We start from the raw sequence: 72089 nt of genomic DNA, 5'->3' as shown, positions 1-72089 counted from the left end.
GGTTGTATGCTTACTCCCAAATCCATCAAATTATAAACATTAAATATATATAGCTTTTTATATGTCAATCAAACCTCAATAAAATGGTTCAAAAAAAAATTTCCACGAAAGTTCTACTGAATAAACTTGCTAAATTTCACAGTAATATATATTCCCTCTGTGAAACATATTGACTGATGCTAGCAGCCAGTTGAACACTCAGCTCTTTCTCCAATTAGCAAGTCTTCATTTCCCCTCAACAAGTGCCCTGTGGGCTACTTGTTTTTCCTTCACCATCATAGTTATTATAATGGAAATTTTATACAGTATATTAAAGATACTGTTTACAAAGATAATATATAATTGCAATTTGCAGAACTACATTGAAAGGTCCTAACTCCACATAAAACAATGATGAATAAATTATACATACAAGTGTCAGGTTAAAATAAAATGTTCGATGTAGGTTAAAATTACTTTTATGACTCCTATATTTAACCAACTTTATTAGCTAATTAGCCTAATCATCAACTAAACTAGAGTTTAATAAAATGGCTTCTATTTTGCTTATTTATGATTCCTTTTTCTAGACTGTGAAATAGATCTGAAAGAGTGAGGGATAAATTAATTTGACAAACACTATTGACCACTGATTTTGTGTCAAGTACTTTGTTTATCAGTATGTGTCAGGTAAATTGAAAATATTTGTTTTAGCCTGAACAACTAAGACCAAATAAGATAGTGTACCTGAAATTACTTGGAAAACAGACATTAATTAACATAATCCCTGAAGAAGAGCCAATCTCCTTCTTTTCCTCAAATGGAGTTGCTTCCATTTGATGGGCTATGCTGACAAATAAATCTTCCTTCTACTAAAAGGGTAATCTTCATGGAACCCCTTGGCTTTGTCATTTTATTTTACTGTTTGCTTCTGAATTGTAGGAATCAGTTTAACAAATATTTGCTCGTTTTAACAAATATTTCATTCATATGTTCTGAATACTTGGCACTATGTTCCTACCTGAGATACTTTCAAAGTATTTGTTATTTCATTTAGTTGTGCACAAAAATCTGTATAATAGATTATTTACAAGAAACACATAGAATAAAAATCAAGATTATTGGATCCTCATCTTAAATGTTGTATCCATGTTCAAAGTAATGATTCAATTTTATTTTTAATTAAAACACATAAACACAGAGTTACCATGTCAACATTTTCTTTTTTTTTAATTCTCCACCTTGACATTTCCTGGCACCAGAGAGGTGAAGCATAATAGAATGGCACTGAAATCCCCCAAGGGTGTATTTATCCCAAATGGGTAAATGACTATACCATCACAGTTCTTTATAAAAATTTTCCATAAATAGAGGTAAGTAGGTGACCTTCATATACTCCACTCTAAATAAGGGTAAGAGAAGTTCTCCTCCCTGTCTATAAAGGCCAATCAAGCAGCTGCTCAGATCTGAACCAATTCTGTCTATAATAAAATGCATCTGATGATAAAATTCTAATCCATCGTAAGTAATTTAGCTTAGATAAACACAAGGAAGAATTTCTTGGAAGTGAAGTTAAAGACAATAATTCACTTAGTCTCTGGCATTACTCCTTCAATATCTTATTTGTATCCTCTCTATTCTCCACATCTTGAAAGGTAAGACTCTCCCTACCTACTCTCCCCATCTTCAGTCTCTGATCTCCAAACCCTCAGAGCCACTGATTATACTTACTCTCCACTGTATGGTTCATTTCCAAGAACCTGATCCATAATCAGAAATTCCAAATTCCATAAAGACATTGTGTTCTCATTTGTTTAGCTAATGATAGAAAAATTGTGCTTCTTCTATGTCTACATTTCCTGACACATATAATGACCAAAACCCAAAATCACTGGTACATCCTCTCTATTGTTTTACTTATATTTCCAATTGGGTTTACCCTTACTGCAACACTCTTATTCCATTCAGTTTCTTAAGACTGCAGCAATCTGACTTGTTTCTTTTTAATTTTTTCTGAACACCAGGAGGAATGTGGTACAGTGAAATGAGCATACCCAGAGAGTCAGACAGACCTGGCTTCACACACTGGTCCTATTATGTCTAAGGGAACCTTCACTCTGTACCAAAGTTTTCTCACCAAAAAGGGAGAATGTTAGTCACAGCCTATTAATGGTGCTATTCAATTAAAGCAATAACAGGTAGAGATATGTGGCAAAGACCCTGGCTCAATATTAATTCTTCTTCTCACCAAGAATACTAGGGCTATCCTCTCAGTGGTCTTCTGATCTTTCACCTAGTGCATATTTCAGCCCAGGCCCCAGACATGGAAATGGAAGTGCCTCCCAGGTCAGCATGTTCAGAGGGTGCAGCAACTGTTTCCCCTCCATGTAGGTGGTTAACTTTGTAACATGCCACAGATGTTCCTAAGTTCAGAAAGATATAATAAAGGACTCCCTCAAATTGTTCTCTGTGAATGGATAAGTAAATTAATTAATTGAACCCATGACATTTTCAATCATGGGAATAGCATTTTGCCTTTCTAGAAAGATTGTGTTGTTATTCATCATTTTGACAGACCATCATGTGATGGTAACTGATTTTCCTCAGCAGCAGGATATAATTCCAGACCTTTCTTTATATGAAATGACTAGTAATCTAGAAAATAAGACTTTCAATTTTCCTTCCTGAAAGAATAGGGGTGCTTTACCTTCTTGATTGCTCAAGTGCTATCATATATTTTGACTCAATTGACCTCCATGTTCCTTAGTTAGGAGTTAATCACCCTCCAGATATCTTTGATGTAGGCTATCAGTTTTAGCATTAGTGCTTCTTTGGTCTGTTCCTTCTATCCTTTAGCTTTTTGGAAAATGTAATAGAAAGTTAGGAGAAACTGTCTCGGGTAATACTAGCTAGAGTTACTTTTAAAATGGAAGCCTATTTAAATCTTAGAAAATTCCGAGAGAAATATGCTGTATAAATTATGAACAGTTGTAGTACAAACAGAAATTAATGATCAACAAATGGGATGTGGAAGTACATTCAGATTTCTGGATCAGGCAACCTGATACATCAAGTCACCACAGATCTTCAGATCTACAAAGTTACTATCAAAATGAGGAAAACAGAACATATAAGTTGTGGGGGCTCTGAGGACTAATTCAGAAACAATCATGTTGTGCTCGAGTTGACGCTGAGATATTTAAGCAGAAAAATCAGAATTAGATACATGGATCTAATATATAGGAGATTTAGCCTAGGATAAAGGAAAGTATGCTAAATTAAGAAAATAAATGAATAGAAACATTGTTTATAGAATGCCTATGGAATTAAAAGAATGCAGAAATAGACATTTCATTCATTGAAATAATCAAACTAGTTTTTATCTATATCCATAAGATATGAAATCAATTAGATCATAAAATTGTATTTAAATAGGCATAATAGAATTTATAGAATTTAATAGAAGTTATCAGGGATGGCTTCTAAAGGAACAACGGATATCCTAGTTCTTTTTTTTTTTAGATTTATTTATTTATTTTAGAGAGAAAGAGAGAGCATGAATGTGGGGGGGTAGAGGGAGAGAGAAACTCCATGCTGAGCCGAGAGCTGGATGCAGGGCTTGATTGCACGACCCTGAGATCATGACCTGAGCTGAAATCAAGAGTTGGACATTTAACCAACTGAGCCACCCAGGCACTCCACCATGGGCTAATTTAAATTATAACATCCAATGGATTAACTTAAATTATAGCCTTGATAATATGCTTAAGAACTTACAATTTGCTAAAATTAAGTCTCATTAGTTTATTTACATATTATACAATACATATGTAGTCTGACATGAAATTGTTTTGACTCTGAACCATAGAAACATTAAAAATTGGGAGATTTGCAAACATAGATATCTCTAACACATTTGCCTTATTTATTGATAGGGTATTATATTATTATTAAACTAGAATTATATCATTATTATTATCACTGAAAAGTGCAGTGTAGTTGTTAATAACACAGGTTCTAAAGTCTTATTTTCTCTGATTGCCAACATCAATTCTTTCATATTTTATGACCTTCAGCTATTAATCCAAACTTCTGAACTTCACCTTCTGCATCTGTAACAAATAAAAATACTCCTCCCTTAGGTTTGTCCAAGGCTCAAATGAAGTAAGCTATGTAAAACACTTAGATAATTGTATGGAACATCTTCTTATTATTCACATAATATATATCCAAATAACTCTATAAGAAATCAAAAGTCAGATTAAAGACCAGGGCATACATGCTATAAAAGAAGATTATCATTTTTCTCATTGACATGGGCAGGTTCCATAATGGTAAACAAGGCAGTATTTTAGTTTACAAATTAAGAAGAGTATCAAGCTTCAGATCCCTGGAACTGAAGCATCTTCCCTCAGTTCCCTCTAGTAAACATATGTCATGAGGCAGGATGAACTGGCATTATCTATGGTGGATTCTTAGGATACCCTGAAAAAAGATACTTCTCTGCTAAGTTAAAGTAAATTTTCACTTAGAATATGAGTTTAATAATTCTAAAATTGCAAGGCAAAATTATTTCCTGGGGTTTATTCCTACTCATCATTAGAGTATTTCAGGGAGGGCAAATAAAATAGAAATTGGCAAAAACATATTGAATATCTTCTTTGAGGAAAGAATTATACTAAGCAATGTTAGGCTGAAAATAAACTCTTATTCTCATGAGACCATATTAATAAGTATAAACTTATAGTCTAGGTGAAAGATAAAGAAAGTAACAAAAATATTAATGAGTCCAAATTAGTAAATGATAAACAAGAAAATTTACCTGAGTATGAAATTAAATTGAACTTAATTAAATATCTTATTTCAGTGATGAATCCCACAGACATAATATTGAGTGAAAGGAGCCAGATGCAAGGAGAACATACATGATTCTATTTATATCAAGATCAAGAACAGAAAAAGTCATTATGGTAACAGAAGTAAGAATAATGGTCACAATAGCAGAGGATATTGCTGAGGATGAGGCGTTGGGAAGCCTTCTGAGTTGCTGGTAATGTTCTATCAGTTATCCTGAAAGTAGTTATATGAGTGCATACAGATGCATTAAGCTGTACTCATTAAGCTGTATTCTAAAGTTTTGAGCAATTTACTAAATGTGTATTAAACTTTAAACGTAATTTTAAAATTCTAAATTTAGAAAATCAAGATTTGACAAGAGAATTCAGCTCCTGCAGATCATAATGCAAATTTTCCATAATTCTACTTTCCCTACTTTCCTCTTGACTGGGGTCCCTGGACCTCAATCCCCTTCTGTTGCCTCTATTTAACTGCTCTTTCTAGGAATACCCTGATCCTGTTCGTGGTCTTCACTGAGCCAAGCCTCCATGAGCCCATGTACTATTTCCTTTCCATGCTGTCCACCACTGACATTGGCTTATGCATCTCTACCCTGGTGACAGTACTAGGAATATTCTGGCTCAATGCCCGGGAGATCAGCTTTAATGCCTGCTTATCACAAATGTTCTTCATTCACCTCTTCACTTTCATGGAATCTTCAGTGCTCTTGGCTATGGCTTTTGATCGTTTTGTGGCCATTTCCAACCCATTGAGATATGCCACCATTCTAACTCACGCAAGGATTGCACAGATTGGTTTGGCAGTCATTACCAGGGGGACTGTCATTCTGACACCACTGGTCTTGCTTCTCAAGCGTCTATCATTCTGCCGAAGCCATGTGCTCCGTCATTCCTACTGCTTCCACCCTGATGTAATGAAGCTCTCGTGTTCAGACACAAAGATCAACAGTGCATTCGGACTAACTGCAATCATCTCTACTGCTGGAGTGGACTCTATTTTTATCCTGCTTTCCTATGTCCTGATCATTCGCTCAGCTCTCAACATTGCATCCCCAGAGGAGAGAAAAAGGGCTTTCAGCACCTGCATTTCTCATATCACGGCTGTGGCCATATTCTACATCCCTTTAATCAGCCTGTCTTTTGTTCACAGATTTGGAAAACATTCTCCACCATATGTGCCCACACTGATTGCTAATATTTACTTGCTCATTCCCCCTGTGATGAATCCCATCATCTATAGTGTGAAAACAAAGCAGATTCAAAGAGCTGTGCTCAAACTTGTGTGTTCTAAGGGAACTCATATTTAAAAATTACTGATCCATGAAGACCTATTTCAAAGTCAGTAAAATTTGATCATAAATTGGAGTTATAATCCATGCAATTTTAAAGTTGGGTGGAACTATGTGTCATATGATTCAAATGTCTCCACAATGCTGTTAGTCTTACCCAGGGCAATCTTACCTTTTCTACCACCAAAATAGTAAGTCATATTCTCAGTATCTCTCAGTTACCCTATTCCTATAGATGGCGAACTCACTTCCTATCTCTCTACTCTTTCTATCAGAACTACACATCATTCACTTTGAATTAATTTTCCAAATATCCAGCACAAATAAAATTTAATAAGAAACCAATAAGCATCTTTTCCATGTTCATTTCTCATACACCATTCCTATCTCTAACAAAGTCCCTTCCACCCTCCTCCCCTCCAGGAACCCTCAGTTTGTATCTCAAGAAACATCTGAACAATTTAAGTGCCATTTAATTCATTTTGTATGTGTAAGACATTTTCTTACAAATGACCCCCCCCCTTTTTTTTACTTATATTATCCAGCAGTTGATCAGCATTCTGACTTTCCAAACTACATAGGCAAGGGACTATTTTAGAACTTGAGATCACAGTCTCTGGAATTTATCCCAGTTTGTATATGGCCCAATTTGACTAAGAGTAATTAAAGCCATTTTTTTCATGAATGGTTTCACAAAACCAACTACTATACATAATTTAAAATTAAAATTTCCCAGGTGCCAAAGATAAGTTCACTGATTGTGACAAATGTACCCCTTTGATCAGAGATGTTGATGATAGAGAAGGCTGTGCATAAGTTGGGGTGGGGGTATACAGGAACTGTGTAATTTCCACTGAATTTTGTTGCTATGAACCTAAAACTGCTCTTGAAAACACTAAATCTATGAAAGTGCCGATTCCTGAGCCCCATTCCCAAATATTTTATTTTACTAGTTCTAGAATGAGGCCTATGAATCTGAACTTATAACAAGATCCCAGGGTATGTCTAATATCCAGCCAGTTTGGGAAGCCACTGAACTAAACACAGTATAGCTTGTATCTCTCTGTTGTTTGTTTATTATCATCAACATAACATGTATTTGTTTTGATCTCTGTCGGAGAATGGTGGGGGTAGAGAAGAATCTTTAAATCTTTCTCTCTGTGGAAAAACTGGATCTAAAATACCAGAGTATATCAAGTGATTTCGGTGGTCTCCTTCCCAAAGCAGGTGTGAAAACTATATTCATACACTTTCCATGTTTTTTCAATATTTATATTTTCCTGGCATATATTTCAATATTATTCAAGTTAAAAACAAAACCGCTTTAGCAATTGCAGTGCATTAAACCACATGGGACAGGAAGCAGATTTAGGCATGCAGAGTGTTTTTGAAGCACAAAGGCAAAACAAGAAAATACAGTTGACCAGAAAGATCACTTAGGAATAGATTTTTCTAAGGGGCAAATGATTCTCCTGAGAATGGGTTTCTCATAGATACCCTCCACTCAGAGGAGAATGATACAGCAGATCCTTGTCTCTTCCTCATCATCTTCACTTGATGTAAGTACAGGGGCATCAGAAAGACAGTGGATATGCACTAATGTTCGATTTATGTGGGCTCATCTTGCAAGAAGAAATTTGGCTTTATTAGAGAAAGTATTTCTAAGATGCAACCATGCAAACATAAGATGCTGTGGAACTGCCTTTGATTTAAGAACTTACTACTGTAAGTATCCTAGTATTGTAGAGTTGTCAACAAAGCTTAGAAATAAAAAATAGAGATTCTTTCCAATGTACTGAATCTCAATTCTGAAAAAGCTCATAAACAGTAAAGTTCTGAAAATAAAAACATCCCAGTGCATGTATTCAATTTGAAATCCAGCTAGGATTCCCTAGATAAGATAAAATACTTAAAGTGCATTATCTATGGTACTAGAAATGGGGAGTCTGAATAGCCCCAACACTGAATCTGAGTCATCAATGTAGAATTCTGCCATAAAAAGAACAATATAGGGGCGCCTGGGTGGCTCAGTGGGTTAAAGCCTCTGCCTTCGGCTCAGGTCATGATCTCAGGATTCTGGGATCGAACCCCACATCAGGCTCTCTGCTTAGTGGGGAGCCTACTTCCTCCTCTCTCTCTGCCTGCCTCTCTGCCTACTTGTGATCTCTGCCTGTCAAATAAATAAATAAAATCTCTTAAAAATTTATAAAAAAATAATATAATTTCTTTAAGCAAAAACATGAAATATGAGATATCTAGGGTCAAATGCCCAAATCCCAATGCTGAATTTCAAAGAGATAAATAATTCATCCAAAAATAGAGAATTGTTATTGGTAAGGCATGAGATTTTAGTTCTTTTTGTTGTAGTGGGGATTATGCTGGCCCATTCAGAATAAGATACTATAATATTCTCTTTTTATTATTATGTTCAGTTAGCCAGCATATAGCATGTCATAAGTTTTTGATGTAGTGTTACTATAATATTCTTAGAAATCAAGACACTCAAGCCAAACTGATAATGAAGAGATTCATTTGAAGTCAATTAACTTAGGTTAAATATGTCAGCAGTGGCTATGAAAATGTGCAGCCCTAATAGAAGTACCAATAGCTCAAATCCCTGACTCAAGGAGACATTATTTAACATACACAATTAGTTTTACCAGTGGTCTTAATAATTTAGCATGTAAGGAAATAATACCTTTCCATCTCTTCTCAACTGGCAAGGAAATAAGTTTTAAATAAACCAACAAAAATCAGGAAGTGAAAAATAAATCTATCAAATATCAAGTGTTTGAAACCCTAATACATATGCATTTATATGAGTATTTGTAGCCAAAGAACAATGATAATGCATGACTATTGTAGAAAAAAAAATCACATGAACACTTGACATTTTAGTAATTCACATACAAATGCAGCATAAAAGTTTATTTTTTTAAAGATTTTATTTATTTATTTATTTATTTGAGAGAGAGAGAGCATGAACAGAGGGGAAGGGCAGAAGGAGAGAAAGCAGACTCTCCACTGATCAGGGAGGCTGATGAAGGACTGGATCCCAGGATCCTGGGATCATGACCTGAGCCAAAGGCAGATGCTTAACTGAATGACTGAGCCACCCAGATGCCCAAAAGTTTATTTTTTTAAAGTTACTCTACAAATTTCACCACATCAAGAGGTATTGATATGCAGCACAGCAGAATTTTAACCAATTTTAAATTTACATAAATGGAATTCAAATCCTAGTTTTCCCATTGCATGAAAATATTGCAGTTTGTTTATCTCTCTAATTTTTACCTTTCTGGGATAAAAAATTAGAATCTTATACACAACATGATTTTCAAAATAATTAAGATATTCCACCTAAAACGCAAAATTCATGTAAAGCTTGACACATTGTGGGATTTCATAAATGATCGCTACTTTTCCAAGAAGCTATATTATTATCTCCAATTTACCAATGAGGAAGATAGATAGATAGATAGATAGATGATAGATAGATAGATAGATAAGGATTTATTTTGAGGAATTGGTTCACACAATTATGAAGGATGAGAAGTTCCACAGGCTGCCATCTCTAAGCTGGAAAGCCACTGGTGTAGTACCAGTCCAAGTATGAAGGCCTGATAACTAGGAGCACTGATGGTGTAAGTCCAAGCCCTAGGGCAGAAAACTCACGTCCCAGCTCAGCAGTGAGGCAGAGTGAGAAAGAACTCTTCATTCCTCTGCTTGGTTCTATTCAGGCCCTCAACTAACTGAATGGGGCCCACCCACAGTGGGGAGGGTAATCTGCTTTATTCAGATTACTACTGACTCAAATGCTAATCCCTTCACAAACATATCCAGAAATAACATTTGATGTGGCTCAGTCAAGTTGACACATAAAACTGTCACACATACACACACCTAAATCCATTTCATGCCAACTCTACTTAGAATTCAGGTCTCAATCTAGACATCATTATTTACTGGAAACCATTCCTTGTCCCTCACAATGAGCTTGCTGTTTTCTTTATGTGCTCTCATAGCATTCTAGATTTATTCTTTACATTATGTAATTCCACGTTACTTGTCTGTGTCTCTTGTTAACTAAAAATTTTCAGGGTCATAGACATCATTGTGCTTAACATTTAATTTCCTGTTTCTGATCCACAGTAGATGTGCAGTACATATTTTCCTAATGACTGAGTGTATTTTCAGTATTTATGCTTAAAGTGACGGTTTTGACATGTAGTACTGGAAGCTCACCTCCTCCTCTGTTTCTGGATCATTCCATGCGTTAAAGCACTTCTTAGTGCTTTATAAGTTCCCTCCTTCTGGCTCTAGGTTTGCCTTCTCTTTGGCACATAGATCAAATGTAGTTCTTCTCAAATGTAGTTAACATTTCAACCATTTGACACAACCATGTGTTTGTTCTTAGTTTTCTCTTCTCCTTGTTGATTCTAAACTTTATCATTTCCAACTCCTCTTTTTTTCTTTATAAATCCATCACTTCAATTCAGCTTGATAAGAATAAGACTAATAAAATTAAGCAGTTGCTTTTATCACAAGAAGACCATGTAATAAAATTAATGTCATTCTATGAAAGAAATTAAAATATCTCTCAGCTACATTCCAATTTAAAAATTCTAGGATTCTACATTACTCTAAAATGTTGTAAATTAAAGCCAATGTCTTATGCTGTTTTAGAAGAGAATTTGAAAACCAAAACAGTATGTTTTCTTAAACTCTACTGCTGCTACTGTCCTGTCAATGGACACTGGTTTTAAATACTTTCTTGAGTATTTATTTTATTTAAATTAAATCTACTTAAATTTGTATTGATGATTCTAGACATAAGAGCATTTTTTTCTAATAATTCCACTATCCTTCTATATATTAAAAAAACCTTAAAATTCATCTTTGAGAATTACCTGATACACAGGGATTTTTATTTTTATTTTTGCATATTTACTTTTGAATGATACCAGAAAACTGAGAAATTTATTTCATTCCACCTAATACACTTTTCAGTCAAATAATAATGGAATTAATCATCTTATAATCAGCATAGTAACTATTCCATAATGACCACAGTACACAATTAAAATTCCTCCATAATCTCTCAAATACTTAAAGATATTAAGTAGTGCCCAAAAGCTTGTTTCTATAATTTTTTTAAACTGCAACTACACAGAATAAGAAAAAAATAATAGAGATTATCTAATTTAGTCATCCTTAATATCAACTTTAATTGACAAGACCAAGGACATGTGCCTTTTGTGAATGAACCCAAACTGAGCAGCCTCAGATATAAGGTATGTTGGCATCTCAGTAGCCTGCGAGAGCAGGAATAAAGCTGAGACTAGACAGAAATAGTAGCTAGAGATTTAAAAATAAGTAGTCAACAAAACAACAGGTAGTCACGAGATATCACAAATTAATATTTGGAGCTGGAGTGTTTCAATAACTAAGAAGGTAAAATTGTGTATGTAAAACACAACTGCAGGAGTACATTCTCCAAATCAAGTGGTTGGAGACATAGTGGCTCCAAATTCTATGAAAGACCAATGGGATTCCAGCCAATGACTAGAACTATGAGGAAAGTAACCAGTCTTTGAGAAGCCAAAGAGAAGGCAGTTTAGGGCATTCAGAGCACTATCATATTGGCTTAGTGAACATCCCAGCAAGACTTTCCAGTATATTATGGGGACTAGATCATAAAAGAGTTAAGACAACATAGGGAAAGAAGAAAGGAAGAAGAAAAGTTACCCATGACCTCATCTACCTAATAATAAGTCTCATTTCAGATAATACCTAATGGTGGAGCTGAAAGCTCAAATGTGTATTTACTTTGATGACAATGATTGCAGCAACACTAGCCTGCAGATGGAAGTATCTAATGTCTGGCCTCTGTACACACAGTTCACTCTTAGCCTAGAAGTTTAATACAGTTGTCTCTGAAAGGGACTAACTGCTGAAAACAATGCTAAGGAAAACCTTCTGTAACAATTATGTGTCAACACTACAATGATAACAGATAAGAAAATAAAAAATCAATACTGGAAATGTAACCCCAAACTAGAAACAACCTTAGCAAAAAAGATAAGATCCACTGACCAAGAAATAATGAATAGGCTATTTTGACCTGATGTCTCAAATTATTTCCTGAAAAGATTACATGTCTTTAAAGTGTATGATAAAGTTCCATGATAATGCACTAGTATCAACACAAATACTAAAAAATATGTATAGTCTTTATTAAATAATAAATCTTACTTTTAAAAATTACTATTACTTTGAGATATCCATTAAATTCTTGACATTTTCAGATTATCTTGTTACAATTCTCTATGTAGGAAGTACAAGGAGGAGGGGAAAGAAAATGCATTGGATTAAAGTGGAAGATGACAAAAAATACTGCTGAGATTTAAAAAAAAAAAGAAAACCCTATTCTCTTTTGTGAATTAGGAAATATGAATCATGGAGGGGAGTTCAATACAGGGAAGAAAGAAAGAAGAAGAAAGAAAGAAAGAAAGAAAGAAAGAAAGAAAGAAAGAAAGAAAGAAAGAAATTAATTTTAACTGAGAAGCAAAAAGAAAGGATAAAGTTCAAGAATAATCTCTAATTTTCATTTCTCCCTCTAGGATATTTTATTTTAAAAGAATTATTCCTCCAAAGTAATCATGTCGTCTTTTCCTAACATCACTTCCACTTCTCTGACCTTTTTTCTGATGGGAGTTCCAGGACTTGAAGCTGACCACACCTGGATCTCCATCCCCTTCTGCTGTCTTTACATGACTGCCCTCTCTGGGAACGGTATAATCCTGTTTGTCATCATCACTGAGTCAAGTCTCCATGAACCTATGTACTATTTCCTCTCTATGCTCTCAACCACTGACTTGGGCTTGTGTATTTCAACACTGGTCACTACACTGGGCATATTCTGGTTCAGAGCAAGACAGATTAGTTTCCATGCCTGTGTTGCCCAGACATTCTTTATTCAACTCTTTACTGTTGTGGAGTCTTCAGTGCTCTTGGCAATGGTCTTTGACCGCTTCATTGCCATTTGCAACCCACTGAGATATGCCGCCATCCTGACTGATTCCAGAATTGTCAAAGTGTGGTTTGCCATCCTTATGAGGGGGATAGTGATCCTAATGCCTCTGGTCCTGCTTCTTAAATGTTTATCCTTCTGCCAAAACTATGTGCTTCATCATTCTTATTGTTTCCATCCTGATATAATCCAGCTGTCATGTTCTGACAATAAGATCAACAGTGTTTTAGGACTTACTGCCCTTATAGTTACTGCAGGAGTGGACTCTATCTTTATTCTTCTCTCCTACACTCTGATTATTAAGACCATCCTAAGCATTGCTTCCCCAGAGGAGTGGCATAAAGCCTTCAGCACTTGTATCTCCCACATAGGTGCTGTTGCCATCTTCTACATTCCTCTCATTAGCTTGTGCTTTGTCTATAGGTTTGGGAAAAAGGCACCTCCTTATGTACACACTATTATGGCCAATGTGTATTTGCTTATTCCACCAGTGATGAATCCCATTATTTATAGTGTGAAGACCAAGCAGATCTGTAGGGCCATTTAAAAAGTCCTTTTTGCCAAAGAATCTGAGCTCTGACTCTAATATCTTTCTAGTAAAATCTACTCCTTAGTAATCACTTCCAAGACCTAACATTCAATCAACATACTTTCATATATCAGTGGCCTGAAACCAAAAAAAAAAAACTAGGTAGCTGGGTAGGAGATGCAGTTTGACAGAAATTTATTTTTTATTTTCAATAGAACTATTACTAATCTACTCTTTAGAAGTAAGCAATAAAATATACTAATATAATGGGTACTATATATCATGATATAAAATTTGGAAAGCATGAATGACAATGGCTAAAATGAACACTTTGCCCATTAGACCAAGCCTCCAAAATCATGCTTAAAACAGTAACTCATATCTTTCTGTCTCATTTTGTTTTCTTAAAGTATACATAATAACTTAAGTTTTGTTTAATCATCAATTAAACCCTGCTCCCTATTATTCTTACATACATTTTGATCACCATTGGTTCATTCTTTCATTTTTATCTACTATTGTTAGACACTGCACAATATGATAGGATGGCAGAGACAAACAAGAAGATATTGTCATAATAGTGAACTATGTAGATAAGAAAGCAACCAATCAAAATCTGATATACTATGTGATATGTTACAACATATAGATATAAGCAAAAGGATTAATAAAATTTATAAGAACAACATTTAGTCTAACCTGGGATGATCAGAAAACCATCACAACGTGTTGTTTAAACTATAAAGTTAAGAACTGGAGAGGTCAACTTTCAGAATGATAGCATGAGAGATTTGTGGACACTCTCCCTTAGGGAAACAAGCATAAACAGTAAAAATTTATATAGACATGGGCATAAACATTTAAGTTCTCTGAAAATTGCCCTAAGTTCATACAGCAAAAGAAAAATCACTATTTAAGAAAATCTATTAAATTACTGTAAGAATAGTAGGAGTCTGGGGCACCTGGCTGGTTTAATTTAGTGTGCAACTCTTGACCTCAGCTCAGGTCTGAACTTGTGCTGGGTGTGGAGCCTACTTTTTTAAAAAAATTAATTAATTAAAAAAAAAGAATAATGGGAGTCTGTGGCACTTGAATCAGAGCAAACATTCACCCTTCCCTTCCTCCACAGTGCAGTTTATTGACAGCTCCACTCCAGATATGTGTAGCCAGGAACACATGGCTTTGCTCCCTAGCCCCCTCCCCCACCCTTATCCCCCACCAGCTCTTAGCATAAGGCTATGATATTTTCCAGAAAGGGTAAATGACCATATTCTTCATTCTTCCCACTTCAGCTCATGTTGTGGAAGCTAAATTCCAGGTGAGTACAATCAAGAGGTCAGTGGCTGTTTCATGCACCCAGTGTTACTCATATGGCAGAAGATCTATTCCAGGCATGGCAGTCAGAGAATACTGGGGCTTCAATCAGCCTTTCCTTACCTCTATCATAAGGAACCAGACTCAAGATAATAGAAGCAAGCTGAAAAGTCATATGCTATCCCACCATTCTATGCAGGTAAATCAGGGGATTAACTCCCAAGAGAAGTAGGTTCTAAGGGAATTATATTATAAATCAATAATAAAAATTTGGAAGTTCACAAATATTAGCAAATTAAACAATATACTCCTAATCAATGGGTCAAAAAAGAAATCACAGAAGTGGGGTGCATGGGTGCCTCAGTCATTAAGTGACTGCCTTAGGCTCATGTCATGACCCCAGAGTCCTGGGATTAAGCCTCACATCGGGCTCCCTGCTTGGCAGGAAGCCTGCTTCTTCCACCCCCATCCCCCCAGCTTGTGTTCCCTCTCTCACTGTGTCTCTCTTTGTCAAATAAATAAAATCTTTAAAAAAAAAAAGATATCACAGAAGGAATTAGTAAATACATCAAGATGAATGAAAATAAAGGCACAATATACCAAAATTATGAGGTGAAGCTAAAGAATGCTTAGAGGAAAATTTATAGCCATAATGCTTATATTGAAAAAGAAAATATCTCAAATAAATTACCTAAGCATCCAATTTAAATACTGGGGGAAAAAAGCAAACTGGTCTTAAATCAAGCAAAAGAAAAAAAATAATAATGATTAGACTACTGGAAATTAATTAGATTATTAAAAAACATATACATTTTTTAAAAGTCTAGGAGGCACAAAGAACCCACTTCAAAATCAACAAAAATAGGTCAACACTTCAATATATTGTAGTGAAGACTGCAAATTACAAAGAATAGAAGAAGAAATGAAGAGTTTCCAGAACAAACAAAACTAAAGAAATTCATGAACACTAAACCAGCCCTGCAAGAAAGGAATCCTTTGAATGGAGAGAGAGCCCAAAAGTAACAAAGATCAGAGAGGAACAGTGACTTTATGGGTAATACAATGGCACAAAATTCACATCTTTCAATAATTACTCTGAATGTAAGTAGACTCAATGTTCTAATCAAAAGACAGAGGGTATCAGAATGGATTTTTTAAAAAGACCCATAGATATGATGTCTACAAGAGGCTTATTTTAGACCCAAAGACAAATCAGATTGAAAGTAGGGGTGGACAACCACTTATCATGCTTGTGGACCTTAAAAAAAAAAAAAAAAAGCTGGAGTAGCTATCCTTATCAGACAACTAGATTTTAAACCAAAGACTGTAATAAGAGCTGAGGAAGGACACTATATCATAAAAAGGGGGTTATCCAAAAGATCTAGCAATTGTAAATATTTATAGCCTTAATTTGGGAACAGCCAAATATATAAACCACTTAATAAAAAAATTAAGGAGACTCATTGATAATAATAAAATAATAGTAGAGGAATTTAACATCCCACTTACAGCAACAGACAGATCATCCAAGCAGAACATCAACAAGGTAACAAGTGCTTTGAATGACGCACTGGAGCACACGGACTGTACAGATATTTTCAAAGCATCTCATCTTAAAGCAGTAGAATACACATTCTTCACAAGTGCATAAGGAACATTCTGCAGAATAGATCACATGCTGGGTCACAAATCAGGTCTCAATCAGAATAAAAAGACTGAGATCATGCCATGCATATTTTCAGACCACAATGCTATGAAACTTGAAGTCAACCTCAAGAAAAAATTTGGAGAGACCATGAATACATGTAGGCTAAAGAATATCCTATGAAACAATGAATGGATCAATCAGGAAATTAAAGAGTTAAAAAATATGTGGAAGCAAATGAATATGAAAACACAACAGTTCAGAACCTTTGAGATGTGCCAAAGACAGTCCTAAGAGGTAAGTATAAAGCAATAAAGGCCTTTCTGTAGAAAGAAGGAAAGCCTCAAACACATAACCTAAACTTACACCTAAAGGAACTGGGGAAAGAATAGCAAATAAAGCTAAACCCAGCTGGAGAAGAGAAATAATAAAGATTAGAGCTTAAAGCAATGATATAGGAATCAAAAAAAACATAAGAACAGATCAATGAACTTTCGAGCTGGTTCTTTGAAAGAATTAATATGATTGATAAACTCTAAGCCAAACTTACCAAAAAGAAAAGAGAAAGGACCCAAATAAAATTATGAATGAAACAGGAGCCAACACTGCAGAAATATAATTGTAAGAGAATAACATGAGCAAATTATGTCAACAAATTAGACAATCTCAAAGAAATGGATGCATTCCTAGAAACATGAAAACTACCAAAACTGAAAAAGGAAGAAATAGAAAACCTGAACAGATTCATAACCAGCAAGCAAATTGAAGCAGTCATCAAAAATCTCCCAAAAAACAAGAGTCCAGGGCCAGACAGCTTCCCAGGAGTAATCTGCCAAATATTTAAAAAGAGTTAATACCTATTCTTCTGAAAATGTTCCAAAAAATAGAAATGGAAGGAAAACTTCCAAACTCCTTTTATAAGGCCAGCATTACCTTGATCCCAAAACCATTCAAAGACCCTCCCCAAGAAGGAGAATTACAGACCAAAATGCCTAATGAATATGGATGCAAAACGTCTCACCAAAATACTAGCTAAGAGGATCCAACAATACATTAAAAGGAGATGAATGGATAAAGAAGATGTGGTATATACACACAATGGCATACTATGCAGCCATCAAAAGAAATGAAATCTTGCCATTTGCGACAACGTGGATGGAACTAGAGGGTATCATACTTAACAAAATAAGTCAATCGGAGAAAGACAACTATCATATGATCTCCCTGATATGAGGAAGTGGAGATGCAACATGGGGGGTTAAGGGGGTAGGAGAAGAATAAATGAAACAAGATGGGATTGGGAGGGAGACAAACCATAAGTGACTCTTAACCTCACAAAACAAACTGAGGGTTGCTGGGGGGAGGGAGGTTGGGAGAAGGGAGGTGGGGTTATGGACATTGGGGAGGGTATGCGCTGTGGTGAGTGCTGTGAAGTGTGTAAACCTGGCAACTCACAGACCTGTACCCCTGGGGATAAAAATATATTATATGTTTATAAAAAATAAAAATTTTTTAAAAAAAGGATTATTTACCTTGACCAAGTGGGATTTATTCCTGGGATGTAGGCATCATTCAAAATACATAAAATCAGGGGCACCTGGCTGGCTCAGGTGGTTAAGCATCTGCCTTCGGCTCAGGTCCTGATCTCAGGGTCCTGGGACCGATCCCCACATTGGGCTCCCTGCTCAGCAGGAAGTCTGGTTCTCCCTCCCACTCCAAACCTCCTCCTGTTCCTGCTCACTCGCTCGCTCTCTTTCTCTCTCTCTGTCAAATAAATAAATAAAATCTAAAAAAAAATACATAAAATCAAACAATGTGTTACACCACATCAATAAAACACAGCACAATAACCATATAATCCTCTCAATATATGTAGAAAAAGCATTTTACAAAATACAGCTTCCTTTCTTGATTAAAAGCCTTCCACCATTGAGGAATATAAGGAGAATACCCCAACATCATAAAAACCATACACAGGAGATCCACAGAAAATATCATCTTCAATGGGGAAAAATTGAGTTTTTCCCCTAAGGTCAGAAACACAGTAGGCATGTCCACTCTCACCACTTCTGTTCAACATAGTACCAGAAATCCCTAGCCTCAGCAATCAGACAATAAAAATAAATAAAAGGTATCCAAATCAGCAAAGAAGTCAAACTCTCACTCTTCACTGATGACATGATACTCCATGTAGAAAACCTATAGAAACATTCCACCAAAAAATTGCTAGAACTGATTCAGGATTCAGCAAAGTCACAGAATATAAAATCAGTGCACAGGAGTCAGCTCTGGAAGACAGTAGGTAGGGTCCTCAAAAATTTAAAAATAGAGCCACCCAACAATTACACTATCATATATTTATCCAAAGGTTACAAAAATAGTAATTCAAAGGGGCACATGCATCCCAATGTTTATAGCAGCAATGTCCACAACAGCCAAAATATGGAAGAAGTCCAAATATATACACAATGGAATATTACTCAGCCATCAGAAAGAATGAAATCTGGCCATTTACAACTATGTGGATGGAACTAGAGGGTATAACACTAAGCAAAATAAGTCAGTCAGAGAAAAACAAATGCCATAAGATTTCATTCATATGTGCAATTTAAGAAACAAAACAGATGAACATAAGGGAAGGCAAAATAAAAGATAAAAACAGAGAGGGAGGGAAACCAAAAGAGACTCTCAACTATAGGGAGCAAACTGGAGGTTGCTGGAGGGGAGGTGGGTGGGGAGGTGTGGTAATTGGATGGTAGGCATTAAGGAGAGCTCTTGATGTAATGAGCACTGGGTGTTATCTACAACCAATGAATCACTTAATTCCACCCCTGAAACTAATAATACACTACATGTTAACTAAATTGAATTTTAAATTTTTAAAAAAAGACAAAATGGATGAATCTTAAAAACATTATGCTAATTGTAAACAGCCAATAACAAAAGACTAAATAATATATGATTCAATTTCTATAAAAGATCTCAAATCTACAGAGACAGAAGTGGATGAGTGGCTGCATTGGGCTGAGTGGGATGGAAAGTATGAAGAGAAGACTGCAAGTAGGATGTTCCATTTGTAGACTATAAAAATGATCTAAAATTTACTGTAATGATAATTGCAAAACTCCGTGAATATACTAAAAATCATTAAATGTTTGCATATTAAATGAGAAAATTGTACTATATATGAATTGTATCACAATAAACTCATTATATTTAAAAGAAGGAAAAAGACTGGAGATTACATAAGGAAGGTGGAGAGAGCACACATGTCCAAACTATTCTCATTCTAGGAAAAGGAGAAAAAACATTTGGAATAAAGATTAAATTAATAGTAATACTTGTATGTAAGTATATTCAGTGATCTATAAATTTCAGGAATCTATGAAAGAACATTAAAATAGCACTGAGTGATGAAACTGCAGTTCTAAATACATTCAGAAGAATACATGAAGGAGGCTAAGTTAAGCGATGTTCCCAAGTTCTATTGAAATGCTCATTTTACTTCTGTCCTACTGGCCATAACTGGGCCTTCTTTGTGGCATATTTTGGGCCACAGTGTAATTTGCTTAAGGGTAGAAATAATAAATATGAATAGTTCTGCTACCAAGGCAGGTCTATACTTTAACGCTCTGGCAACATCCAGGAGAAATAGAGAATCCATGTGCCCAGCTGAGGAGGTAGTCATGTATTGTCCCTCCCTTTCCATGATAGGATATGTCCTCCCTTCCTTTTGATACTGGATAGGGTAAGTCTATAGTATGTAAACAATAGCCATGAAAATATGAACAGAATATATTCAATATATGGAAGACTACACAGTGAAATATCTCTAAAGACAACATTTCAGGTGGCTATGAATTGACAGAAAATAGTCCTATGTATGTGAACCCACACCTGCACACACTCACACCTGTGCTAACACACAACACACAGTAGATTAAGTAATAGAGTATTAAATCCAGAATATTTTTGAAAATGTCCCCATATCAGGCTATACATGAGCATATCTTACAGTACCTTCCCTTATGCCCCAGAAACATGAATGTGGTGGGAGGGGAGGGGAGAGCAAAGTTGCTGACAACTGTCTGCACATGTTAGGGGAAGGTCAGACCACAGCCTCATTTCTTCACCAGCCATAGTCCTTAGGCCCATGAATACTTAGAGATATCATCTTCATTCAGAAGGAATATACACAAATAAGCTAACCTTTTAACAGAAGATACATAGAAATGTCTGAGAATTCTCTTGGTGGTCAAGAAAAGCTCAGTGTCAGCTAGACCACACCTAATTATGTACAGAAAGAGATGGGGAGAGAAACACAGTCAGTGTGCATGCCTCAGAACGCAGTGGCCTGGTAAGCATTATGCGTCCTTCTCATGCTTGGAAGCAAGACACAGTAACTTCCCATTTGTGGTGACAGAGATGTCCTCGCATGTTCCAGAACCCTGGTCCACTAATAGCTGTAACCAATGTGGCAGGATTCTGCTTTTTTGTAGGTTTGCCAGCCACCCTCTGGAGTGTACGTCATGTCCATCCCACTTGATTAGTTCGGTTTCATCACTGCATCAATATAATGCACATTGTGATGCTCTGTGGTCTGCCCTATTGGTCTCTTCAGACTATTATGAAAGAGGTCTGGAAAGATAATATAGCTCTGGGCCAAGACTATAAATGTCGATAGTGGATAGTAGAGATAGTGGATCTATCCAAGATAGTGGATCCTACCACTTTCCCTCCAAAGAACACTGATTTTGATAGTCACCCACAGACAAGAGTAACTTTGTGAGAGTCTAGGAGTCCAATGGAGAAGTTCCACCACACCACTGGCACAAAAAATCTGGAAATAGATGCACCGGAAAGGATAAGAACAGTTTCACCTTACCTGCATCACACTACTCCATGATGGCACAACTCAGTGCCAAGAGAGATCACCTCTTCCCCAGAGGAAAGTAAGAGGATAGTGAGGGAGCACCTAGCTTTCCCATCTCTGTAGGATGTTCCCAAAGAGGCCTATGTCTTTCTCAACCCACCCAGAATAGTGAGGTGGTCTGCATGACTTAGGGACAGGGAGAGGCTGGGAGCATTGCAGCTGGGGTTTGGAACTCACAGAAGGGATGCAAATACAGATACTATTAACCATTTTGTGGATTCCATTGGTAAAACTTCCCGCAAGTTGGTGGGGATGCCTCACCTCAGACCCCTTATCTGACCCATGGGCACTCTCAGTACTGCATACCCCTCACTATACATCCTCTGTGACTAGCTCCCTATATGCACCCCCATGGATAGGCTGTGCAAGCTTTTTGCAGATAGCCAGTGAGCACATGAAGAATGCTGGATGGACTTTGCAGGAATGGGAGAAAGCACATGAGTTGAACTAGAAGCACCATTCTAGAGAAAGTGATGAGAGACTGGCAGCACCCAGCCTGTCTCTGCAGGATCAAGAGAAGGGAAACAATCTTGGGCCCCTTGGCTAGCTCAGTTGGTATAGAATACCACTCTTGGTCTCAGGGTTGTAAATTCTAGCCCCACGTTGGATTTGGAGGCTAATTAAAAATTTTTAAAAAGGCAAAAACACAAACATTGAAAAATAAAAGCGAGAAGGAGAGAGAAAAGTCATAATTACTCTTTTTTATGCATTATTTTATTTAGTTAGTTAGTTAGTTAGTTTCTTTTTAGCGTAACAGTATTCATTGTTTATGCACCACACCCAGTGCTCCATGCAACTCGTGCCCTCTCTAATACCCACCACCTGGTTCCCCCAACCCCCTGCCCCTTCAAAACCCTCAGATTGTTTTTCAGAGTCCACAGTCTCTCATGGTTCACCTCCCCTTCCAATTTCCCTCAACTCCCTTCTCCTCTCCCTTTGTCCTCCATGCTATTTGTTATGCTCCACAAATAAGTGAAACCATATGATAATTGACTCTTTCTGCTTGACTTATTTCACTCGGCATAATCTCTTCCAGTCCCGTCCATGTTGCTACAAAAGTTGGGTATTCATCCTTTCTGATGGAGGCATAATACTCCATAGTGTATATGGACCACATCTTCCTTATCCATTCATCCATTGAAGGGCATCTTGGTTCTTTCCACAGTTTGGCAACTGTGGCCATTGCTGCTATAAACATTGGGGTACAGATGGCCCTTCTTTTCACTACATCTGTATCTTTGGTGTAAATACCCAGGAGTGCAATGGCAGGGTCACAAGGAAGCTCTATTTTTAATTTCTTGAAGAGTCTCCACACTGTTTTCCAAAGTGGCTGCACCAACTTGCATTCCCACTAACAGTGTAAGAGGGTTCCCCTTTCTCCACATCCTCTCCAACACATGTTGTTTCCTGTCTTGCTAATTTTGGCCATTCTAACTGGTGTAAGGTGGTATCTCAATGTGGTTTTAATTTGGATCTCCCAGATGGCTAGGGATGATGAATATTTTTTCATGTGTCTGATAGCCATTTGTAGGTCTTCATTGGAGAAGTGTCTGTTCATATCTTCTGCCCATTTTTTGATATGATTGTCTGTTTTGTGTGTGTTGAGTTTCAGGAGTTCTTTATAGATCCTGGATATCAACCTTTTGTCTGTACTATCATTTGCAAATATCTTCTCCCATTCCGTGGGTTGCCTCTTTGTTTTGTTCACTGTTTCCTTTGCTGTGCAAAAGCTTTTGATCTTGATGAAGTCCCAAAAGTTCATCTTCGCTTTTGTTTCCTTTGCCTTTGGAGACATATCTTGAAAGAAGTTGCTGTGGCTGATATCGAAGAGGTTACGGCCAATGTTCTCCTCTAGGATTCTGATGGATTCCTGTCTCACGTTGAGGTCTTTTATCCATTTTGAGTTTATCTTTGTGTACGGTGTAAGAGAGTGGTCGAGTAATTCCCCTCCCCAAAAGGAAACAAAATATGTCAGCAGTAGCATCTGGGCAAAAGATCTGAGTTGCCTCAGAATCACTAACAAAGCTGACAGGTAATTTTCTTAAGACTCATTTTGTGACCTAACATGATTGAGCCCAGAAAATGTTCCCTATGTGTTAAGAAGATATATTGTGACTCTATTGGAAAAAAATGTTTCACATTTGTCAGGTAGGAACCTTTGGTGTAACAAATAGTTCAAGTCCAATGTTTCCTGGAAATTGTCAACTAGGTGCATTCCAGAAGATTATATGCAGAAATATGTGGCAAACTACGGAAGCACTTGCCTATAATTACTAGATACTTTTATTATGATCAGCAGTCCAGATTAGAGCAACTAAGACAGCCCCTGTCATGACTCTCTCAAACTTAACTCTGTTACACATATCTTACATATACATGTTACATGTATATTACACCACGCTGCCTGTGAAAACACTGTATCTCAGCTCTAAAATAACTATTCTCTACTCTGCTTTGATAAGAAAACTGGGAATCAGGAAGTATGACTATCATTTGCCAGGTGGTTCCCTACTACTTTCTGTTCATTAGAATATGGCTAAAAGGAAACTGGAAGCTACTGGAAGGATGAGTATCCCAGCATGTTTGCTTGCTATTCCTGTCAATGCCACGCAACAATGCCAAAATCACTGGATCCATTTTCTAGTTTTATATTTTCCCTCATCTCATCATGCTCCCTTAGAAGAAACAGAACCAGACACCAATTGGATGCTTTACAAGAATCTGACTCTCAGGTCCATGAGAGATCCTCCTGTGCTCCTAAGGTATGAGCTCCAGCTAGACAGAGCCCCTTCATAGCATTTTGGGTCTTGGATCCTATGTGATCCATCCTCTCAGCTCCTGATATCCTACAACCAGCAGGATAGCACCTTCTCATTATGGGTCTGAGTGTCAGCTCTAGGAAGACCTTTCACCAAGCTTCTATGTTTTCATAACTTCAAACTCCCCTTTGTGTTCCCACAGACATACAGGGGGAAGTGACATCCTGCAGTTATTACCTCTGTGATTTCTGTAGTCTCTTTTTGCCCTCAGTCCACCTAAACTTGTTTATCAAGTTCCTTGGATTAAACACTACCAGTGTTAACCACTGGTATGATTTCTGTCTTCCTATCTAGAGCATATTAACACACCCACTTCAACATTCCTTGAAGAGAAAGTCCAATAAAGCATCACAAATAAAACCAGATTAAAATCTCTCTGCCTTTTGTTCCTGATACTCCTGAGATTATATTTGTCAAAACCAAAAACACTTATTAATCATGAAACATGACATTAGTACTTCTGAAAAAAATCATACAGATTGTGCTGAATTAATAAGGGTTATTTTTCTTTGGAGACATGTCTAGAAAGAAGTTGCTGCAGCTGAGGTCGAAGAGGTTGATGGCTTTGTTCTTCTCTAAGATTTTGATGGAGTCCTATCTCACATTTAGGTCTTTCATCTATTCTTGAGTTTATCTTCATGTGTGGTATAAGAAAATGATCTAGTTTCATTCATCTACATGCGGCTATCCAATTTTCCCAACACCATTTGTTGAAGAGAATGTCCTTTATTCCATTGGATATTCTTTCCTTCTTTGTTAAGATTAGTTGACTATAGGGGCACCTGGGTGTCTCAGGGGGTTAAAGCCTCTGCCTTTGGCTCAGGTCATGATCTCAGGGTCCTGGAATCGAGCCCCGCATTGGACTCCCTGCTCAATGGGGAGCCTGCTTCCCTTCCTCTCTTTCTGCCTGCCTTTCTGCCTACTTATGAACTCTGTCTGTCAAATAAATGAAATCTTAAAAAAAAAAAAAAAAGATTAGTTGACTATAGAGTTGAAGGTCCATTTCTGGGTTCTCTATTCTGTTCCATTTATCTATATGTCTGTTTTTGTGACAGTACCATACTGTCTTGATGATTACAGCTGTGTAATAGAGGTCGAAGTCTGGCACTGTGACGCCCCAGTTTTGGTTTTCTTTTTCAATATTCCTTTGGCTATTCGGGCTCTTTCCTGGTGCTATATAAATTTCAGGATTCCTTGTTCCAGCTCATGAAAAATGCTGGTAGTATTTTGATAGGGATTGAAATGATTGTGTAGATTGCTTTGGGTAGTGTAACCATTTTAACAATATTCATTCTTCCAATCCATGAGCATGGAATGTTTTTCCATCTCTATGTGTCCCCCTCAATTTCTTTCATAAGTGTTCTATGATTTTTAAAGTATAGATCCTTTACCTCATTGGATTGGTTTATTCCTAGGTATTTTATGTTTTTTTGGTACAACTGTAAATGAGATTGATCCCTTAATTTCTTTCTTCTGTCTCATTGTTAATGTATAGAATGCAACTAATTTCTGCGCATTGATTTTATATCCTGTTGCATTGCTGAATGGCTGTATGAGTTCTAGTAATTTTGGGGTGGAGTCTTTTAGATTTTTCACATAAAGGATCATGTCATCTCGAAGAATAAGAGTTTGACTTCTTTGCAAATTTTAATGTCTTTTATTTCTTTTTGTTGTCTAATTACTGAGCCTAGGACTTCTACTACTATGTTGAACAACAGTGGTGAGAGTGGGCATCCCTGTTGTGTTCCTGACCTTAGGGGGAAAACTCTCAGTTTTTTGCCACTGAGAATGATATTCTCTGTGGGCTTTTCATAGATGGCTTTTTGGTTACTGAAGTATGTTCCCTCTATCCCCATACTGTGGACAATTTTAATCAAGAAAAAGGCAAGGAAAACAATGATAAAAATGAACTATTGGGACTTCATCAAGTTAAAAAGCTTTAACAGCAAGGGAAATAGTCAATAAAACTAAAAGGCAACCTATGGAATGGGAGAAGATATTTGCAAATGACATATCAAATAAAGGGCTATCATCCAAGATCTATAAGGAATTTCTCAAACTCAACACCCAAGACACAAACAATCCTGTCAAGAAATGGACAGAAGACATGAACAGACATTTCTCCAAAGAAGACATACAAATGGCCAATGAAACATGAAAAAAATGCTCAGTATTTCTTGGCATCGGGGAAATACAAATCAAAACCACAATGAGATAGCACTTCACACCAGTCAGAATGTCTAAAATTAACAAGTGAAATGAGGATGCAGAGAAAGGGGAACCCTCTTACACTGTTTTGGGAACAGAAGCTGGTACAGCCACTCTGGAAAACAGTATGGAGGATCCTCAGGAGTTAAAAATAGAACTACCCTATGGCCCATCAACTGCACTACTAGGTATTTACCCCAAAGATACAAATGTAGTGATCTGAAGGAGCACCTGCACCCCAATGTTTATAGCAGCAATGTCCACAATAGCCAAACTATGGAATGAGCCAAGATGCCCACTGACAGATGAATGGATAAAGAAGATGTGGCATATATATACAATTGAATATTTCTCAGCCATCAGAAAGATGAAATCTTACCATTTACATAGACATGGATGGAACTGAATGGTATTATGCTGATCAAAATAACTCACTCAGAGAAAGACAATTATCATATGGTTTCACTCATACAAGGACTATAAGCTAGCACATAGGGTCATAGGGGAAGGGAGGGAAAATGGAATGGTAAGTCATCAGAGCAGGAGACCATCCATGAGGGACCCTTAACTATAGGGAAAAAACTGATGGTTGCTGGAGGGGAGGTAGGTGGAGAGTCAGGTAACTGGGTGATGGGCATTAAGGAGGCACATGGTGTGATGAGCTTTGGATGTTATGCATAACTGATGAATTACTGAACTCTACATATGTAATCAATGATGTACTATATGTTTGCTAATTGAATTTAAATTTTAAAAAAAGAAGAGTTATTTTTCATAGGCTGCTTATGCTATAAATATAAATCTTCCCTGAAGAGTTGGGATAAAGTAAGAACACTTGACCAAAAAAGTTCAGATTACTGACAAAGCAGTAAAACATGTGTTGAAGATAATACTAGCTATTATATAAAAAGTTATGGAGGTCTGAGGCAGAGAAAAAGTAAAAATATTTGGGACAATTCCATAACCATGAGTAATGCCAATTTCATGTGCCAGATTTAGATGATAAAATTCAGTAATGGGCTATTGTCAACAAGCTTTTTATTCCTGCCTTCTTTTTAAAAATAAGCAAACAGAGTAACACCTCATTTGAAATCCAAACTGGGTCACCTTGGTTATCTAAGTAATTGAAGATCTTTTATCTCAAATGAATAAATGTTAATATCACTGTGGTTGTCTGAGGAAATAATAATAGATAAATGTAGCCTAAATTTTTCTTTTAGTTCATGGTCTTCTTACTTAAAGCTAAAGTGATCTTTTGAGAAGCTTTTATCCCAAACATAAGTCTCAGCACTTTAACTTCTATGAATGGCATTTTACTCACCTATACAATAACAAGAAATAGAAAAAAGTGAAAACCCCATCTATTCCTTTGTTGCACTGGGCTGGAGAACTTTTAGCACAGCCCTGCGTGTTTGGTCTTCACACTGTAGATGATGGGGTTTAGCACAGGGGGGATTAGCAGGTAGGCATTGGCAATCAGAGTATGTACATAAGGTGGAGCCTGTTTCCCAAATCTGTGTACAAAGGACAGACTAATCAATGGAATATAGAATACAGCAACAGCCCCAATATGTGAGACACATGTGCTAAAGGCTTTCTTTCTCTCTTCTGGGGATGCAATACTGAGGACAGTCTTAATGATTAAAAAATAAGAAAAAATAATGAAGATGGAGTCCACTCCAACAGTGGTGATCAGGGCTGTCAACCCAACTGCACTATTGATCCTGGTGTCTGTGCACGAGAGCTTCATCATGTCAGGGTGGAAGCAGTAGGAGTGGTGGAGCACGTGGCTGCGGCAGAAGGACAATCGTTTAAGAAGCAACACCATAGGATGGTGAGTGCTGTGAAGTGTGTAAACGTGGAGATTCACAGACCTGTACCCCTGGGGAAAAAAAATATATACATATATGTTTATAAAAAATAAAATTAAAAAAAAGAAAAAAAAGAAACAGCTACACACTGAAAAAAAAAACAAGTAAATAAATCTTTTTTTTTTAATAAAAAAAAAAAAAGAAGCAACACCATAGGAGTCTGTATTAGTGTCCCCCTGGTGATGATTGCTACTCCAATCTGTACTATTTTAAGGTCAGTTAAGATAGAGGCGTATCTAAGAGGACTAGAGATGGCCACAAAACGATCAAAGGCCATGGCCAACAGCACTGAGGATTCCATAACAGTGAAAATTTGAATGAAAAACATCTGTGATAAGCAGGCATTAAAGCTGATCTCCCTGGCATCGAACCAGAATATACCCAACATGGTGACCAGGGTGGATATGGACAGGCCGAGGTTGGTGGTGGACAATATGGAGAGGAAATAATACATGGGTCTGTGAAGGCTGGGCTGGGTGACATTGGCAAACAGGATCAGGCTATTTCCTGAGAAAGCAGTTATGTAGAGAAAGCAGAAGGGAATGGAGATCCAGGTGTGGAAGGCTTCCAGTCCAGGTACACCAGTTAGCAGGAAAATGATGGAAGAGGATGTGGTATTCTGTAAAGTTGACATGTTGAATTCAAACTGCAGAATCTTAAGCTGAACATCCTGCAATGATAAACTGTATTTCTTTATAATGAATTTGACTTAAAAGTAATTATTTCACCTAGTAAACATTTATAAAAGACAATATCTGCATTATAGAAAGAGATTATGAAGATTGTTTAAAAAATAAAGGAAAAAAACTAAGACCACATCTAATAAAGAAGCAGAAAACAGGAAATGAACAATTACTAAGGATACAGAATTTGTCTATAAACAAATCTAGCAATGACTTTCTTACTTAAATTCATTGTCTGTTAAGCAGATTGCACCCATCACTTCCTGACTTTACAAGGTATGCAGTCAATAAATACTTTATGAAATGTGTATATTGGGTTGTATGAAATCTTAGATGAACAACAAACTGTACATGCAGGGATTCTGATATAGTAAATAAAGTAAATTGGCTTCTGAGGGCCCAAAAAGAATGTTCTCTTCATTTCTTGGATAGTTTTTGAAGCAGGTTGATTATTTCCAGTCATAATAGCCTACATTTGTTGAGCCCCTACTATCTGTTAGTAGTTGTGATAGCATCCTATATGGACATACAATTTATTTGTAGTATCATAAATTGAACTGTATCTAATTAGCTTTCATATCACATAACTAATATAAGCCATCAAGACCAATACAAACAGAACTATTTGAGGATAAAGGGTCTCAAAAGTAAGTATTATGGATAATTTGATATTCTAGATTTTTATTTGGCATCACAAATCCATTTTTTAAGACTGCATATTCTACATGCTGATGCATTCAGAATATATATATATATATATATATATCAGCTAAGTTACCCACATGATAAGTTCCTAAATTATCTGTGCCCTGAACTTCTCCATCTCTAAAGTAATAATGACAGATATATCCCATAGAATTTTTATAATGATTAAATTAGTTAATGTATATGAAAATCTCTGGGGGTATTTTACTATGATATAAAAGTTATAATATAACTATTTTACTATGATATAAAAGTTATAATATAATAGATGTGGAAGAGGAAACAAAAGAAATTTTATACAATACTTTAATTTTTAAAAATATAATAGCTATTTTTATATCACTATGATATAAAAGTTATATTATAACTTTTATATTAAAACTTTTATATCATAGTGATATAAAAATAGCTATTATATTTTTAAAAATTAAAGTATTGTATAAAATTTCTTTTGTTTCTTCTTCCACATCTATTTGCATTCCACTCCCCCTTAGTAATGGGTCTTACTGTCTGAGCTGAGACAAAAGATGAAAATATTATCTAAGTCTGGTTTCGGCAAGTGACTACTGGTTAATAACTTCTTCATATGGTCCCTTCTTCCTCCACAGCTAAGATTTTCTTCTTCATTCTTACCTGATTCAGAAGAACTCTTGCTCACTTCCAAAGGAATCTTACCTACTATGTAGCCTCTAAATCAATTCTGGATATTTGTATAGTTTAACATTAAATTACTGAGTGCATGTTGTAAACCAATAGAGGGATACAGAACCAAAATAAACATGGCACTTGCCCTCAGAGATACTTAAGGAAGGATAAGATACTTAGAAAAACAAGAACCCAGTATGGAATTATTTTATCACCATCAAACTGTAAGGAATTTGGATGTTTTCTAAACACCAAACAAAATTTAAAAAAATACATAGATGCATTTCTGCACTGTCAAATAACCCCACCAATTTTCCTTCTTTATTAAAATTTGAATGTTTTCATTTGCACCATTACTACAGTCTATAAATATTTGAACTTCTTTCTCAACCTAACCATAACACTGCCTCCTTCCTGTTGCATGTATCTCTTTCCCTTTACCAACAACTTATTGAACATTTGTCTAGCCTCATTTCTCTCTTAAACACTTCACACCTATCACTGAAATTTGCTTTTTCTTGGACTGAAGCATACTCTGTTGCATTCTATTGCTGCATAAAAATCCTAGCACAAAGTCATGGTTTGACAGACATTCATTACCTCACATTTCAGCAAGTCAGACATCTGAATACAGCATCCACAGGGTCTCTGCTCAGGGTTTCTTTCAGCCAGGACTCTGTGCTCATCCAGAGGTCAGGATCTCTTCCAGACCCATCCAGGCTATTAGTAGCATGTTATTCCTTGTGGCATAGAATTGAGGTCTCCTGTCTCTGGCTGGCTGTGGACTAGAGGTTGCTCTCATCTCCTAGAGACTGCCCTCTACCCAGTCATGTGGACCTCTCACAACATGACAGGTGGCATCTTCCAATCCATCAGAGGAATCTCTCTGCTGCTTCTTGTCCCTTTTAAATGCTCACATGATAGGGCCAGGCCCACCAGATTAATCTCCCTTTTGATTAACTCTAAGTCAAGTCATCACAAACCCTAATGACATCTGCAAATTCTCTTTGCCATACATACAATGCAACATATCCCATCACATTCATAGGCCCACTCACACTCAAGGGGTGGGTTTCATACTGCTGTAATCATAGAGGACAGCAATTGTGAGGGCCCTTTTAGAATGCTGCTTACCACAACTATCTAGGCCAGCCAATCTACAAACTTTTTGAGTTTGACTTCTAATATGTCTTTTGACTGACCCATCCTTATCCTCCCACTTCTATCAACTCTATTGTAATAACAGTTTCATTAGTTTTTGCAGGAACTACAGCAATTTTCTCATATGTAATTTCCCCTCCCTGAGTTTTGAGTTGTTTACACACTTTCTCCTTATCGACGCCAGTATGATCTCTCAAAAATACATCTTCCTACAGAGTTCTTCATTGTCTTCAGCATGAAATCAAAACTCTTTCCCCCTTTACCACAAAAGTCAAGGATCTTCTCAATCTAACCAAAATCTACTTTTCCTGCTATCCAATCTCTTCTCTACCCAAGGGACCTTTTGATATGATCAGCCTGGACCTTTCCTACCTCACCAAACTACTAAATACAGCAAGTTCTTTCACAGTTCTTATAGTAAGAACCTTCACAAGCAAGTTCTTTCACAGCAAGTTCTTTCACGTATTTACTGGCTATACTAAATATAGCAAGTTCTTTCACACTGTGAAGACAACTTGCTTTATTAAATTTAATAAATGTATTAAACATAAATTTATGTTTAATTCATAAATCTCCCACTCTTCTTTGACTGAACCTAAATTCTTTAGACTTATTGTTTGTTCCATGGATCCATTCATAAGTTCAACATTAGTATATTATCTTTAGGATGCATTTTGTGGCATCACTTTGTCTACCTCAAGGTAGAGTGAATTACTTATTCCTCTGGAGTAACATTCTTTTTTTATTTATACATCTAGAATAGTGTTAATTCCATTGCATGATCATAAATTGTTTAAAAATGTGCCTCTCCAACTGAAATCAGCTACTGGGAGGTAGACCATTGCTTTCATCATTATATTCCTGTTACCATCCCCTGTATTTGCTGTGTGGGAAATCAACAGGTGTTTTTTTGATAAAAATTAAATCTAAAAGTTGTAAAGTGGTGAGAGATTCTGGAAATAAATCAGGATCTCAACACATTATAGCCTTTTGCATTTAATTCATGCTGTGTGGCCTCAAATTATTCAGGTGACTATTAGAAGAATCTCAGTGAGCTCTTTTGGTTCTATAAAATGAGTGTGAGAGTGTGTGTGTGTGTGTGTGTGTGTGTGTGTGTGTTGGGTTTTTTTAATGAAATACTTATGCTACTATTTTACGGTAATCTTCTATATGCCTCCCTCATTTCTTGATAGTAATTCTCTCATATAAAAACAATATTCCAGTCCCATTTTAAGAGCATTCTGCAGGTCTTGTGCAGGACTGCCTTGAGTTAATTTTCTCCTCTGATTACAGAAAGTCAGTAATATGGTTGCAGGGTAAGGTAGGTCTAGTTTCAAATGTTGGCTCTGCTACCAGCCAGCTGAGGTTCTTCAAAGAAGCATTTCATATTAGGTTCTGCTTCTGTAAAATTAAGTTCACCAACAGCATTAACTGTAAGGTTTAAGTGAAATAGCATTTGTGAAGCATTTCACCTGTTATCTAGTATGGGAAGCATTTAACAATGGGAATGAGGTTGGTAAATGGGGATGGGGTGGTGAGTGGTAGCAGCTATAACAGCTGTACTTAGACTATGATTTTGAAATGTAGCACAACTAACCAGAAAACTCACAACAGCAAGGACATGCCAACAACCTGCTCCAAGCATCAGGATATGTGGTCCACAGGTCAACTAAACCCCAACAGTTAGAATATAATTTACCTGAATAGAGATTTCAGGGAAAATCTTTTCGTAGTTTTCCTGAGACTCCCAGGAGAGTTCTTTGCAATTAATTAGATCTTCCTCATTCTGAAGGAAACCAGTGTGTGTAAAGTTTGATGTCTTCCCTAAATGTGGCAGTTTTACTTACAAAGAATGGAGCTTGTTCTTTCACACCCTGTTTGCAGGAAAAGGGCTTGAGGAGCTGTGGAGGCTTTCTCCTCAGGGATAGATAGCATATATAAGGATCCATGACTCAGGCTGCATGAAATCTCCTAATCAGAAAACCCCTGGTAGACTTTCTTTGGCTCCTAGAGTATAAAGTTTCCCAAGGGTTCATTCTACCTCATGACTTCACTCCCTTTCTACTTTACGACACCTACGTTTCTCATCTCCATGCAAGGACTAGTATTATAGTGTCTTGACCTTGTATTATGGTAAAATTTTGCTAGAGGTAAGTTTGTGAGTAAAAATTCCAAAACAAAACACCTGCTATATGTACAAGCTCATTTCTCTCCCTACCTTACCTCCACACCCAGCAGATGAATGTACCTTCCTCCAATATCAGTTGGGTGGATTTTGTATATTTTTTAATTTTTAAAGATTTTATTTATTTATTTAACAGAGAGAGAGAAATCACAAGTAGGCAGAGAGGCAGGCAAAGAGAGAGGGGGAAGCAGGCTCCCTGCTGAGCAGAGAGCCCAACATGGGGCTCAATCCCAGGACCCTGAGATCATGACCTGGGCCAAAGGCAAAGGCTCAACCCCCTGAGCCACCCAGGCTCCCCAATTTTGCACATTTTTAAGAGACTTCTTCATCCATGGTGGGAAAAAAGCTTCATTGAGTCCCTCATAGAACACTTGAAGTATCCATCACATTCCAGGGTTTTGTACTGATAATACAAAAAATACAACAGAGTCACTTTCCCCAGGGCTCACAAGTCAGTGAGAAAAGAGGCATCAAAATCACTGATTACAATAGGGCATAATTACAATGAGACCACAGAAGAAAGAGCATGTATTATCCAGGTCATCACCTGGTCTGTCTGGATACATGGGAGAAGAGAGCACAGGAAAACCAGGAGTGATTGATAATATGGTCGGCACATGTGAAGAACAAGCGGGAGAGCAAGTGGCAAGTACAGCTAAACAGGGAGGCAGAAGCTATACCACAGAAGATTTTACAGGCATTCTCAAGCCTTTGAATCTAACCAACATAAAAGACATTGCACAGTATGGAATTTAATCTTTGTCCTTCCCTAGAAAAATGCATTTCTACATCCTTGAGAAGCAACTGAAGATTTCAGGCATCTTGTTGGAGGTTACATAATATATTGTAGTTCCCTGCTTGATACAATATCAACCTGAATGATACAAATCTTAAATTTTACATCTAAGCCACAATACATCAGTTTTAGTGAAATATCAATTATGAACATTCTCAAACAGAACCTCAATGTGCTCATGTGGTTTTGGCAGAACACTCAGTCGCTCAATCTTTCAAATTCTTCATCAGATGAGCCAGACTATTATTTTCAACGTTGGCTCAGACAGTCATGGACAAGCATTGTTTCATAAGTCTATAAACTAAAGAAAAAGCTGTGAAAATATATAGAGCTCTGTATTTGATGATGCTGAATTCACAGGAAAACACAGCTAAAAAGGAATGAAAAGTATTGTCTGTAAGATTAAAAAAGAAAAAAGTAGACTTTAGGTACTTTTCTGTGAATTATATCACTTTATAAAGAAGGGAAAGAAATATACTTTGAATTTTATTAGTGTACGTATAACTACTGCATGCAAAGGGATATGTAATTTCTTATTGAAGCATAAGTCAACATGGTTGCTTTTCTAAAAACATTTTCTAATACATTTACGTTTTTAAAATTTGAAAATACGGTTTCCCAATTTACATTCTCACAAACAGTGCATGGGGTGGAAGGGTCCTTTCTTTCCAACAAGAAACACGGGGTGGAGGGGTCCTTTCTTTCCAACAAGAAGCATGGGGTGGAGGGGTCCTTTCTTTTCAACAAGAAACACTTGTTTCTTGTTTTCTTATTTTAACCATTCTAACAGGTATGAGGTGGTCTCTCATTGTGATTTTTTTCTTTTCTTCTTTTAATTTAATTTTATTTTTTCAGTGTTCCAAGATTCATTGTTTATGCACCACACCCAGTGCTCCATGCAATATGTGCCCTCCTTAATACCCACCACCAGGCTCACCCAACACTCCACCCTCCTCTCCTCCAAAACACTGTTTGTTTCTCAGAGTCCACAGTCTCTCATGTTTCATTTCCCCAACTCACTTCTCCTCGCCTTCTCCCAATGTCCTCCATGTTATTCCTTATGCTCCACAAATAAGTAAAACCATATGATAATTGACTTTCTCTGCTTGACTTATTTCACTCAGCATAATCTCTTCCAGTCCCATCCATGTTGGTACAAAAGTTGGGTATTCATCCTTTCTGATGGAGGCATAATATTCCATTGTATATATACACCATATCTTCTTTATCCATTCGTCTGTTGAAGGGCATCTTGGCTCTTTCCACAGTTTGGCAATCGTGGCCATTGCTGCTATGAACACTGGGGTACAGATGGCTCTTCTTTTCACTACATCTGTATCTTGGGGGTAAATATCCATTAGTGCAATTGCAGGGTCATAGGGTAGCTCTACTTTTAATTTCTTAAGGAATCTCCACACTGTTTTCCAAAGTGGCTGCACCAACTTGCATTCCCACCAACAATGTAAGAGGGTTCCCTTTTCTCCACAACCTCTCCAACACTTGTTGTTTCTTGTCCTGTTAATTTTGGCCATTCTAACTGGTATAAGGTGGTATCTCAATGAGGTTTTGATTTCAATTTCCCTGATATAATGATTTTGATTTGCATTTCCATTATAATGAGTGATGTGGAACATCTTTTCATGTGTCTGTTGGTCATCTGTATGTCTTCTTTGGGAAAATGTTTATTCAGGTCCTCCACCCATTTCTTAACCAGATTGTCTGGAAAATAGTATTGAGGTTCCTCAAACAGTTAGAAATAGAAATAACATGATCCAATAACTCCATTATTGGGTATCTACCCAGAAATAATGAAATGCTAACTCAAAAATATACATGCACCCCTATGTTTACTGCAGTGTTATATACAATAGCCAAGGTATGGAAACAACCTAAGTGTCCATAAATAGATGAATGGATAAGGAAAATATGGTATGTACACACGCTAAAATATTACACAGCCTTACAAATGGATGAGATCGTGCCATTTGAGACAACATTGATGGACCTAGAGGGTTTTCTGCTAAGTGACATAATTCAGACTGAGAAAGGTAAATACCATATGATTCCACTCGTAATGTAATTTTAAAAAAATTAATAAGCCAACAAAAAGAAAATTAGACCATAAATACAAAGAACAAACTGATGGTTGGCAGAGGGAAGTTGAAGTGGGTAATTGGACTAATGGGCAAAGGGGAAAGGTAAATACAGCCTTCCAGTTATGGAATGAGTAGGTCAGAGGAATAAAAGGCACAGCATAAGGATTACAATCAGTGATATTGCAATGGCAATTAACAGGAAAGATGGTAGCTATATTGTGGTAAACATAGGATAATGTATAAACTTGTCAAATCGCTAAGTTGTACACCTGAAACTAATGTAATATTGTGTGTCAACTATACTCAGAGAAAAAAAAATATGGTTCCTTACCTTCAAAGTTCTCCATTTTCAAGACTTCCTGAGAATTTTAATTTCTTGTTTATAGTTTTATTGTTTAGAATTGAATGTGTATTATACCTCCTCTATTAAACAGTACGTTTCTAGGAGCTCTATTTTTCTCTTCATGCTAACAGCTTCCTGAGTTGTTGATATTCCCTTTAATTCAGGTCCTTCCTCCAAAAGAGAGATATCCCATTCATGATTCCTCTTAGTATCTGCTTCAATATTTTATCCAGTCTCATTCAAAAGAAACAACTGGCTAAACATTACTTCAATTTAGATATGTTTAGTCAGATTGTTACTCCTTAAAAATAGAGACTATGTTTTCATTTTTCACTGTTTTAACACCAGTACCTCCCATAGTGCTTGCCAAATTATGTAAGCCTAAATTATGTAATGCCTAAATTATGTAAGAAGAATATTTGCAAAGTTATGTAAAAATCAAGTTAATTCAATAAGCATGTATTAAATTAGCTATCATTAAGTACTACACTTGAGTCTGTGCATGATATATCAATCCCAAAGTATCCTGCCTATTTTCAAAAATTTTTAAGTCAGTCAGGAAAGACGGACTTGATTGCCTATAAGACAATGATTTACTTAAAAAAAAAAGACAATGATTTATTAATGGTAAGTACAAGAAAGAAAAAAGCAACTAGAAGAAGAAAAAAAAATAGGTGAATATTTCATTCATGGAGAGCAAAATGATCTTAGATAAAAGGCAAGGAATTTATGGTGTTTTTTTTCCAAAAGACTAAACATCCTGAGGAATGTTATTCTAACATGCATGATAACCTGTAGGTAGCTTGTTAAAATGCAAATTCGTGGGCTCCACCTAAAGAGTTTCTGACTTAGTTCCAGGTTGGGGTTGAGGACATTAAGTGGTTCTGATGCACTGCTTTTGGACCACAGTCAGTATAGTGATGGACAAAAACAGGAAGTGGATGTCATATTATAAATCAATAGTATAGAAGACAGATTATGAAGACCGATGGGAATGAGGATGCAATGGAAGATAAAAAACAAATTGTTGTGTTTTGAAGTGGGTGTCAAATGGAAATCAATTATTTCATTACCTGAAAAATTTTTAAAGCTCATTATTATGCATTTATAAAGAAAATATAAAGAAAGTATAAAGAAAATATAAACAAGCCAATCTCCAAGTATCAAAAAAGAAGCACTCTGACATTTGGAACATGTCTATTCATACTTTCACAATGTATATGTGTGAATGGGCATGTGTGTACGTGTGTGTATATTCAGATGAAACACAGACACAAACAGTGGTAAATAGGCTCTATACTAATCTATCTTTTCTCTTAATAATGTATCATTTATATCTGTATCAGTATTTAGCTTGCTGCATGATAGTTTATATTTTATTTAACCAATACCTTAATTATCTAAGCAGTTTCCAAAGTTTCATTGCACTGAATAATGATATCTTGAACATCACAATACATCTTTGTCCACTTTCCCCCCATTAGATACATATTACATATTTTGAAGCATAAATCACTGGCTATTACATAATTAACTTTTAATACATTTACAAAAGGGACCTGAATAACTCTTCTAAGAATGAGGAAAGTATGTTTTTCATTTAATTTCTTTTTGTTTTCTATGCTTATTCATGTTCTGTAGTCATGTATAGTCTATTTGGGGAAATAATAATCATTACCAATAAGTTATTAGAATTACCATTAACTTAGGGCTTCCTACTGATGTAAATGATATCAGACATCCCTTGAATTGCTATACCTTAGATGATGTAAGACTTTTTAAACTGTAAAGTCAATTATGGCTTCATTTGTCCATTTTGTAGACATAGTTTCACTATAGTCCTATTCTGTGCCAGCTGAAGCATTTGTGACAAGGCTAATGGTACACAAGATAGAGTCCCTATCTCCAAAAAATCCATACTCTAGAACTTGGTAAATAACAAGTTATTGCATCATCAGAATAGAATGAAAGCTTTTGTAAATAGGCTCTTTCAATTCTAACAAATTGTCAAATATGAGTCAGGGAGACCATGAAAAGAAAAGACAAAATGAAAAAATCCCTAAATGAACTTCGAGGAGAATATTTTGAGCATGGCTTTGCGAATTTGCTTGGTCTTCACACTGTAGATTATGGGATTCATCACAGGAGGGATGAGCAGATAAACATTGCCAATGAGAGTATGCACAAGGGGAGGGGCATGCTTCCCAAATCTGTGCACGAGTGACAAGCTGACCATGGGGATGAAGAAGATGGCAACAGCACTTATGTGTGAAACACGAGTACCAAAGACCTTTTTCTGTTCCTCTGGGGAGGCGATACTGAGCTCAGAGTGGATGATCAGAACATAGGAGAGGAGGATCAAGACAGAGTCTGTGCCAGCAGTAAAGATGACAATGGCCAAACCAAATGCACTGTTGATCTTGGTGTCTGTGCATGAAAGCTTCATCACATCAGGGTGGAAACAATATGAATGGTGCAGAACATGGCTATGGCAGAAGGACAGACGCTTTAGAAGTAGGAGTAAAGGCACTAGAGCCATTGTCCCTCTAATAACAATGGCAAAGCCCACTTTGATGATCCTTGAACTGGTTAAGATTGTAGCATATCTCAGCGGGTTACAGATGGCAATGAAGCAGTCAAAGGCCATCGCCAGGAGTACTGAGGATTCCATGAATGTGAAACCATGGATAAAGAACATTTGGCCAATGAAGGCATCAAAACTGATTTCTCGAGCATTGAACCAGAAAATACACAGCACAGTGACCAATGTGGAAAGGCACAGCCCTAGGTCCATGAAGGATAGCATGGAGAGGAAATAGTACATGGGTTCATGGAGGCTCAACTCAGTGAGGATGACAACCAAGATCATGCCATTCCCAGAGATGGCAATGGTGTAGAGACAACAAAAAGGGATGGAGAGCCAGGCATGATAAGTTTCAAAACCAGGGATGCCAGTAAGGAAGAAGACTGCAGGGTAGAAAATGCTTTGATTGAAGGATGCCATGATGAGTGAAGGAAGCAATTTCCCTGGAACAAAGGACCATACCCTGTAAAGTAGGCAAGAAAGATGTTTTCACTCTCTTCTACATATCATACAATTTAGGATTGCTAGTGAACCTTGTCTTGTCTTCAGTGGAAGTGTATACCCAGTTATCCTTTTCCTAGATTTAGAATTGATCTTGCATGAACTAGCAAAAGAGACAGAACATTAAATTTTATGAGGACACCTGGGTTTTAGCAAGAGTAACATGTTATATCTAGGCTTCAATATATTTCCATATATATGTATATAAAAGAGGAGGTTAGAGTAGATAACAGTAACAAATTTTCCAGCTCTATGATTCCAGGTACATGGAGAGACAGGACATTTCTGTGTAACCCTGGGACAATACAAAAGGCAATTCAGCCTGCTTTTCTTCACTTCTCAGTTGCCCTTAAGAAGTCCATTAAGGGACATCTGGGTGGCTCAGTGGGTTGAAGCCTCTGCCTTCAGCTCAGGTCATGATCGCAGGGTCCTGGGATTGAGCCCCACATCAGGCTCTCTGCTCAGTGGGGAGCCTGCTTCTCCCCTCCTCTCTCTCTGCCTACTTGTGATCTCTGTCAAATAAATAAATAAAATCTTTTAAAAATTAAAAAAAAAGTCCATTAAGATGGGACACCTGTGAGGCTCAGTTGGCTAAGCATCTGCCTTCAGCTCAGGCTATGATCCCAGAGTCCTGGGATCAAGTCTTGTGTTGGGCTCCTTACTCAGTGAGGAGTCTGCTTCTCCCACTGCCTGCCATTCCCCCTGCTTGTGCTTTCTCTATCCCTCTCTCTGACAAATAAAATACAAAAAAAAAAAACTTTTTAAAAAAGGAAGTCCATTAAGACTTATAAGTCCTTATGCACCCAATGAAAATAGGATCACAAAGATAGTACTAACATCTTCTAGAAAAATATCACTGATCAAATTAATGTACAACAGTTATTAATGAAAACTACTACAGAAGAACAAATTCAGTCTGGCAAACAGACTGCAATGGGTGACAGTTGATAAAAGTACTTCATTATTTAGGTGTTAGCTATTAATCTGGTATTATTTAAAGGAAATTTTCCCTTAAGAAATATGACCCAAAGTTAACCTTACAAGAACAAAGGAACTAACCGCAGACTAACAGATAATAATTGGAGCAGAATTACCTGATTAAGATTCTTGATAGTCCATTATTGCCAAAGGATAAGGAAATGAATGGAAGGGTTGGGGGTGTGGTCCCTCAGAAACCCTCACGAGTCTGGATTCATCTACATTCCAGTGGGGGATGATGACTGTGAAGCATCTCCTCTCTGAGGATATGAGCATGTCACCCAGATCAAAACATCTGTAGGATTAAAGAAGTTCCACTATACTGATTCTTGTCCTAAGTTTCCTGACACCCTGTTTTTATCTACAGAAATAATGCTCAGTTTTTAAGGTATATGCTCCTCTTTTATTCATTGATGTATGTATTCAATCAACAAATATTTAAATATCTACAAATTGTCAGTGTCTACTGTGGACAGAAGTAGAATTAGATCTGGTACTCCAAGAAGGTCTGTCCATAACTCTGGGGAAGAACATACCTAAGTGTAAGTCAACTTGATGAGTTTCATTCTAACTGTTGTATGAACAGGCACTGGCTTTGACTAGACTGGGAATAATTCATTACGTGAAGACAGCATTTGAAGAGAAGAAAAGAAACAAATGTTCAATACAGGAAGCCTCTTGAGAACTCAAACACACAAAAAAATTAATGATTAGAAAATTTGAATTGAGGGGCAATGTATAATAAAATAAAATCCATGAGTTTTGTGTCAATATTTGGACCTCGGAAGACAAACCTGACTTTTTCCTGTGACTTACATGTAAGAATTAGAATATGTACTTACCTTTGCTTTCCCATCAAAGGGACTCCTGCCTTGATAATAAGGCTTATGAGTTGTCACAGGAGCAGTGAAAAGGAGGTCAGAGGAAAAGCCCTAGAGAATAGCAGTATTTTTAAAAAAGACAAGTGGCACCTAGTGATGAGACTACAGAGGCATGCCACTAAGGTGAAAATAACCCCAGGAAAGAAAAGCCTTGTGTTCTCAGACCTCTGACCTCAGAGCCAGGAAAAATGCCTGGCACAACAGTTTCTAAGAGTATCTGTTCAATGAATGAATTCATTGTATCTGATAATAGTAATAGACCTTAAACAATTAACAACAGGCATATATGGTGATTCCTGACAGACAGCCCCTTCAAATTATGAATAAAGTTCATAACAATATTGGCATATATTAAAATAGGAGATCAGCTAACATTTTTCTGATTAATCTGGTATTCATTCTTGGTACTTGGAATTGCTCAAAGACAGACCTGGTGATAAAAATAAATTTTTCTATGTGAAGTTGTAAGGACCTTTAAGTCATATCCTCTTTGTTTTGAAGATGAGGAAGCAGGTTCTCAAGTTAATGATCTTTTTATTATAGTTAAATGAATTAAGAGATTGCAGTGGATTATCTAAGAATCCAAACTAGCCTTCTATGTAATAAAAATAATAATGTATTAAATGCTTACTGTGTAACAAACAATTTACTTCATTGTATCTCTTTCTCTGAATCTTCTATCCACTGCTTTGCATACTTCTAATGGTTTCTTTTTTCAAAGGGAAACAGAGCAGGACTATTCTACTGCAGGGAACTCCATTAGTAAAGTTTGTGGGAAAAGAATAGCTTTTTTTAAAAGTCTATGAGTATTAAACCCCCTTGGGTCCTCTTGCACTAAAACTAATGAGTAAATATTAAATAAGCATTCATGGAAAGATATAGCTAAATGTCTCTTTCTCCCCAGTGGAGAAGTCTTCCAAGACAAGACAAGGGCTTGTATGACTTACACAACCTTGTAACCAGACTACTAAGAACATATAGACTGCACCCATTACAAAGCTTTGCCTCCAACACTATCACAACATGCACTGGGTCTTTTGAGCTCCTTTTTTACAGATGAAAAACTGAAGCTAAGATTAGAAAACCAAGGCTCAGTGGAATCATATTACTTTCTCACATTTATCCAACATGACAATGATAAATCCAAGAATTAAACTCTGTTCTCTCTGACTTCAAATTCTGTGCTTTGCCACTACTTATTTAAAATGAATTTAATTTTCAAAATATGTTGAATGAATGAATACATGCTCATAACTTCATAGCTTTAATGTATATTTTATTACATTGTTTTTAAATCGATCTAATACATGAAATTTGTTGAATATGTACTACTAAGTTCACCAATTTTCTCTGACCTCTTGGCTTCATAAATTATCTGAAAATTGTACAGTCCTTGGTGTATTCAGAAAAGATTTCAATGCACAAAAACACTGACCTCATGCAAAGAAAATATCTTGAGTCAGGAAAGGGAGGTCATTTTCTCCTATGCCCTGTTCTTTGAAGAGTCATACCAAGCAGCAGTAGAGAGTCCTTTAAAACCAGAGAGAGAGAGATTATCTCAACCTCACAAACTTATGGGCAGAAAGATCCTTCTGTCTTAAGGCTAGAGAAATATTTCCTGATCAGCCTGGTCTCCTTAAACCATCACCAAAGAACTTCTCTTTTGCCAAGAAAACTCATAGAGAATTACTCAGGTATCAGCTCTCAGAAAAGCAGCCTTTATAAGGGGCCCAGAAGCTGTCCAGTAAGAGCCATTTTCCCAACAGAAAATCAAATTCCTAGGAGAGAACTCTACACACCTGTGTCCCACTAACCCTTTGTACCCTGAAAAACAGACCATGAAGGGCAATTACTTTGCAGTCTATCTTCACTTTTACTACAACAAAGAAAAATCCTGGAGATTCCAGGAGTCCAAGTCTCATTCAAGAGCTTTCTGACCCCTGAACAGCTAGCTATAAAGGCAAAGCTTTGCACAGGGTTAAAGTAAGAGAGAAGCAGCATTTAATGGTTCACCCATGAGTTTGCTCACCAGGCATTTGCCAGGGTCACAGAAATCATAAGACGTTGAACGGGTTAGGAAAGGAATTGCTGAATAACTATATTCACTGAGGCTAGTGCAATAGTATTTGGTTCAAAGCCCACACTGTTCCTGGGCATTCTGAATATCTTGGGAGTGTTGCTAACCTGTACACAGGCATACAAAATGACAATGTAAAAGGAAGTGATTCATCAAACAAGCATATGAAAAAATGCCCTGCATCATATGTCATCAGGGTAATGCAAATTAAACCCATAATGATTTTAGAATGGCCAAAATTGAGAACACTGACAACACTGCCAAATCCCAACAAGGAAGTGGAGCAGCAAGAACTCCCATTCATTGCTGGTGGAAATACAAAATGGTACAGACACCTTAGAAGACAGTTTGGCAATTTCCTATAAAACTGAACATATTCTTACCATGCAATCCAGCAATTACATTCCTTATATACCCAAAGGAGTTGAAAACATAGCTACACAAAAATTGCACGTGGATATTTATAGTAGCTTTTATTCATAATTGTCAGAATTTGGGAGGAACTAAGATGTCTTTGAGTAGGTGTGGATAAATAAAGTATGATATATCCACAAAATGGAATATTTTCAGTGCTAAAAGATATGAGCTAATAAGCCATGAAAAGTCACAAAGGAAACCTAAATGTATATTATTAAGGGAAAGAAGCCAGTCAGAAATGACAGCATACTGTATACTTTCAACTATGTAACAATCTGGAAAAGGCAAACTGTGAAGACAGTAAAAAAGATCAGTGGCTTGCCTTGAGCTAGGGAAGAGTGAGGAATTAATAGGCGGCATGGCACATTAAGGATTTTTAGGGCAGTGAAAATACTCCATATGTTACTATAATGGTGAATACATGGGTCATAAATTTGTCTAAACCTATGGAATGCACAACACCAAGAGTGAACCCTAATGTAAACTATGGATTTCAAGTGATAATGATGTGTCAGTGAAGGTTCATCAATGGTAAGAAATGAACCACTCTGGTGGGGGATGTTGGTATTGGTGGGACGCTATGGACATTTGGGCACAGGCAGTATATGGGAAACCTCTGCCCCTTTCATTCAATTTGCTGTGAACCTAAACTTCTCTAAAGAACTGGGTGTTATACACGGCTGAAAAATCATTGAACACTACATATGAAATTAATGATGTACTATATGTTGGTTAATTGAATTTAAACAAAATCTTTTTTTAAAAAAGCAGTCTATTTTAAAAATAAAAAGAAGCAACTAAAAAGAATACAAAATTTTGAGTCCCTTGTATGTCCCTTTCAATCTTACAAAGGCACTAGTCTGTTCTGATAACTGGTCTAAAACTGACACTAATATATTCACCTCTGTGGTAGAGACATTAGCTATATCTGGCAGACAGCTTCTGTTAAAACTGTGGGTACTGATAAGTAGCCTTCAACCTTTGGCCATTAATACAGCCTCAGACAATTAAAGGCAAATTGAGAGGGCTGGTAGTTTCAAGAACAGTAATTAATTTAACATACTTCTTGGCACAAAATCTATGCCAAGGGGACATTGTCTTGCAAAGGTCTGCAAGACAGAAAAAAAGAATGAAGTATTTATTGTCATTAGCATTGCTGCAGAGGTCTTAATTGTCTTGTTGAATTTTTTTTTTCTTCTGTCACAAGATTCTAGATCCCCAGGAGAGTCTGGGAAGACACAGTTCCTTCCAAGAGCTCATCCAAAGCCTGATAAAATAGGCCATCCATTTAGGAACCTTCAGGACTAATAGAAACATAGTCTTCCCCACAGAAGACACAAAAACAGATAGGGCAGGCGTTTTCCAAGCCCTGGATAAGTTTGCCATGAAATTACTGAGATTCAATGGGAAAACACGCACAAATCAAACAGATATTTCCAAGACACAGAAGTAAAGGAGGATGCCCAGGCAATTATAGGGATATATATGTGAAAATCTTGCTGGCCACACTAAGCATTCCAATCTAAAGGCACTGGTCCATGAGGAGGACTGCAGGAGATGGTACATTATTAGGAGAACTTCTGGTTCTTTTCCAGTGCAAACTGAGGGATTTCAACCATCCAATAACCCAAGTTTAATGATTAGTGGATACACAAGCAAAGGACATAATGGCCAGTATTCATTCTGTTGATAGAGTGCCTTTTATAATTGCCCTATCCCAGGACTTGAATACTTTGAATAGCTTCTCTGCATTCACCTATCTATTTAGATTTGACAAGCATTGGTTAAAATCAAAGAATTTGAAACCAGATAGCCAGGCTTCAAAGCTCAGCTCTGTCACCAGCAGTGTGTCTTTGGGCTAGTTATGTAACCACTTCACTTTCATTTCTTCATTTTCACATGGAGAAAATAATTTTATCCTCTTCAAAGATTTACTTTTTGCAATGAACAAAATGACCCAATACCAATCCATTGAAAAGTCAGCCCAGTACACTTTGTACTCTCTCATAATAGGTTATTAACAACTGTTAATTTTTATTGTTATTGCTTGCCATTACAATTATTTTTTCATTAATATAGAAATCTTAATAAATTATTACATAGTGAATGATATGTATCAGGTACAATGCACCAGATATCTAGAAGAAATGGTCTCTACCCTCAAGGTTCACATTTCTGACAGGTAAGAGAAGCACCATAGTAAAACAAATCTAATTAGGACATCACCCTGCTTCCAATCCTTTGTCTTCTCAGTTCCCTGAGGAATCTGGCTTTGCAGGACTTTTGGCTCCAACCTGTAAGCACTGGCTTTCCATTTTCTCTGCTTCAACCTTATTGAATTTATCTTCCAACTCCCTAAACAAGGCCTGCTTTTGCTCATCTCTGAGCCTTGTTCTCCAAGGCAATATTAAGCTATTTACTGATTCCTAACTTCCGTCTCAAATGTAATTCAAAAAAGATTTTATTTTTTATTGACATAAAGTTTACATTTATATTAAAATTAAAATAACTTTTTCTAAGATTTTTTTCTTCATAACCAATTTATTGAGAATTTTTATCATAAAGTGATGTTGAATTTGTTTTTTTAATTTAATTTTTTTCAGTGTTCCAAAATTCATTGTTTATTCACCACATAACTTGTTCTAAGATTTTATGATTATAAAATTAAAGATAAATTAATGGAACCTGAATATTGTGGAGTGTTTGTTTTCCTTTGTTTTGTGTTTGTGTTTGTTTCTTAGCTCTCTTGCATTACAGTTCCCCAATATTATGTTCACTATGCCTATGGGATAAAACAGCACAGCTGTTGACCATGTCTACAACATTTCCCTAACCTTCTATCATCTCCTCACCCTACCACCTATGTTACTATACTCATCCCTAGCTCCCTTCAGGAAGTTCTTCTTATTTCCTCAGATCTCATTTTAGCAATTATATTTGGCAAGCCTCCCTTGACCATATAGGGCAAGGTCTTAACATCCATTTGATCTACATCAGTACTTCTCAAACTTGAATGTCACTTAAGTCCCTTAGCTATCTTGCAAAAATGCAGTTTATGACTCAGTACATCTGACATCCTATATTTCTCACAAGCTTCCAGGTGATGTCATACTATTGGTTTTTTAGAAGCAGAGATCTCTATTAATTTTCCTCCTTTATAGTAATTGTAACATAGTATAGTAATTTCCCACATACTTAATTTTATCCTCCACTAAACTCTGTAACATCTCGGGCAATATCCATTGTGTTCGCTGTTATCATACCCTCAAATCTTACTCAGTAACAGACATATAGTATGCATATAATATTTTTGTAATGATAAATGAATGCATGAAGAATGTTGATAGAAGCATGTACAAGACGTGGTGAGAGCAGAGAGGAACGGGATAAATAGGAATCATAGCCAGAAAAAGATGATAGACAGAGGAAAGGAAGAGCTACATTTCTTTTTTTTTTTTATAAACATCTAATATATTTTTATCCCCAGGGGTACAGGTCTGTGAATCGCCAGGTTTACACACTTCACAGCACTCACCATAGCACATACCCTCCCCAATGTCCATAACCCCACCCCCCCCCAAACCCCCTCCACCCATCAACACTCAGTTTCTTTTGTGACATTAAGAGTCATTTATGGTTTGTCTCCCTCCCAATCCCATCTTGTTTCATTTACTCTTCTCCTACCCCCTTAACCCCCATGTTGCATCTCCTCTCCCTCATATCAGGGAGATCATATGATAGTTGTCTTTCTCCGATTGACTTATTTCGCTAAGCATGATACCCTCTAGTTCCATCCACGTTGTCGCAAATGGCAAGATTTCATTTCTTTTGATGGCTGCATTATATATATATATATATATATATATATATATATATATATATATACCACATCTTCTTTATCCATTCGTCTGTTGATGGACATCTAGGTTCTTTCCATAGTTTGGCTATTGTAGACATTGCTGCTATAAACATTCGGGTGCACGTGCCCCTTCGGATCACTACGTTTGTATCTTTAGGGTAAATACCCAGCAGTGCAATTGCTGGGTCATAGGGTAGTTCTATTTTCAACATTTTGAGGAACCTCCATGCTGTTTTCCAGAGTGGTTGCACCAGCTTGCATTCCCACCAACAGTGTAGGAGAGTTCCCCTTTCTCCGCATCCTCGCCAGCATCTGTCATTTCCTGACTTGTTAATTTTAGCCATTCTGACTGGTGTGAGGTGAGATCTCATTGTGGTTTTGATTTGTATTTCCCTGATGCCGAGTGATGTGGAGCACTTTTTCATGTGTCTGTTGGCCATCTGGATGTCTTCTTTGCAGAAATGTCTGTTCATGTCTTCTGCCCATTTCTTGATTGGATTATTTGTTCTTTGGGTGTTGAGTTTGATAAGTTCTTTATAGATTCAATACACTAGCCCTTTATCTGATATGTCATTTGCAAATATCTTCTCCCATTCTGTCAGTTGTCTTTTGGTTTTGTTAACTGTTTCCTTTGCTGTGCAAAAACTTTTGATCTTGATAAAATCCCAATAGTTCATTTTTGCCCTTACTTCCCTTGCCTTTGGCGATGTTCCTAGGAAGATGTTACTGTAGCTGAGGTCGAAGAGGTTGCTGCCTGTGTTCTCTTCAAGGATTTTGATGGATTCCTTTCTCACATTGAGGTCCTTCATCCATTTTGAGTCTATTTTCGTGTGTGGTGTAAGGAAATCGTCCAATTTCATTTTTCTGCATGTGGCTGTCCAATTTTCCCAACACCATTTATTGAAGAGGCTGTCTTTTTTCCACTGGACATTCTTTCCTGCTTTGTCGAAGATTAGTTGACCATAGAGTTGAGGGGCTATTTCTGGGCTCTCTATTCTGTTCCATTGATCTATGTGTCTGTTTTTGTGCCAGTACCATGCTGTCTTGATGATGACAGCTTTGTAATAGAGCTTGAAGTCCGGAATTGTGATGCCACCAACTTTGGCTTTCTCTTTCAATATTCCTTTGGCTATTCGAGGTCTTTTCTGGTTCCATATAAATTTTAGGATTATTTGTTCCATTTCTTTGAAAAAAAAAATGGATGGTACTTTGATAGGAATTGCATTAAATGTGTAGATTGCTTTAGGTAGCATAGACATTTTCACAATATTTACTCTTCCAATCCAGGAGCATGGAACATTTTTCCATTTCTTTGTGTCTTCCTCAATTTCTTTCATGAGTACTTTATAGGTTTTTGTATATAGATTCTTAGCCTCTTTGGTTAGGTTTTTTCCTAGGTTTCTTATAGTTTTGGGTGCAATTGTAAATGGGATGGACTCCTTAATCTCTCTTTCTTCTGTCTTGTTGTTAGTGTAGAGAAATGCAACTGATTTCTGTGCATTGATTTTATATCCTGACACTTTACTGAATTCCTGTACAAGTTCTAGCAGTTTTGGAATGGAGTCTTTTGGGTTTTCCACATATAGTATCATATCATCTGCAAAGAGTGATAGTTTGACTACTTCTTTGCCTATTTGGATGTCTTTAATTTCCTTTTTTTGTCTGATTGCTGAGGCTAGGACTTCTAGTACTATGTTAAATAGCAGTGGTGATAACGGACATCCCTGCCATGTTCCTGACCTTAGCGGAAAAGCTTTCAGTTTTTCTCCATTGAGAATGATCTTTGCGGTGGGTTTTTCATAGATGGCTTTGATAATATTGAGGTATGTGCCCTCTATCCCTACACTTGGAAGAGTTTTGATCAGGAAGGGATGCTGTACTTTGTCAAATGCTTTTTCAGCATCTATGGAGAGTATCATATGGTTCTTCTTCTTTCTTTTATTAATGTGTTGTATCACATTGATTGATTTGCGGATGTTGAACCAACCTTGTAGCCCTGGAATAAATCCCATTTGGTCATGATAAATAATGCTTTTAATGTACTGTTGAATCCTATTGCCTAGTATTTTGGTGAGAATTTTCACATCTGTGTTCATCAAGGATATTGGTCTGTAGTTCTCTTTTTTGATGGGATCCTTGTCTGGTTTGGGGATCGAGGTGATGCTGGCCTCATTAAATGAGTTTGGAAGTTTTCCTTCCATTTCTATTTTTTGGAACAGTTTCAGGAGAATAGGAATAGTTCTTCCTTAAATGTTTGGTAGAATTCCCCCGGGAAGTGTCTGGCCCTGGGCTTTTGTTTGTTTAGAGATTTTTGATGACTGTTTCAATCTCCTTACTGGTTATGGGTCTGTTCAGGCTTTCTATTTCTTCCTGGTTCAGTTGTGGTAGTTTATATGTCTCTAGGAATGCATCCATTTCTTCCAGATTGTCAAATTTGTTGGCATAGAGTTGCTCATAGTATGTTCTTATAATTGTCTGTATTTCTTTGGTGTTGGTTGTGATCGCTCCTCTTTCATTCATGATTTTATTTATTTGGGCCCTTTCACTTTTCTTTTTGATAAGTCTGGCCAGGGGTTTGTCAATCTTATTAATTCTTTCAAAGAACCAGCTCCTAGTTTTGTTGATTTTTTCTATTGCTTTCTTGGTTTCTATTTCATTGATTTCTGCTCTGATCTTTCTGATTTCTCTTCTCCTGCTGGGTTTAGGGTTTCTTTCTTGTTCTTTCTCCAGCTCCTTTAGGTGTAGGGTTAGGTTGTGTACCTGAGACCTTTCTTGTTTCTTGAGAAAGGCTTGTACCACTATATATTTTCCTCTCAGGACTGCCTTTGTTGTGTCCCACTGGTTTTGAACTGTTGTGTTTTCATTATCATTTGTTTCCATGAATTTTTTCAATTCTTCTTTAATTTCCTGGTTGACCCATTCATTCTTTTGAAGGATGCTGTTTAGTCTCTATGTATTTGGGTTCTTTCCAAATTTCCTCTTGCGATTGAGTTCTAGCTTCAGAGCATTGTGGTCTAAAAATATGCAAGGAATGATCCCAATCTTTTGATACTGGTTGAGACCTGATTTAGGACTGAGGATGTGATCTATTCTGGAGAATGTTCCATGTGCACTAGAGAAGAATATGTATTCTGCTGCTTTGGGATGAAAAGTTCTGAATATATCTGTGATGTCCAAATGGTCCAGTATGTCATTCAAGGCCTTTATTTCCTTGTTGATACTTTGCTTGGATGATCTGTCCATTTCAGTGAGTGGAGTGTTAAAGTCCCCTACTATTATTGTATGATTATTGATGTGTTTCTTTGATTTTGTTATTAATTGGTTTATATAGTTGGCTGCTCCTACGTTAAGGGCATAGATATTTACAATTGTTAGATCTTCTTGTTGGACAGATCCTTTGAGTATGATATAGTGTCCTTCCTCATCTCTTATTATAGTCTTTGGCTTAAAATCTAATTGATCTGATAGAAGGATTGCCACTCCTGCTTTCTTCTGATGTCCATTAGCATGGTAAATTCTTTTCCACCCCCTCACCTTAAATCTGGAGGTGTCTTCGGGTATAAAATGAGTTTCTTGTAGGCAACATATAGATGGGTTTTGGTTTTTTATCCATTCTGATACCCTGTGTCTTTTGATTGGGACATTTATCCCTTTAACATTCAGGGTAACTATTGAGAGATATGAATTTAGTGCCATTGTATTGCCTGTAAGGTGACTGTTATTGTATATTGTCTCTGTTCCTTTCTGATCTACTACTTTTAGGGTCTCTCTTTGCTTAGAGGACCCCTTTCAATATCTCCTGTAGAGCTGGTTTGATGTTTGCAAATTCTTTCAGTTTTTGTTTGTCCTGGAAGCTTTTAATCTCTCCTTCTATTTTCAATGATAGCCTAGGTGGATATAGTATTCTTGGCTGCATGTTTTTCTCGTTTAGTTGTCTGAATATATCATGCCACTCTTTCTGGCCTGCCAGGTCTCTGTGGATAAGTCTGCTGCCAATCTAATATTTTTACCATTGTATGTTACAGACTTCTTTTCCCGGGCTGCTTTCAGGATTTTCTCTTTGTCACTAAGACTTGTAGATTTTACTATTAGGTGACGGGGTGTGGACCTATTCTTATTGATTTTGAAGGGGGTTCTCTGAACCTCCTGGATTTTGATGCTTGTTCCCTTTGCCATATTGGGTAAATTCTCTCCAATAATTCTCTCCAGTATACCTTCAGCTCCCCTCTCTCTTTCTTCTTCTTCTGGAATCCCAATTATTCTAATGTTGTTTCGTCTTATGGTGTCACTTATCTCTTGAATTATCCTCTTGTGGTCTAGTAGCTGTTTGTCCCTCTTTTGCTCAGCTTCTTTATTCTCTGTCATTTGGTCTTCTATATCACTAATTCTTTCTTCTGCCTCATTTATCCTCGCAGTGAGAGCCTCCATTTTTGATTGCACCTCATTAATACCTTTTTTGATTTCAACTTGGTTAGATTTTAGTTCTTTTATTTCTCCAGAAAGGGCTTTTATATCTCACAAGAGGGTTTCTCTAATATCTTCCATGCTTTTTTCAAGCCCGGCTAGAACCTTGAGAAATGTCATTCTGAACTCTAGATCTGACATATTACCAATGTCTGTATTGATTATGTCCCTAGCCTTTGGTACTGCCTCTTGTTCTTTTTTTGGGGTGAATTTTTTTGCCTTGTCATTTTGTCCAGATAAGAGTATATGAAGGAGCAAGTAAAATACTAAAAGGGTGGCAACAACCCCAGGAAAATATGCTTTAGCCAAATCAGAAGAGATCCCAAATCATGAGTGGGGAGAAAGGGGATTAAAAAGAGGTTCAGAAAGGAAAAAAAATTAAATAAAGGAAGCAAATAAAGAAAAAATATAAAAAACAGAACAATATATATATATTAGATAAACTAGTTAAAAAACGTTAAAAAAAGGAAAAGGGTAAGAATTTTTAAAAAATTGGCAGAAGAAGAGAAAAAAATTGAAAAAGAAAAAAAAATTAAGTTAACTGCAAGGCTAAAGAATCATGGGGAGAAAGCCATGACTATCGTGCTTTGCTTTCTCCTCCTCTGGAATTCCGGTGCTCTCCTTGGTATTGAAACTGCACTCCTTGGTAGGTGAACTTGGTTCTGGCTGGATTTCTTGTTGATCTTCTGGGGGAGGGGCCTGTTGTAGTGATTCTCAAGTGTCTTTGCCCCAGGCGGGATTGCACCGCCCGTACCAGGGGCCAGGCTGAGTAATCCGCTCGGGTTTGCTTTCGGGAGCTTTTGTTCTCTGAGCACTTTCTGTAGAGTTCTGGAGGACGGGAATGAAGATGGTGGCCTCCCAGTCTCTGGCCCGGAGGAGCCGAGAGCCCGGGGCCCCACTCCTCAGTGCGCCTTCAGCGAACAGCGCCCAATTACTCCCGTCACCCTGGCCTCCGGCCGCGAAGAGCTACATTTCTTTATCCTCTAAAATTGAATGTTTAATAAGTAGGGTAGAACTACCAAAATTCAACATGACTCAATCCAGGAGAAGAAAATGAGACTTTCACCAGACTCTGGAGGGCTAGTAGAAGTTGTAGGACTTCAGTATTTTTTGTAAAGAGCAAATAGATTATTTCTAAACACAATTACTGATGCAGTACAGTTTTTTTGTTATTCTTTGCTTGCTTTTAGGTTTGCCTCTACTATTTGGATATATTAACCCTAAATTATCTGATTTGCCTCTGGCCTCTTGTTCCTGTCTCAGACTGCTTCTTTTAGAACCTACAGTGTTTAATGCCTTAGAAAACTTGCAGTCCTGAATCCTATTTTCCCATTTCTTGATTCAGGGTGACCGTCTATATCAGCTACTCCATGTGTGAATTTTAAAGGTCATATCCTATGACTAGATGAAATACTTTAATTATTTCTGTGTCATTGAGAATTTTTGTTTCCTACATTTTTCACTGCAATAAATGTTCCTCTATATAAAATATGGCTTGTATCTCTATTTTTCCTCTGAGTATATTTCTAGAAATAGAATATAATGGACCTTTTAAGCCAACAATATACTGGAAAATACACTTCCAGAAATTTCATATAAATACTGTTAAACAATGCTTAAGTCCATGATAACACAACAACATAACACTGTGTATTATAAGTTTTTAATAATTTGCTGATTTAGGGGCATCTGGGTAGCTCAGTCAGTTAAGTATCTGCTTTCAGCTTTGGTCATGTTCTCAGGGTCCTGGGATCAGGCCCTATGTCTGGGCTCCCTGCTCAGTGGGGAGTCTGCTCCTCCCTCTCACTCTTCCTCTGTGCTCTCTCTCTCTTTCTTTCTCTCTCAAATAAATAAATAATATCTTTTTAAAAATTTGCTTATTTGACAGGCAAGGATATTTTACTGTTTACTGTAGTAAAATATTGACATTTAATAAATAACATTTATTGCAAGTCCCCATGGCACATTTTTTCTTGTTTCTAATTCTGTTCTTCCTGTTTGGGTTAACAAGTTTGGTAAATACTAACATGAAGTCCAGTAATGTTACAGACTGTGGTATGTTTCCCAGGTTCGATGGTATTAATATTGACAGATTGATAATGGCATATTCCTATTGTTAAGCGATTTTATTGAGGAGCATTTTGTTCAGACTTTCAGAAGGTTGAATTGAATTACCAGTTACAGTTCTTCTGGGCTGGCATGAGAGTAGGGCAGTGAGAAAGACCATCCCTTTAAAGTATGAGTACAATGTGTGTCAGTGCTCTACCATATGCGTACCAGTTCCATGTGCATGCACCAAGCTCTGGCTCAGAGTATACTAAAATATTTTTATAATTCTATTGCTGTGAGAAAAAGTAACATTCTTTTGGCCAGGAGATAAATAAACACAATGAATGCAGTCACTGCCCTAGAATTTGCCCAGACTGGTAGAGAAAATGTTTCCAAAGGTCTCAAGAAGTTCACTGTAAGGAGATATAACAGATCAACCTTCATGCAAAATGCAAGTATATACAGTTGACAGCATGTTAACATCCAGGCTAGCACATAACCATGCATACATGCTGCTGGGTTAGAATAATTTGAATTGGAATTAGTGGCAGATGAATGGTCATGTGAAGATTCTCTGGAGAATGAGTTTTAAAACCTTAAAGGGTTCCCAATAGCCCAAGTTGGGCTAAGCTAACCAAGTGGTTGTGACACTTATTAACTGAGAGACCTAAGTAAGTTACTTAAATTCTCTAATCCTTGGTAACTGTACAAATCAAAGTGATAAGGGATTTTCATCAAATTTATTATCTTACAGTCATTATTTATTATCTTACAGGTCAGAAAACTGATATGATTCTGACTGAGCTAAAAATCAAGGCATCAAAAGGGCTGCATTATTTTCTAGAGGGCATAAGGGAGAACAATACCTTTGCCTTTTCTCCTTCTAGAGACTGCCAACATTCCTTGGCTCATTGATCTCCCACCCTCTGCCACCTTCAAAGCTAGCAATGGTAGATCAAGTCCTTCTCAGGCTGCCACCTCTCTGTTTCTCCACTTTTAAGGACTCATGTGATGAGAATGAACCCACCCAGATAATTCAGGATAATTTCATCTCAAGGTCTTCCAGACCAATCACATTTCCAAAATCCTTTCTAAAAGTTCCAGGCATTAGGAAGTGGACATCTTTAGGGGGCGCCATTTCCTCTACCAAAAACACTTCATAATATCTTGGGCACAGAATGCATGATAAAGTTTGTTGTTACATTATAAAGAATAAAATATTTCAGGCCAAGATATTTTCAGTGGTGAAACAGACTGGGTGGTAGGGAGAGATAAGGATGGAAGCAGGGAGAATATTTAGGAAACTATTGAAATTACCCAAGTGAGAGATAACGGTGCTTAAGAAAAAGGAGGCACTTTTGGAGGTGATGAAGGGTGATACATTCCAGGTATAGTATACTGTTACGCTGAAAAGAAATAAAAATTTTTTTAAAAAAAGATATTCGTATTTGCAGGCTTATATGCAGAGTGTAAGAGACAGAAATCAAGGGTAGACTTCAAGACTCACATGTTCTAGAGTGGTCCAGAAATGGTGGGAACATCTAAGGATCTAAAGGAACCATAAGTAGAAAAGATGGACAGTCTACAGCAATCTGTGGGTACTCTACTTACTAAAGACTAGAGAGAGCAATTGTCACCTCTTTTCAGATTGCATCACCAGCCAGATCTATCACCCACAAAGTCTAAGTTCTTGGTACATTGTAAGATCCCCAACATTTAAACACAAGTCGGGGGAATCCCAAGTTATTTTTGTCAGTTTCCTTCCAGTTAGTGTGCTGGGATTCAAAATAGAATATAGATTAAGTTATGAAAAAGTAAATAAAAATATATTTGGTTCATGCCTCTAAGAAGACACTATCACTAATTATCAGTATTGGTAATTATCAGTTAAGTGTGTTTCTATACTAAACTAAGAGACCATGGACAGTAAGAACAGTGTTGAATCCCCACCACCCCCTTTCTTAATCTCCAGCACTTAGCATGATGTTTAGAATACAGGACAGTCTTATGCAATATTTTACTGGACGTATGTATAGATGAGTAAATTGTGTTTTCTCCTAGTTATAAAGGACAGGTTGCTAAAAAGCAGAGGTAGGCTAATGAAACAGGACTACCATGAATAGTAATAGATGTTAACGAGTTACCGAGTGGAATGTGATTTACACTTACCAGATTATATTCCCTTTAGCAATTTAGTATAATATTTCATTTTTAAAAATTCTCTTCAGAGTGACTGCTCATGGGCATGGATTTCTTTTTGTAGTAATAAAAATTTTCTAAAGGTAGACCATGATGATGCATGTACAACTTGGTAAATTTACTAAAAACTATTGAATTGTACATTTTAAATGGGTGAATTTTATGATATGTGAATTATGTCTTAAAATTGTTTTTGCAAAAAAAACCCACTCCAATAAAAGGGCCCAAGGACAAAAAAAAAATTACATCAGCCTATAAAGCACATGACCACAATAAGTAGTTGCGTAATGGAACAGACAAAGACTGTAAAAGGCAAAAGAAGTCTTCTGGGAACCACCATACCCCTGGAGACACAGTGAGACACCACCACCAGAAATGGACCTCTCAGTTCTGTGCCTGTCTCCACTCAGGCTGCAACAAGTCTCCTCATAAGCTCTGTCCTCCCCTGGAATCAAGTCTCCTCAGCCTTCTGAGTCAGCCCGGGAGGGACAAGTACAAATTCTGTAAGTAAAACTGTTTTGTTCAAAGAAAAGACTTGACTCTAGGTGAGCTGAATGTTTTTATCCACAGGAAGAATTTCTTCACAATGTTCAGAATTAGATGAGATAGTCAGATGGTGGGCTGAGATGGACAGCAGAATTTATAGAATTATTTATTCTCAGGAAACCTGCAGCAAAAGGTCATTTTTCTGCCCCGTGTGGGTTGCAGTTTGTGGTTTGTTTTGTTTCATTTTTTAATTTTATTTTATTCTTTCAGTGTTCCAAGATTGTTTTTGCACCACACCCAGTGCTCCATGCAATACATGCCCTCCTTAATACCCACCACCAGGCTCACCCATCCCGCCACCTCCTCCCCACTAAAACCCTCAATTTGTTTCTCAGAGTCCATAGTCTCTTGTGGTTTGCCTCCCCCTCTGGGAATGCAAGTTGGTACAGCCACTTTGGAAAACAGTGTGGAGATTCCTCAAAAAATTAAAAATAGTTTGTGGTTTGTTAAGCAAATGACTTAATCAGGGTGCTATATAAGTTATTATAGTGGTTTGGTGCTTGAAAAAACCAAAAAGGCCGTCAGGAGCTGAAGGAATCATTCCTAAGTCCAATTATTCTTACTAAAAATTTAAAAAAAAATTTTTGAACACTTACTGCATGCCAGGCACTCTATTAGGAGCACGAAATAGTCTACCTTATAGATGAAGAAACTGCATCAAAGAAAGTTTACACTACTTATACATGAAACCATAGTTTTGGGAGCAAAATTTTTTTTAAAAATTGGGTTTAAAATCCCAATTCTGACATTCACTAGCTGTGTGTGATTCTGAACATGTTTTATAACCTCTGTCATACTCGGTTACCAGAAAAGGGGAATCAAAGTGAATTTAGTAATACTTGCCAAATGATGTTGTAATAAGAATTAAGAGAATGTTTCTCAACATTCTGTAGCACTGTAATGTTCACAGAACAAATTCCAATAATAAATGGTAGCTGTTGTTATGAGTAATATTTTTTTATTATTGTTACAAATAGTCTCAAAACTCATTAGTGTCTGAGTGAGGATCTGGACACAGATCAGTCACACACTATAGTGATGCCATTAGCAATGGCTTGGACCATACTGATAGAGCTATATCATCTGTTCAGGAGTTAAAGACATAGAAGCCATAGCTCATAATAGTGCAGTGAAAGAAGAGCATCACTGTGATCTGGGGGGGGACAGGAAAATTAATTAGGAGACTGTAGCTTAAATTTTACAGAAGAAAAGGAAGGTTGTACCAGGATTAGAGAGGACAGACTGAACAGATTCCAGGGTGATGGCAGCATAGAGTAGTTTCAAGGAATTTTAGTATCTCCCCTTGATAAATCTATTAGCCCCCTAATAAAGATGTTAGGAACAGGTAAGTTCGTTCAATTAAGGAAAGTGCAATGAAGTACAGCTTCAAGCGCCCACTATGAATCACATTGCTATTACTTAGCCCTCAAATAGAAACCTCTGGATTCTCCAGTTTTTGACATTTTAGAAGTAAAATCAATATGTTTATTTGCAAGTGTTTAATGAACATTTGCACGTAGAGGATGAAAGAGAGGGAGAAGAGTGTGTGAACGTGTGTGTATGTGAGGGCAGTAACTCTGATGAGATGATTTGTTAGTTTGATGTCATTTACTGACAAACGAGACATAGGAGAGAGAGCCAGGTTTGGAATGGGGGAAGGAATAAGTTCCATTTGGCCCATATTGAGGTGGAGGTGTCTGAGGGATTATAAGGAGGGAGTATGCCTCATGGGTAGATAAAGTAGCTTATTCACTTTTGTTCACTGTCACTAAGCAGAGAGCTTTGACCTGCTCTCCAAACTGCTGTCCATTAGTTTTCCAAATTGCCTGTTTTATCACCTCACTCTAGTTCCAGGATTCATGACTGCTTTCAAGCTTCAGCCCAGACATTTTTGCCGTTGCTTCAAAGATCCTGTTAACTTTTGAAATATAGAACTCAGGAGACTCTATAATTAGATTTCAGATTTGCGTGTCATCTGAATATAAGTGCTATTTAAAGCCGTGGGAAAAACCAAGATATCCCAAGTAGAGTATACCAGAGACCAAAAAAAAAAAAAAAAAAAAAAAAAAAAAAAAAAAAAAAAAAAAAAAACAGGGGCTTCTTGAAAGAAAAAGACTCTTAAAGAACACCACAACCGGAAAGACAGAACAAAAACACTGCTCGATAAAGAAATTAAAAAAAAACAAAACACACACACACACAGAATAACTATCACTGAAGCTAATGAAGGAGAAAGTACCTAAAGAAAAGACAAAAAAAAAAAAGGTGCCTAAAACAGCAAAAATTTGAGATGAGAGAGAGGAAAACAAATCTGAAGATAAACTTTTGGATTTGGTGTTTAGAAAGTCATCAGTGACAAGTTGGAGAATTTCCTGAGAGTCATCAGACAAAGAACCCAGATTATTACTGAAGGTGAAGGAATAATAATCACAGGCAGACTGTCCTTTAAATAATATTTTTTGTCATTATAAAAGGTAAGGCAGAAAATTGAGGGAAAAATAGGGTTTGTCTCATTTCCCTTACTAGCGAAGCACAGGAGCCGGTGAAAAAAGATGGTCAATCTATCATAGTTGAACTTAATGTCATGTTGAAAACATCTATATAAATGTGTAAGGAGCATTCCTTAATGGTTTGGGGTATAACTTGAGAACTGAAGCTCCAGAAAAGGAGCCACTGGTATTATCTAAGATACTAAAGAAGGAAAGGAATTTTGTTAGAGTTAAGGGAGAAGGAATGAAAAATGATTTGTTTAGTTATTCATAAAATATTTGGAAATGCCTAGCTCTGCAACTAAAATTGACATTCCCTCTCTTTTCCGTGGAATGAAGATGCTCATGGCCTGGCCTGCTGATTTCGCTCACTCATCTCCCACATCACCCAGCATCATACTTAAGCCTCCAGCATTTTAATTTTCTTGTAGTTGTCCAACAAACCCTGTTATTATTTCATTCAGTTTCTGCCCATGTTGCTATTTATGTCAAGAACACCCTTTTCCTGCTTTGCATCCTTGTAAATTCACATGCACCCATCAAAACATTACACAGTTCTAATTCATCTACTTAGTTAAGAGGTCTTGGAGCTAATTCCTCTTAACACACACAGACACATTCATGTATACACACACTCAGAACCTGCACTCCACACTATTCTATCTTATCACTTAGAAATACTCTACCTGATGCACTCTACAGCTAGTGGTATTTCTTTGTCTCTGATTCCTCTTATATGCAGGGTGCCTGGCATGTAGTACATGCTCCAAACTGGTAAGTTTTCATTTTCATAGACGTCCCTGGGCTCTAATTAAAGATAAGGTTTTCAGCCTTAAAAAGATGAGGCGTTAACAACCTCTCTGGTTTTCTCAGGCACCAAATCACTGCCATTTTATTTGCTTCATTTCCTTAGGGCTGACAAAATATCCAGTGAGCTCCCAGTTTGATACTGAAATGAACTAAGTGTTGATGACAGCTGATCAAGAGCTTAGATGGAGTTATTGGCTATAAAAAGGAATAAGGAGTCTTCTGTGTCTGCACCCAGCATGGATAAGGAGAGGGTACAGGAAGACACAGTTGTAGATCAATGGAAAGAAAGGAATTTGATGGAGTTCTTTTCTGCCAGACTCAGCTCAGATCAGTTCAGCCTACACACTGTGTTTTTCTTCTGATTCCTCAACAAAATGGGGAGGGGAAAAAACTGACAAGAATGAAAATGTGTAATGAATTACACATTGTCTGAATTACCAAAATAATGTAAAGGAACCAGGAAGAAATTAGGATGAAAGATAATTTGTTCCAATAGTAATTTAAAAAAAAATCTCTTATAAAATTTCCTAGCACTCTATAACAAAGTTACAACTCAAACATTGCATGCCATGGTGATGAGCATTGTGAAAATCTCCATGATAGCCAAACATAAGTAACACCTGTGGAAACACTCTGCACCCCCATAACCCTTTTTTATCATTCACCACTGTACACTAGATGCTGAAGTTATTATAAACAGTACTATTCCTTCTCCCTCACTTGATTCTAACATCTTTAAGAATTCATTCTGGCTCAACACTTTCACATATGCTGTTCTAATAGCCTTGGAATACTTCATTTCTATTTACACAAAACATAGCAATCTTTCAAGCGCTGATTTTCCTAAGAAGACTTCTCCAGATACCCCAAGCCTTTTACACACAATTGAACTGTTCCCTTTTTCATAATTACTCTAGCTCGCAAGGACCCTAGGAAGTTGTTAACCTCAAAAGCTGAGACCTAGGTTCTGGAAATTAATAGTAAATAAACAGGTCAAAGACTTGTGGAACATGAGAGGTGAACCCATTTTTTTAATTATCATAAGTACTATTCATTTATTAAGTAGAGTTTAATTTGCCTTTCTGATCACTATGTATTTTTTTAAAACTGTAATTACTAAAAATGTTTTCAAAAATCAAAATATTTATGAAAAGTGCTTAGAGAACTTGTTAAACATCAAACCTGTTAAACTTGTTAACTTTCAGACTTTCACAGTTAACTGAAATGCATGCCAGTTGAGCAAGTCTGTATCCAAGTCATTTCAGCAGCAGGTCAGTTGTATTCATGATACTCAATAAACACTCATCAGAAGCGGTGCCAAAAAGAAAACGTTCCCTTTATTAATGAATGTTTCTTTTCTGCCAACTCTTATTCCCATTAGGAGGTTTAATTGTACAACTACTAACAGTAATTTCATTGGTTCCCTGAAGACACTCTCATGACTCTAAATTATAAAGTCTAAAGTTATAGTTTAATTATTGGGTCAATTTGTACAGCCTAGGACTCCTTTTTCCTCTAGTTTTTCACTGATTTCAATTAAAAATTTCCCAAATTTTTAAACTAAGATTTCTTTAGGGAATCCTTGAGGTACTTTATCTGGGTGAACTTGAGTGGTCTGGAAAACACTTAGGTTCTCCAGAGGAACAGTTACGTTACCAACTGATCCCTCTCCAGTCACAGCCCTAATGTCTGCTTTCCCAAGACTTTCTCTTCCAGCTCATACATACCCACCTATATAGTCTGCAAGTCTGTACTGAATGAAAAACCAAATATAACGTTCACAGTAAAGGTATATCTTCCCGTCCAAAGCAAAACAGTAAAATTCTATTAAATATCTCCTGAGAAGTATATCTTAACAAAATGGAGAACAACTAGTTTTCAGGCAGTTCAAGAGAAAACTCTATCTGAACAAAGCAGCATGCTATATCACAGATGGGGCGGGGGGCAGAGGCCTCTATCCCTAAGGTGGTAGGCATGTGTGTTCTAACTCCACTTCCCAAATGCGACACCAGATGCCACACTGCAGGTGTCACTTTCAAGGCTAGATACTGTAGACATCTGCACATGACTGCACTGGTGCCTAAGCCATCTATTAGCATTTCATAGGTGGTACTTTGTATCATAAGTATCTCTTTCTCAATATTTTCTGGCTTCCCAAATTGTCTATAAGCTTCTCTGCTTTCTACACTTGAGGCTGATATAATATCGCTGCTCCACAGTCCCAGTCTACTTTCCTCTGATGCTAACTATATGGACAAACTAACCTGCTACCTCTTAATCACAATTTGAAAATCCAGAAAGGATGAAATATAATTGACCAGTCTTGAGTAAAGTGACTTTCCTTCATCCAGTCATCTCTGGCTAGAGAAGTGGAAGGAAAGCATAATATGAACATAGCTACAAGCAAAGTGTCCCAGGAAAGAAAAATAATGGACCGAGGTATATATAAGAAAAAGAATGGTACCTACTACAGCAGTTGAAATCTTATACTCCTTTATTAATTTCAATGAACAATTCATTTTTACAGAGTATATAAATATTCATCTTTGGTTAGTTTTTGGTTGAATAAAATTATTTGTAATTGTATTAATACAAAAAATACAGTATTGTTGTTGTTCCAGAGTTTCATCTTGGAACTCTGTGTTTTTAATCTAGCATGTCAAACTTCTGGAATACCACATCTACTTCCATCATTTTCCTCCTAACTGGTGTTCCTGGGCTGGAAGCCTTCCACATCTGGATCTCCATTCCCTTCTGCTTTCTCTACATAACCGCCCTCTCAGGAAACAGCCTGATCCTCTTAGCCATTGTCACCCAGCCCAGCCTCCACAAACCCATGTATTATTTCCTCTCCATGCTGTCCACCACTGACCTCGGCCTGTCCATATCCACCCTGGTCACCATGTTGGGTATATTCTGGTTCGATGCCAGGGAGATCAGCTTTAATGCCTGCTTGTAACAGATGTTCTTTATTAAACTCTTCACTGTCATGGAATCCTCAGTGCTATTGGCCATGGCCTTTGATCGTTTTGTGGCCATCTCTAATCCACTCAGGTATGCCACCATTTTAACTGATTCCAGAATAGCTCAAATTGGAGTGGCAATTGTCATCAGAGGGACACTAATGCTGACACCAATGGTTGCACTTCTTAAAAGACTGTCCTTCTGCCGCAGCCACGTGCTCCACCACTCCTACTGCTTCCACCCTGATGTGATGAAGCTCTCATGCACAGACACCAGGATCAACAATGCAGTTGGATTGACTGCCATGATCTCTACTGTTGGTGTGGACTCAATCTTCATCCTCCTCTCTTACATTTTGATTATTAAGACCGTCCTCAGCATTGCATCCCCAGAAGAGAGGAAGAAAGCCTTCAGCACATGTATCTCCCATATTGGGGCTGTTGTTATTTTCTACTTTCCATTGATCAGTCTGTCCTTTGTTCACAGATTTGGGAAACGAGCCCCAGCCTATGTTCATACAATGATTGCTAACACTTACCTCCTGATCCCTCCTGTAATGAACCCCATCATCTACAGTGTGAAGACCAAACAAATAAGCAGAGCTGTGATAAAAATTATCCATTCCAAAGACACATAGAATTCTAGAGATGGCCTGACACTATCAATTTAAATACAAAACTGGTGATCATGAAACAAAAACTTAAAATTAAAGCTGGAATATATTTAGAACATCAGCTCACTTGACCCTTTATTTTACAGATGAGGAGACAGAGACATAAGAATAGAAAGAATGAGCAGTGTGAAGCCTTAAGTCTATCATTTCTCCCATCCATCACTGTTTGTTCTAAACTGTTGTTTATACTGCCAACAAACTGAATTTTCTGACTTTGTCTACTTTAGAGCAGTTGGTATCAAACATTATGAGAAAGCCATATCTTTATGAGAAATAGGCAGTATTTTTCTAACTGCAATAATAATTTTTACTAATATTTATTATTTCCTTTGACTAGTCATGGTTCTTAGTGTTTTTTACTTATTAACACACATCTGAAACAACATTAAAAGGTAGTTAGTTCTTTGATCAATGAGAAAATTGAGGCACAAAAATGTTAAGTTTCTTGCTTAAACATCTCATAAACAACAGAACCGTATTTCACATGCATGCAAAGTGACTCCATGGTCCCCCAACTCTCTTAACTTTAGCTATGTTGCTACCTATAATATAAACTATATATAAGTATACATGTATATAATTTGTATGTATACATATATATGAGTCCATGTAATTTGTACTAGGGGACATAAAGAAGCAAAAGAAACAAATAAACAAACAAACAAACAAAAAACCTCACAACTCTATCCTCTAGAAATTTTCAACCATATTATGGAGAAAAAATCCAAAACAGAATTTTCAAACCTGAAAAATACAAATATATTTCTACTTTATGTTCTTTCCTAAGTAAATATATTCCAGAATTTTTCTCTGCCTTCCATCAACTTTCTGCCCCAGCAGAAACCCAAAAATGACTAAGAATTGTAAATGAATTTCAATTTGTGTCATTTACTTGGAAATGTTTAGTTTGTGGCATTTACTTCACATAATGGCTTAATCCAGCAAGTAGGAATGGCCATTAATTCTCAAATATTTAAAGTACATATTTCAATGGTGCATTGGTATCACTCCATAAAGATGGGCTCTATAGGGGGTATGAGATCCAGCAAGGAAGGATTAGTCATTGATATCCAGGAAATTTATTAAGTGACAATTAAGTACTATTTAATAAGCAGATGGTGTCAAAATTCTCAGTAAGAGAATAAGTAAGCTTGACAATAACATTTTCAGTCTCCATTATTGTTGGTCTTCATTTCCATGATCTTTCTATGTTGGAATGTTCTAGGATTTTGTTCTCAGACCTGTTTATTCTTTATTATATTCCCATTTTTGGTTATCTCATCCAGCATCATGGCTTCAAATCCCATCTACATGCTGGCAAATCCCACACTAATATTTATAGTCCCAACTCATATCTTATGTATCAGTACTCCTACTTGAATGTTTAATAATCCATCTCAGACCCATCATGTCCAAAAACATATCTTAATGTTCACATCAACCATGTCTTCCCTAACTTAAAAACTCTATTTTTCATGTGGCTGAGATAGAGTTTTTGGAGTTATTACTGATACCTGTCTGACCTCCTACTCCACATCCAACCTATTGGCAAATGCCGATGACTCTTTCTTTCAGATATTCCAGATGTTGATACCTGGAATATAACTGCTTTCTACTACTTCAACTAATACCACCATGTGCCCAGCCATCATAATAGTCTCCTGGTAGATCTTCCTTCATCCACTTTTACTTTACTTTCCTCATTGTAGTTAGAATGATTATTTTAATACATAAAATAGATCATGCCACTTCTTCCATTCAACATGTCCTGTGGCCCCCTGTCTTACCCAAGGAAAATTCACAGTCATTATAATAGTTCATGAAAATCTGTATGATTTAACTCCCTTCTACCATCTCAACTTCATCTCCTACTACTCTCCCCTTTATTCATTCTACTATACCTGTACTACCTCCAAATATTTCCTTAGTATCACCATACATGTTTCAACACCAAACTTCACACTTTCTGTCCTCCCTACTTGGAATGTTCTTCCCCCAGACACCCTTGTGGTTTCCTGCCTCACTTCATGCAGGTCTCTGCCTAAGTGTTACCTTCCTACATTAAAAACAACCACCTCCTCTCCCTCGATTCCTGTCTGCAATTACTCGCTTCCTTACCTATCTTATGTTTAATACCTGGCACTCCCTTTCCCCACCAAAATATTACATACCTATTTATTTCTTCTCTAGTTTCCCCATTACCAGGTAAGGTCTTTAAGAATAAGAATTTTTTTCATTCATGGTGTCTTCCAGACCCCAAACCAGGGTCTGCCACATAATAAAATAATAGTAACCCTGTTACTACTAGCTATTAATAGTAGCTGGCTCTATTTACCTCTCAAGCCTCATTGTTTGCCCTCTGTTCAGTGCCCCAGGCACAATGAACCACTTGCATTTCTTAACTGTGACTGCTCTGGATCACTCAAAAGCCTTTGCACAAACTGTTACCTCCCTCTATACCACCCTCACTATTTCCCTTCTCCTGAAGTAACTCTTGGAGACATTCCCTGATGTCTCAGGGACATCATGACATCATGACACCCTGTCTGGTGTCCTTTCCAGGTGCTTCTGCAATATGTTGTGGTTCTTTCTTAGGACATCCCTTTTCAGACTCTCTCATAACTGTTTTCTTATCACAGATTCTGTGCCCACTTTCTAAGACCAGGGACTATGACTCATTCATTCACTATTGGAAAGAAGTGGAAAAAGTTCAGAAGATGTAGATTTACAGGCTATATATTTGGTTTTTTGTTGGGGGGGGGGAAAGAAACTTAGAGAAAAGTGATGGGGTACACAAAGTCCTAAAAATCAGAATGAGAAGGAACTTCAGTCTAAAGAACCAGACAGCCAAGATGTTCATACTACTTCTACAGATGTTACTCTTCTACTTCACCACCCCTTACATACACACTAACCTATGGATGGCCCCTCTATCCAACGACCCTGGAAACTTGTAAGCTTTTCTCACTAGGGAGTGGGTACTTTGAACATTTGGGAATGGGTGATTTGCAGAGCAAATATCACTCTACTCAAAGTTGACATGTTCACAGTGAATTGAAGACTTTTCTGAAAGCTGGGACAGTAGTAAATGCACGGCTGCTGTTGTAGCTACCTTTATTCAGACTCCAAGTTAAAAACTTTAACTGCCCTGTAAAAAGTCCTATAAAGCCCTATACGATCCAATTCCATATTATCTATCTATCTATTTTTCTTCCCTTTATTCTCTCTGCCCAGACACACCAGCCTCCTTATTATTTTAAACCCCTAGATACACTTCCTTCTCAGAAACCTTGCAGTTTTTGTCTTTCTTCTTTGGATGGTCTTCCTCAGAGATCTCATGGATATATTTCTTACTCCCTCCAGGGTTCTCCTCAAATGTCTCCATTATATGAGGCATTCCCTGCCAACTTCAAATTAAAATTTCAACTGCCCATCCCAATATTTGCCTGTTCTCTTCTTCCCTTTATTTTTTTCTCCTTAGGTAGTCATAAGGAGAAACTATTTAGTTTCTCATATTAACCATGAACTGTGTGTCCCTCTCATCAGGATATATAATCTATAAGGGTGGGTTTCAAAAAATTGCATATCTTGTTATATTGCAAGCCCCTGATAAATATTTGTTAAATGGGGATGAATAAAGAATCAGAATACCTAGTTCTCCAACCAATATCACTAAAAACTCTGTGACCAAGGCAAAGAGCCTTCATCTCATTCATTTCTTATCTGTAACACAGGTGCAAGAGAGTGACTTCCCTATCTCAAGGTCTATTTCATCAACTAAAAGAAGAGCTGAGAATGAAAAACTGAAGTGCATGCCCTTATCCTGAGTTATAGGAATTACTGGCTTTGTGTACCCATCTTGGTTTTTAAAGAGGATGTGAATTCCTAGAGCCCAGGGACATAACTATACACCCCTGTTGCCTGTCTTGGCTAGGAGAGTGGTTAATAAGGAAAATCTCTAACCACTGTTGCTACCTGGGAGAGTTTGAGTTATTTGGAAGAATGGGGATAGATTGTCAAGATCCCTGTATGTGTAAGTGTGGGAATGATGGCAGAGGCAGTGGCAATGCCCCCTTCTTGGTCACCCCCGACAACACACAAACCAGACAGAAAAAGTGGGAAGCCTATGGGACTGACACACAAGTGAATATGGAGATACTGTCCCCTGCCCACCAAGCCCCAGAGACCTCAGTACATACTCCCTCAGCCTATTCCCATGGGCCTCCTAGGCAGCATTATAAATAGACCTGCACTTGAAAGAGTAAGCCAGCTCCACCTGCTCTCTCCTAGGATTGCATGGTTTTCAAGTGAGTGCACGCTCACACAGGACTGAGAAGGCCAAACTCCTACCATCTTAGGAGATCACGAGGACCCCACAGCTGTCTCATGAAGAATCCTGGGGAGATGAACAGGTTTACCCAACTATCATTGATGAAGATACCTATAGAGTTTATTCCCAAGATTCAGAGGTCCTTCTTCTTGAAGCCAAGCCCTTAGCTCTTTAGAGACAACTAGCTCTAAAGAAGAGGGTACCTAAGGAGCCTAGCAGGGAAAGTGTTTGATGAGACCAAATCCTAATGTTTGGGTGGCAGGGCAGGGGCAAGGCAATGCTGGGCTTCCAAAAACAAAAACTTCCAAAAACAAAAACTTACCCTACCATGAATGGCTTGTTGGTAGAAGTTCCAGGAAAGACAAAGCTCTAGAAGTATCAAGGCTCAACCCAAGTTTTCCCTAGGGCAAGAGTGTGGCCTGGAGGTCGCTTTCAGGTACAGAGAGACACATCAGCCAGGATCAGAGAGAAGAGCCTTCACAAGGGACAAGTCCAGGCAGCTAGGGTCTGATGGAGGCCACATATCCTACCAGCACCTTCATCTCCAGATAAGTCACTGGAGAGAGCTACTCCCTTTCATTTGATGACCCCAAAGGAGTTTCCAGACTTGTTTTTTTTCCCCCCTTAGGTTTTTTTCTCATCTTTTAAAAATTATCATTTTTGTGTTTCTTTTTCCCCTTGCTGACCTTATACCTAGGAACCCAGAATCCTGAAAATTTGAAGGAAAAAAATCCCTCTCCCCACTCGCTTCATATACCCATTATTCCCTTCTCTAATTCCTACTCATGTTTGAAGGCTGCTCAAAAGGATTATCTTTGTCAGGAAGTCTCCTCTGATCATGCCTCTCCCCATCCTATGCATTAAATGCACACCTTAGGCTAACACTCACCCCCAAACTCTAATGATTGGGTTACTTGTCTATCTTCCACCATAGGCAGCGTATCTGAAAAGCAAAATATGTGTCTTTCATCTCTGTATCATGAGCATCTAGCAAGTAGCCTTGTACATAGTAGGTCATATAAGTAGATGCTTATAAAATGATTGAATAATTGAGGGAAGAAAAAAAAAAGAACATATCTGGAAAGGGTTCTCAATAGGGTACCTGTTAACACCTGTCTGAGAAAAGGACCACCCAATATCCGGGTTGTGAAAGTGTGGGCCAGGAGGAGTCCGAAAGAATTTGGAAAGGATACATTTGGGATAAACATTGTTCTCCCTAGATTCCGTTTTTTAAAATATAAATGGGACATGTCTGAGTGCCTCAGTCAGTTGGGCATTCCACTCTTGGTTTAAGCTCAGGTAATGATCTTGGGGTCCTGGGATCAGACTCCACATTGGGTTCCACACTCAGCAGAGTCTGCTTATCCCTCTCCCTCTCCTCCTCCTTCCACTTGTGCTCTCTCTTTTGCTCTCTTTCTCTCAAATAAACAAGTAAATAAATAAATCTAAAAAAAATTTAATGTAAATGGACCTGGAGAGGAGCAATTGATAAATGAGTTTGAGCTATCATTTTCCCCTTGGAAGAGGGCTTCAGAGCTTATGAAAGAGCCTAAAGGGCTTGGAAGAGTGAGAGGGAAGAGTAGGAGAGGGAGAGTTAAGGTGCATTCAGTTTCCAGGTTTCCGGGGTTGGCCTCTGATTGTGCTCCATGTCCTAGCAGGCTAGCAGGTTGCCAGGGTGACCTCACCCTCTCCAGCGCCCCTTCTCGATGCCAGCTATGAGTTCCTGCAACTTCACACATACCACCTTTGTACTTATTGGTATCCCAGGATTAGAAGAAGCCCATTTTTGGATCGGCTTTCCCCTGCTTTCAATGTATGTCATGGCAGTGTTTGGAAACTGCATCGTGGTCTTCATCGTAAGGACAGAGCGCAGCCTACACGCTCCCATGTACCTCTTTCTCTGCATGCTGGCAGCAATTGACCTGGCCTTGTCAACATCCACCATGCCCAAGATCCTCGCCCTCTTCTGGTTTGATTCCCGGGAGATTACTTTTGATGCCTGCATTACCCAGATGTTTTTTATTCATGCTCTCTCAGCTATTGAGTCCACTATCCTGCTGGCCATGGCCTTTGACCGTTATATAGCCATCTGCCACCCACTGCGCCATGCAGCAGTGCTCAACAATACAGTAACAGCCCAGATTGGCATGGTGGCTGTTGTCCGTGGATCCCTCTTCTTTATCCCACTGCCTCTGCTCATCAAGCGGCTGGCCTTCTGCCACTCCAATGTGCTCTCTCACTCCTATTGTGTCCACCAGGATATGATGAAGTTGGCCTATGCAGACACGTTGCCCAATGTGATCTATGGTCTTACTGCCATACTGTTGGTTATGGGCGTGGATGTTCTGTTCATCTCCTTGTCCTATTTTCTGATTATACGAACGGTTCTACAACTGCCTTCCAAGTCAGAGCGGGCCAAGGCTTTTGGAACCTGTGTGTCACACATCGGTGTGGTATTAGCTTTCTATGTTCCTCTCATTGGCCTCTCAGTGGTACACCGTTTTGGAAACAGCCTTGATCCCATTGTGCATGTTCTCATGGGTGATGTTTATCTACTCCTGCCTCCTGTGATCAATCCCATCATCTACGGTGCCAAGACCAAACAGATCAGAACTCGTGTGCTAGCTATGTTCAAGATCAGCCACGACAAGGACCCTCAGGATGTGGGAAGAAGGTGATCATTACCATTCTACTTTCCCTTATCTTTAATGGCTTGACATAAGGATTTTTCCTAAAGCTAGCTTAATTCTAGTTATCTGTAAGCATATCAATGATTTTCTCTGCTGTGGTCTCCAAATTCTGCCTCTGCTTGCGGTGAAACTTTGGAGGCTCCTGTGATTTGTTTCAAAATGTTATTGATGTTATTGATAGTGTTACTGTACCAAAAGTCAAAATTAGAAAATCCACCAATGTTCCAATATGTAGTAAAAAAACATAAAGAAGAGTGACAAAAAATACAACTGGCTTTTTAACAGGGAAAAAATTATTCTACCTGACTAATAATCTGAGAAATAATATATTAAATCAACAACTAGATGGCATTTTTATCTATTAAATTCACAGTTTTTATTAATGAAAATTCACAATGTTGAAATATAAATGCATGACCATCAAAAGTGATGGTATGATTGACATATGTAGCAAGAATTTTTTTTAATTTTTTAATTTTTTATTAACA

General features: G+C 37.3%; 6 protein-coding genes across 6 annotated transcripts; 4 read left to right on the top strand and 2 right to left on the bottom strand.

The window, feature by feature from the left end:
- Window positions 1-5219: 5219 nt before the first annotated feature.
- On the top strand, window positions 5220-6142 carry LOC116865286 (olfactory receptor 51F2-like). Its single transcript, XM_032853564.1, is given in 2 exon segments — window positions 5220-5274; window positions 5277-6142. Coding segments are annotated over 2 exon segments (921 nt in total).
- A 6644-nt stretch (window positions 6143-12786) lies between these two features.
- LOC116865321 (olfactory receptor 51F1-like) lies at window positions 12787-13704 on the top strand. The gene has a single exon (XM_032853591.1). It carries the CDS (start codon window positions 12787-12789, stop codon window positions 13702-13704), a length of 918 nt encoding a protein of 305 aa, XP_032709482.1.
- Window positions 13705-27966: 14262 nt separating this feature from the next.
- LOC116865285 (olfactory receptor 51F2-like) lies at window positions 27967-29110 on the bottom strand. Its single transcript, XM_032853563.1, is given in 3 exon segments — window positions 27967-28016; window positions 28019-28446; window positions 28626-29110. Coding segments are annotated over 3 exon segments (963 nt in total).
- A 10039-nt stretch (window positions 29111-39149) lies between these two features.
- On the bottom strand, window positions 39150-40094 carry LOC116865320 (olfactory receptor 51F2-like). Its single transcript, XM_032853590.1, has one exon. It carries the CDS (start codon window positions 40092-40094, stop codon window positions 39150-39152), a length of 945 nt encoding a protein of 314 aa, XP_032709481.1.
- A 17422-nt stretch (window positions 40095-57516) lies between these two features.
- LOC116865127 (olfactory receptor 51F2-like) lies at window positions 57517-64573 on the top strand. The gene is given in 2 exon segments (XM_032853271.1): window positions 57517-57602; window positions 63600-64573. A coding segment is annotated over 1 exon segment (945 nt). The 5' UTR covers window positions 57517-57602; window position 63600; the 3' UTR covers window positions 64546-64573.
- On the top strand, window positions 57517-71736 carry LOC116865126 (olfactory receptor 51E2). Its single transcript, XM_032853270.1, has 2 exons — window positions 57517-57602; window positions 70570-71736. The coding sequence occupies exon 2, from the start codon at window positions 70618-70620 to the stop codon at window positions 71587-71589; it is 972 nt and encodes a 323-aa protein (XP_032709161.1). The 5' UTR covers window positions 57517-57602; window positions 70570-70617; the 3' UTR covers window positions 71590-71736.
- Window positions 71737-72089: the final 353 nt, after the last annotated feature.

The sequence above is a fragment of the Lontra canadensis genome, unplaced genomic scaffold, assembly GCF_010015895.1.
Source record: "Lontra canadensis isolate GAN:19392208 unplaced genomic scaffold, GSC_riverotter_1.0 scaffold7, whole genome shotgun sequence".
NCBI classification, from domain to species: Eukaryota; Metazoa; Chordata; class Mammalia; order Carnivora; family Mustelidae; genus Lontra; species Lontra canadensis.
Note: the sequence above shows the minus strand (reverse complement) of the source record. Positions and strands in the feature narration are given on the sequence as shown.

Bases quoted from the DNA above. Each gene is read 5' to 3' on its own strand.
- LOC116865126 (XM_032853270.1), top strand. From the start codon at position 70,618: ATGCCAGCTATGAGTTCCTGCAACTTCACACATACCACCTTTGTACTT.
- LOC116865321 (XM_032853591.1), top strand. From the start codon at position 12,787: ATGTCGTCTTTTCCTAACATCACTTCCACTTCTCTGACCTTTTTTCTG.
- LOC116865320 (XM_032853590.1), bottom strand. From the start codon at position 40,094: ATGGCATCCTTCAATCAAAGCATTTTCTACCCTGCAGTCTTCTTCCTT.